At 46.7% G+C, this 71,342-nt stretch overlaps 1 protein-coding gene and 1 long non-coding RNA gene across 3 annotated transcripts; one reads left to right on the plus strand and one right to left on the minus strand.

Moving 5' to 3' along the window:
• Window positions 1–20,968: 20,968 nt before the first annotated feature.
• On the minus strand, window positions 20,969–51,700 carry LOC112629269. Its single transcript, XR_003120562.1, has 2 exons — window positions 51,595–51,700; window positions 20,969–21,542 (listed from the first exon to the last, which is right to left on the minus strand). It is a non-coding gene; the product is annotated as an uncharacterized LOC112629269 (long non-coding RNA).
• Window positions 51,701–60,806: 9,106 nt separating this feature from the next.
• FOS (Fos proto-oncogene, AP-1 transcription factor subunit) lies at window positions 60,807–64,603 on the plus strand. Of its 2 annotated transcripts, XM_025391499.1 has the most exons (4): window positions 60,807–61,491; window positions 62,246–62,497; window positions 62,932–63,039; window positions 63,157–64,603. In XM_025391499.1, the coding sequence occupies exons 1-4, from the start codon at window positions 61,351–61,353 to the stop codon at window positions 63,796–63,798; spliced, it is 1,143 nt and encodes a 380-aa protein (XP_025247284.1). In that variant the 5' UTR covers window positions 60,807–61,350; the 3' UTR covers window positions 63,799–64,603. The 2 variants fall into 2 exon arrangements, with proteins under 2 accessions (XP_025247284.1, XP_025247285.1); XM_025391500.1 differs by lacking the exon at window positions 62,932–63,039.
• The last annotated feature ends 6,739 nt before the right edge of the window (window positions 64,604–71,342 follow it).

A 71,342-nucleotide genomic window follows, 5' to 3' on the forward strand; every position in this document is an offset into this window, starting at 1 on the left:
ATAATTATATGTGCTTTTAATTAATTTTATTTATTTTTGAACATGATTGGAAATTAGTGATTTTATTTTTTAACATAATTAGAAAATTGATGAGTCTCTTCATCTTTTTTTTTTTTTTTTTTTTGAGACGGAATCTCGCCCTGTTGCTCAGGCTGGAGTGCAGTGGCGTGATCTCCCGGGTTCACGCCATTCTCCTGCCGCAGCCTCCCAAGTAGCTGGGACTACAGGTGCCCGCCACCATGCCTGGCTAATTTTTTTGTATTTTTTTAGTAGAGATGGGGTTTCACCGTGTTAGCCAGGATGGTCTCGATCTCCTGACCTCGTGATCTGCCCGCCTCGGCCTCCCAAAGTGCTGAGATTACAGGCATGAGCCACCGTGCCCGGCCCTTCATCATTTTTAAGGGCAAGAAAGCTTTCTGATGGTGTAAATGTGCTGTAAGTATTTTAACTAAAATCTATGCCTAAACATTTTAGTTGTTGACATGTTTTTGTCATTATAAACTATGCCTCCAACAAACATCTTTATGCTTTTTCTAACTGTGTTCTTGAAAACTTTTTATTCATTGTATTTCTTTTTTCCCACCTTCTGTCTTTTCCTGTACCCTCCTCCACCCAAATCAATGTTGACAGCATGGTATATAGTTTTCTGTACCTTTCTCTATGCTCAAGCAATGATGTACAGCCTGTATACACATAGAGGGCATGTTGGTTTGGTCATTGATTTATGGGTAATGGAATGCTGCTCCATATCCTTAGTGCCTTGGTTTTCTTCTTGATGAGAAACCTTCTGTCTGTATCCACGGGTTCTTTCTCAGGTGTGAGCACCCCATGGGGTTAGGAGATCTGAAAACTTTATCTTTCTATATCTTCCGCTTTGACTTGGAGGCCTCGAATAGAAGCCATTGTCTCAGCAGACTTTCAGTTTCCTCATCTATGAAATGGGAGCATGGTACTGCCCCATCTACTTTATAGGATCACTGTGAGCCAAACTCCCACGGGAGTGTATATATATATATATATATACACACACAATATATATACACACACACACACACACACACACACACACATATACATGCATATATGGTAAACCATTACTTGTTAGCCATGACAGTCGAGAGAGTCAATGTCCTTTACTTGCTGTTTTCCAAACTACCCTGGCACCTCTCTGCCTCAGTGTCTTTGCTTATGTCATTGAGCTTGCCTGGAATGCCCTTCCAGCTGCTCCACTTATCCAAGTCTTATCCACCCCTTGAGTCTCAGAAATTCTATTTCTTTTTTTCTTTTACTTTTGATATGGGGTCTTGCTCTGTCACACAGACTGGAGTACAGTGGTTCCCCCGTAGCTCACCGCAGCCTCAACCTCCAGGGCTCAAGTAATCCTCCCACCTCGGCCTCCTGAGTAGCTGGGACTACAGGTGCATGCCATCACATCTGGCTACATTTTTTTTTTTTTTCTGTAGAGATGCGTTCTCATTATGTTGCCCAGGCAGGTATTGAACTCCTAGCCTCAAGTGATCCGCCCACCTCAGCCTCCTGAAATGCTGATATTATAGGTGTGGGCACCTCGCCCAGCCAGAAATCCCATTTCTTGCATGTAATAACCTTTAATGTCTCCAGATGTAGTTATATCATCCTCCTCAATACCCCTAATTTTCCATATTATTCATTCATTTCCTTGCCTTTTTCTGCTTTATTTTTTGCTAATTTTTTATTTTTATTTTTTGTAGAGGTGGGGTCTTGCTATGTTGCCCAGGCTGGTCTTGGACCCTTGGCCTCATGCAGTCCTCCTGCTTTGGCCTCCCAAAGTGCCGGGATTACAAGCATGAGCCATTGCCCAGCCTATTTTTGTTTTTTAAAATCTAAATTAAAAAGAGGACAAGGCTGGGTGCAGTGGCTCACGCCTATAATCCCAGCACTCTGGGAGGCCAAGGGTCAGGGAATCACGAGGTTAGGAGTTTGAGACTAGCCTGGCCAATATGGTGAAACCCTGTCTCTACTAAAAATACAAAATTAGCCAGGCATGGTGGCGCATGCCTGTAATCTCAGCTACTGAGGCAGATGAATCGCTTGAACCTGGGAGGCAGAGGTTGCAGTGAGCTGAGATCACGCCACTGCACTCCAGCCTGGGCAACAGAGTGAGACTCAAGTCTCAAAAAAAAAGGAAAGGAACTGTATCCTAAACATCTTTTATTCCTATAGAGTCCAGAAATAATACACATTAAGCACATGAATATTTATTTGTTAAATAAAATAATGAATGGGCCAGGCATGGTGTCTCATGCCTGTAATCCCAGCAGTTTGGGAGCCCGAGGTAGGCAGATCACTTGAGGTCAGGAGTTTGAGACCAGCCTGGCCAACATGGTGAAACCCTGTCTCTACTAAAAATACAAAGTGTAGGCTGGGCGTGGTGGCTCACTCCTGTAATCCCAGCACTTTGGGAGGCCAAGGCGGGTGGATCACGAGACTTGGTCTCAGGAGATCAAGATCATCCTGGCTAGGACGGTGAAACCTCGTCTCTACTAAAAATACAAAAAATTAGCTGGGCGTCATGGCGGGGCGCCTGTAGTCCCAGCTACTCTGGAGCCTGAGGCAGGCGAATGGCGTGAACCCGGGAGGCGGAGCTTGCAGTGAGCCGAGATCCCGCCACTGCACTCCAGCCTGGGCGACAGAGCAAGACTCCATCTCAAAAAATAAAATAAAATAAAATAAAATAAAATAAAATAAAATAAAATAAAATACAAAGAGTAACTGGGCGTAGTGGTGGGCACCTGTAATCCCAGCTACTTAGGAGGCTGAGGCACGAGAATCGCTTGAACCCGGGAGATGGAGGTTGCAGTGAGCCGATATCCTGCCACTGCATTCCATGCTGGGTGATAGAGGGAGACTCAGTCTCAAAAAAAAAAAAAAAAAAAAAAAAAAAAATCTTTACTATCACTCTTATACAAACACTCCCATGGAGAGGGTTTCAGGGAGAGATCGGAATCGTGGAAGATTTTGAGCACTTTGAAAGAAAGATATTTTAGAAGTTCTTTAGTTGTAATATTTTGCCCTTTTGGGAAAAAACACATTGCAGAAAATACAGAAAAATCATAGATAAAAATAATTCACAATTCCGCCACCTAGAGAAAATCTACCTCTAACATTTTAATGTCTATTTTTTTAGCTTTCTATACATATACATACTTATAAAATATATATATACACATACATATATATGTATATATACATACATATATACGTGTGTATATACATACGTATACACATACATATATAACTTTTGCAAAGGTTAGCACTTGTGCTGTCTGGGGAGCCAGGAGGGAGACAGCAGGGAGAGCCACTTTTAGGTGGCCTGGCCCCTGCTCTCTGATTCTAGTTATAGGAGGTCGGGAAGCATTTCCCCAAGTACAAGCCAAGGCAAGTTCCTGGCGCCTTTTGTATTCATTGAATCACTGGGTCAGGGGAGAAGCCATGAGCAGAGAGCCCTGGGTCTCTGGGGGTCCTGCCTCCCTGGATCCCACATAAACAGAGGAGCAGCACCCACAGCCTCCTACTCTTCCTGCTCCCTTCTCATTTTTACCCCTTTTTGGGGAAGTCCAGGCCCCCCAGAATCCTGGGTCTCATTCATCCCCTAAAAAAACCTTAGCCCTGGGGTGACGATTTCCCTATTGGCCCAGCCCTGCCTGCAGGGAGTACCAAAAGTACAAGAATTACCCAACCAGTGAGTGGGTGAGTCAGGTTCTCCCTGGGGAGTGTGACACTCCTGACCGAGGGAAGTACACCCACTCCCCTGGATGGCTCTGCAGACAGATGGAAGCTCATGGTGGGAGAGTGCATTCTAGGAAGAGGAAATGGGTTAAGGACATTCACTGTGCATTAGCTCACCACTGACCCTTCATGCACCTTCTCATTTAACCTTGAAACGAAATGCTCAGGATGTTATTGTCATGGCCATTTTACAGACGAGGAACCTGAGGCTGGTGCTGAAGCTTCTTTTTTTTTTTTTTTTGTATTTTTTTTTTTTTTTTTTTTTTTAGTAGAGACGGGGTTTCACCGTGTCAGCCAGGATGGTCTCGATCTCCTGACCTCGTGATCCGCCCGTCTCGGCCTCCCAAAGTGCTGGGATTACAGGCTTGAGCCACCGCGCCCGGCCTTGAAGCTTCTGAAGTAGAACTGTGTGAGCTTGGCTGACTCCACCTGGTGTTATGTACGCCCACACTGCCGTTCACTAGCTGGAACCCCCGAGTGCCTGCCCCCCATCACTGGTGCCCCTCACTCTGTAAGAGTGGCCTTCCTTCTCTCAGGAATCATCTTTGACTCTTTCCCTCACCTCCACATTGAATCCATCAGCAAGACCCGTCCACTCTGCCTCCAACACATCTCCTATATCTTCCATTTCTCTCTCTCTTTGCTGCTCCTACCTGGCCTAAAACACCATCACTCTTTCCTAAACTTTTGCAATTGCCTTTTCATTGGTCTTCCTGCCACCACATGCCTTATTTTCCACACCACAGCCAAAATGATCTTTTGTTTTTTAAAAAGTATTTTTATTTATTAAATTTTTTTGACACCGAGTCTTGCTGTCGCTCAGGCCGGAGTGCAGTGGCGCGATCACAGCTCACTACAACCTTGACATTTTGGGCTCCAGTGATCCTCCTGCCTCAGTTTTGCAAGTAGGTGGGATGACAGGCATGTGCCCAGGTAATTTTTTTTTTTTTTTTTTTGAGACAGAGTCTTGTTCTGTTGCCAAGCGGGAGTGCAATGGCGTGATCTCGACTCACTGCACCCTCTGCCTGCCAGGTTTAAGCGATTCTCCTGCCTCAGCCTCCTGAGTAGCTAGGACTACAGGTGCGTGCCACCACACCCAGCTAATTTTTATTTTTGTATTTTTAGTAGAAACAGGGTTTCACCATGTTGGCCAGGATGGTCTAGATCGATTGACCTTGTGATCTACCCACTCGGCTTCCCAAAGTGCTGGGATTACAAGCATGAGCCACCACGCCCGGCCCCAGCTAATTTCTTATTTTGTTTTGTTTTGTTTTGTTTTGTAGAGACAGGGTCTTGATATATTGCACAGACTGCAAAATGATCTTTTCTTTTTTTTCCTTTGGGATGGAGTCTCACTCTGTCATCCAAGCTGGAGTGCAGTGGCACAATCTCTACTCACTACAACTTCTGCCTTCCAGGTTCAAGTGATTCTCCTGCCTCAGTCTCCTGAGTAGCTGGTATTACAGGCGCGTGCCACCATGCCTGGCTAATTTTTGTATTTTTAGTAGAGATGGGGTTTCACCATCTTGGCCAGGCTGATCTCAAACTCCTGACCTCAAGTGATCCACCTACCTCAGCCTCCCAGAGTGCTGGGATTACAGGCATGTGCCACCACACGTGGCCTGCAAAATGATCTTTTAAACAGATTGTATCACTCCCCTGCAAAGCCTCCTATGGATTCCAAACAAACCTTCAACAAAACCCTTAATCCCTACAGGATGTGGCCTCTGCTTGCTTCTCAGACCTCACTCCTGCCACTTCCCCCGCCCCCACACTCTAGCCACACTGCCTTTCTCTCTGTTCCTCAAACAGTCAAGCTGGCTCTGCCTTAGGGACACTGCAGTTGCTGTTCTTTCCATCTGGACTGCTTTTCTCACTCAGTTTCCCACGGCTGGTTCCTTCTTGCCATTCAAGATGCGGTATAAAGGTCACCTTCTCAGAGAGGCTCTCCCTAACCACCTGTTCTAAGTAGCCACTTAATCACTTGCTATCACATTCACTTGTTTTAATTATTTGCATACCACTTATCAGTATGGGGTTTTTCTTTCTTTCTTTCTTTCTTTCTTTTTTTTCTTTTTGTTGCCCCATATAATCTGCAGTAATGTGCTCTTTAAAATTTTGTCATTTTGGCCGGGTGCAGTGGCTCACACCTATAATCCCAGCACTTTGGGAGGCCGAGGTAAGTGGATTGCTAGAGCTCAGGAGTTCGAGACCAGCCTAGGCAAAATGGTGAAATCCCACCTCTACTAAAAATACAAAAATTAGCCAGTGTGGTGGTGCATGCCTGTAATCCCAGCTACTCGGGAGTCTGAGGCAGGAGAATTGCTTGAACTCAGGAGGCGGAGGTTGCAGTGAGCTGAGATTGCACCACTGTACTCCAGCCTGGGTGACAGAGTGAGACTCCGTCTCAAAAATATTAAAAAAATTAAATTTTTGTCATTTATTCATTCATTCATTTGTTCATTCCTGTGTCCTCCTATTAGAATCTATCCCCAATGCCTAGGACAGTGTCTGGTATATAGTGGCTACTCAACAAGTATTTGTTCAATGAATTTTTGAATGAATGAATCATGTTTTTCCTTGATTAATTCAGTTAACAATTGTCATCTATTAGGGGCCAGATACTAAGCTAAAGGCCATGAGAAACATAAATAAGACAAATCAACTCCCAAGAAGTGTTTGATTCATGATGTCTGAGATGTACTTTCAAATAATTCAGAAAAAAAAGGGGGACAGATGAAATACAACTGGCTAAATGTTGATGACTATCGAGGTAGCATGACGGAAAAGGGGGGTTATTAACATTATGTTTTGACTTTTGTGGATCTTTCCAAATGTTCATAATGAAAAGGTATTTTTGGTCAGGTGCGGTGGCTCACACCTGTAATCCCAGCACTTTGGGAGGCTGAGGCGGGAGGATCACTTGAGGTCAGGAGTCTGAGACCAGCCTGGTCAACATGATGAAACCCCATCTCTACTAAAAATACAAAAATTAGCCAGGCGTGGTGGCAGGCGCCTGTAATCCCAGCTACTCGGGAGGCTAAGGCAGAAGGATTGCTTGAATCCGGGAGGTGGAGGTTGCAGTGAGTCGAGATGGGAGCACTGTGCTCCAGGCTGGGCAACAGAGCAAGACTCCTGCTCAAAACAAAACAAAACAATACAAAAGGTATTTTAAAATTTTTATTTAAAAAGCAGCTTACTGCTAGGCATGGTCGCTTATCTCTGTAATCCCAACACTTTGGGAGGCTGAGGCAGGAGGATAGCTTGAGCTCAGGAGTTTGAGACCTGACTAGGCAGCATGACAAAGCCCTCTCTTTACAAAAAATACAAAAAATTAGCCAGGTGTAGTGGCATGTTCCTGCAGTCCCTGCTGCTCAGAAGGCTGAGGCAAGACGATTGCTTGAGCCCAGGAGGTTGAGGCTGCAGTGAGCCAAGGACGTGCCACTGCACTCCAGCCTGGGCAACAGAGTGAGACCCTGTCTCAAAAAAAAAAAAAAAAAAAAAGAAGAAGAAGAAAAATGCAGCTTATGATAAAGATGGGGAAAAGTATGTATATAGAAATAACCATTTTGCTGAAGATTGCTGAGAGTGGTGTAAATGGAGAAACTTGTTAGTGAATAAACATTTTTGAGCATCTGGTGTGCCTAGGCACTGTGCTATGCACTAGGGATGGAATGATAACAAGACACACACAGGGCTGGGCACGGCAGCTCACACCTGTAATCTCAGCACTTCAGGAGGCCAAGGCGGGCAGATCACCTGAGGTTAGGAGTTTGAGACCGTCCTGGCCAACATGGCGAAACCCTATATCTACTAAAAACACAAAAAAATTAGCCAGGAGTGGTGGTGCACACCTGTAGTCCTAGCTACTTAGGAGACTGAGATGTGAGGATTGCTTGAGCCTGGGAGGCAGAAGTTTGCAGTGAGCTGAATTTGTGCCACTGCACTCCAGCCTAAGTGACAGAGCGAGAATCTATCTCAAAAAATAAAAATAAAAATAATAAAAAGTAGCCAGGTGCCGTGGCTCACACCTGTAATCCCAGCACTTTGGGAGGCTGAGGCGGGAGGATCACCTGAGGTCAGGAGTTCGAGACCAGCCTGACCAACACGGAGAAACCCTGTCTCTACTAAAAATACAAAATTAGCAGGGTGTGTTGGCGCATGCCTGTAACCCCAGCTACTCGGGAGGCTGAGGCAGGAGAATCGCTTGAACCTGTTAGACAGAGGTTGTGGTGAGCCAAGATCACGCCATTGCACTCCAGCCTGAGCAACAAGAGTGAAACTCTGTCTCAAAATAATAATAATAAGAAGAAGAATAAGAATAAGTAAAAAGATACACACAGGCTCTGCTTTCATGCAGTATAGAGTCCAGCAGAGCCAGGAGACACAACCGAATAAAAGGTCACACACAGAATGCCAACAGAGAGCACTCACATGGTCTGGGGTCAGGAAAGTGAGGTGGGTGAAGGGTGAGCAGGACAGCCTTCCAGACAGAAGGAACAGCATGCACAATGGCTGAGCAGCATGGAACAGCCTGGCACATGTTAGGAGCCCAGAGAAGGCCAGCATTCTAGGGCAGACAGAGCAAAGAGGTGAGTGGGAAGAGAGAAGGTGAGACTAGTGAGCAGAAGCTAGACTGACCTCATAGGGATATAAACGTCCTGTTCAATATTTGAGACTTGATCCTCCACTACTTCAGGAGGATGCAGGAAGTTTTCCTGAGGTAGATGGTCTAGCCACCAGGCCTTGAACGTTGGTGAGAATTGCAACAGGGAAAGGTAACCCCAAAAGGTATTCCTGGTGAAGGTAACAGAGTGAACTCTGATCCAGAGGGACAGAGTCCAAGGTGCTGAGGAAATAGCGAGTGGCCTGGCATGGGAGGAGCCCGGCAGGGGTGGTGCATGCAGGGGTGTAGGGGGCAATAAGCCTAGATAGCAAGGTCAGAGACAACACCAGACATGGCATGCTAAGGAGTTTGGACTTTATTCCACAGACAATGGGGAGCCACTGAAGATTTTTTGATTATTAGAGAGAGAGGACCAGAGTTGGCCCTTAGGAAGGTTGGATTTGGTGGGGAAATCAGGCAGGAGAATATTATTTATTTATATGAGAGGCAACATGGGTTTGATTTTAATACTCGACAACGTATTGAGTGCATGCCACCTGCCAGTACTGAAAACTGGAGGGGCAAAGAGAAAAAAGGGACTGTCCCTGTCCTGTCCCACGGAGCTCATAGGTGACTAAACTGACAATGATGATACAGTGTGATGTGGTAGTGATATGACCAGCATGTTATGGGTGCCCTTAAGAAAGAGGTCCACTGAGGCTGGGCAGAGTGGCTTACACTTGTAATCCCAGCACTTTCGGAGGCCGAGGCGGATGGATGGCTTAAGTCTAGGAGTTCAAGACCACCCTGGGCAACATGGTGAAACCCCGTCTCTACAAAACATCTGAATATTCGCTGGGCATGGTGACACGTGCCTGTAGTCTCAGCTACTTGGGAGGCTGTCGTAGGAGCATTGCTTGAGCCCGGGAGGTTGAGGCTGCAGTGAGCTGAGATCGTGCCACTGCACCTAGCCTGGGTGACAGAGCAAGACCCTGTCTCAAAAAAATAAAAGAAAGGGGCCACTGAGGCTGGGCACGGTGGCTCACGCCTGTAATCCTAGCACCTTGGGAGGCTGAGGTGAGATCACCTGAGGTCGGGAGTTTGAGACCAGCCTGACCAACATGGTGAAACCCCATCTCTACTAAAATATACAAAAAATTAGCCAGGCGTGGTGGCACATGCCTGTAATCCGAGCTACTCAGGAGGCTGAGGCAGGAGAATCGCTTGAACCCAGGAGGCAGAGGTTGCAGTGAGCCGAGATTGCGCCACTGCACTCCAGCCTGGGCAACAAGAGCGAAACTCCATCTCAAAAAAAAAAGAAAGAAAAGAAAAGAAGAGAAAGGGGGCTACTGAACTCAGCCTGAAGTGGGGCAGCGGTCAGCAAAGTCTTCTGAATGAAGGATGAGTTACCAGGAAAAAGGGTGAGGAACGGTATTCCAGGCGGCAGCAGCACATGTAGAAAGCATGGAGTGGTGAGAGCAGAGTGGCTCAGCCTGGGCTGAGGATAAAGAAGCCAGTGCTGTGACTACAGAGAAAGCCAGAAAGAAAGCAGGGGACAGACCACGAGGACTTTGCATATCATTCTAGTTTGTTTCTTATCATTAAAGCCATGGATCCCTCCTCCCTAAATTAATAACTCCACCTTTTTCGCTTTGTTCCCACAGTCCTGGGAGGAGGAGTAGCTGTTTCCTGCAGTTGCTGCCTCAGTGATACCTCAGTGTTCTCTTTGTCATTTCACTTGCCAAGTTGAAGTTAACAATTCTTTTTTGTTTTTGACCTAGTAAACAATTCTTTATCTTAAATTGACCCCGTTAAAATAGCTGGTGTGGTTTTGGTTCTCTGTCTGGATCCTGACTGAGAAAGGGCCCTTGAGAGATTTTTTTTTTTTTTTTGAGACAGAGTTTCGCTCTTGTTGCCAGGCTGGAGTGCAATGGCACCATCTTGGCTCACCGCAACCTCTGCCTCCCGGATTCAAGTGATTCTCCTGTCTCAGCCTCCCAAGTAGCTGGGATTACAGGCATGTACCACCACACCTGGATAATTTATGTATTTTTAGTAGAGACGGGATTTCTCCATGTTGGTCAGGCTGGTCTCGAACTCCTGACCTCAGGATCTGCCCGCCTCAGCCTCCTAAAGTGCTGGGATTACAGGCGTCAGCTATTGCGCCTGGCCAAGAGATTTTTAAGTAAGCAGAGGAGTGCCGTCAGATTTACATTTTAGAAAGTTCTCTCTGGGGGCAATGGTGGAGAACAGAGACTAGAAGCAAGGAGCCCACTGAGGCCGTGGTTCCCGTGTAACAGGGGAGATACAGCGGCAGCCAGAATGCAGAGGTGGAAGGTAGATGGGAAGGAGGGGATACAGTCAAGAGATACTACGGAAATAGAATTAACAGAAGACGGAGACCAAGAGGAGATCTGCTTATGCTTCTGGGTTTGCAGAACATGCCATTTCCTGGGGCACAGAATATAGAAGGATTAGGTGGGTGTTGAGAAGATCAATCATTCTGTTTTGTACACATTAAATCTAAGAACCACCAGGTGGAAATGGAGGCAGCTGTGTATGCAGATGTGTGGGCAGAAGAGCCAGGCAGATGGATTCGGAACTCAGCAGGGTATGGCTGCGGTTGAGGTCATGCAGAGAGCATGGTGGGTGGGGGAACTGACGGCAGAATCTCCTAGAACCCCAACATTTAGGAGATGAACTGAGAAACAAGAACCCTAGATTATCTGGAAGAGAAGCTTGGGAACTACGGAAGTGTTCAGAGGGAGGACCAGGCAGGGCACTTGTCAGAACAACTGGAGTCTGGGTACTCAAAGGAAGGAAACTTGTCAAAGGTGTATGTTTCAGGCACGCAGATACATATGCATTTTTAAAGTCATTCCTTCTCATAAGTTTGGAATATTGAGGAAAAACTCTTTCACATCAACCCTGGTGCCCCAGGTGACCTGACCCAACCCTTCACTGTTGTCCAAGTACGTCAGGAGAAGCCACCTGGCCGGAAGGAGCCAGGTGGAGCAGAGGGCAGCCAGTCTTATAGTCAACAGTTAGTGATAAGGCCAGATGTGTGGCAATATCAAATAATCAAGAACTGGCGTCATCCCCAGACAGCATGCTTAACTGTCTTCAGTGAGGAGACAAGGAAGGGGTGGAGGGGTGTCTCAGACGCCTGGGAGGGGAAATGCGAGGGAGCTTACATTTATGGAGTGGGCCAGGCCCTGTGCTAGGCTCTTCCCACGTTATCTCCACTAACCCTCCCAACAGCCATGCCTGTTTCAAAGATAAGACAGCTGGGGCTCCAAGAGGTTAAATAATGTGCCTCAGGTAGTAGCTGGGTGACCTAGGATTTGAACCTGGAAGGCCAAAGACCGTGCTGTCTCAAGGGAGCCCTTGGTCACCAGTTCAATCAATCTCCCTGGTGAAGGTCTGCCTGCTGTAAGTTTGGGCATGAAAACACACCTTCCCGTTGAAGCTTGATCTGAGTGATGGCTCAGCCCCCAATCAGTGGCCAGATTAGGTGTTCTCCATGAGTGGTTTGGTGCTAGCGCTTGCTTCCAAACCACACTTCCTGTTCATCTTTCACACCTATTGTCTCACTGCTGGGTTTCTTGCCAAGTGCCTACCTTGCCACTCCCAGTATGGGGGCGGAGTGACTAGGCAACAGCTTACAATGAGGAGTCTGTCAGACCTCCTTACTTTGCAGACGTCCTAAACACCTGATGAGCAACCACCAACTACGGGGGAGAGCCAATTTGCACCCAATTTTTGAGACCCTAAAAGACACTCTTTGAGCCTGATTACAGGTCAAATAATGGTAATAGCTAAAGGGAGGCTTTCTGTGTGCCGAGCCTTGAATTGTCTGCCTAACATGCATTGTTTCATATAATTCTTAACCCCATAAGGTGAGTGCGATTATTACACCCATTTTGCCTACAAGGAAGCAGGCTGAGAGAAAAGTGTCTACACCCAGTAAGCACCAGGAATGTCTGAATCAAAGGCAGGGAGAGGTGCCTGCCATGCCCCACACTTCCTTTCCCTCCCTTCCCCCTCAAGGCCTTTGGCTTAGATATGGCCATCCTTGAGAAATCCCTCTTCCTCTTTCCTTTCCTTTCCTTTTCTTTTCTTTTCTTTTCTTTTCTTTTCTCTTCTTTCTCTCTTTCTCTCTTTCTTTCTTTCCCTCTTTCTCTCTCTCTCTCTCTTTCTTTCTCTTTTTGATGGAGTCTTGCTCTGTCGCCCAGGCTGGAGTGCAGTGGCATGATCTCAGCTCACTGCAACCTCCACCTCCCGGGTTCAAGCGATTCTCCTGCCTCAGCCTCCTGAGTAGCTGGGACTACAGGCACCCGCCACCACGCCCAGCAAAGTTTTGTGTTTTTAGTAGAGATGGGGTTTCACCATCTTGGCTGGGATGGTCTTGATCTCTTGACCTTGTGATCCGCCTGCCTCAGACTCCCAAAGTGCTGGAATTACAGACATGAGTCACTGTGCTCAGTCTATTCAGGAGCTTTTACCCCATAAATCTTCTTACGCAGAGAAAAATGAAAAGCTCTGTCCCTTGTTACAGGTATTTTATATTATCAGTGGCGCCAATAAAGAAGGTGTGTGGGTGTCTGTGCACACATGCATGTATGTGTCTGTGTGTGTGCACACACATATATGGGGGTGGAGTAGGAATCAAGCAAATCAACCTCATAGACCTGTTCCCTGTTTCTGGGGTCATATGTGGCTACAGTGGCTATGTTTCTGAACCACAGGCCAGGCCACATGTCCTGACAATTGCAATGGTTGTTAAGGGGATATTACAACAATGAAACTGATACCTGACCATGAGATACAGAGGCTGTTGCATAACAGTTCAGCAGATACACTGTAGTGTGCTTTGGAGACATTCTAAAGACCTCTGAGAGAGACAACATCTTGCCAAGAGTTGAGGCCTGAAACTTGACAGCTGCCCACAGCCCATTTAAGGGTTAGTGTTACTCGACACAATTTTAAAGACATTGTCATGGAGGATCTGATATTCTCAGAACATTCAAGAGAAATGTTATAGCCTAAAGCCAGAGGGGAAGTCTGAAACCATATCTTGTTTTAGGGGCTACTACAGAATTCATTAAATTAATAATTAAATCTATGTATGTACATACAAAATGCCATGGACAACTGAGCCAGCCCTACACATACACAAGATGTCAAAAAGATTACCTCCGGCCGGGCACAGTGGCTCATGCCTGTAATCCCAGCACTTTGGGAGGCCAAGCTGGGTGGAACACCTGGGGTCAGGAGTTTGAGACCAGCCTGGTCAACATGGTGAAACCCTGTCTGTACTAAAAATACAAAAATTAACCGGGCGTGGTGACTTATGCCTGCAGTCCCAGCTACTCGGGAGGCTGAGGCACAAGAATCACTTGAACCCAGGAGGCAGAGGTTGCAGTGAGCTGAGATCACACCACTGCATACCAGCCTAGGCAACAGAGTGAGACTTGGTCTAACAAAAAAAAAAGAGAAAAAAAAAAGAAAAGAAAAGATTACCTACATTGAAAATACTCACGGAGTGGAGATAGGAACCAATTTTGGGTTTGCATGACATTAATTCAACAAGCATGTATTACTTCCTACCTTTTAGTTCCCAGATACTTGGTACCAAGCCCAAAGAAGACTGGGCCTGGGACTGCAGTGACAGTAAGGTGGCAGATGTGTGTGGGATAATAAGTATGATATGTTGTAGGGAGGGTTATAATACTGATGAGTGCAATGTGCTACAGAGTCCGGAAGATGAATTCTTGGGAGGGGTGGTGGTATTACTTTCTACTACGTAATAAATTACTACAATTTAGTAGCTTAAAGCAACAACAATGCATTATCTCACAGTTTCCATGTGTCATGGGTGCAGGTATGGCTGAACCAGGTCCTCTACTCAGGGTCTCACAACCTGACAGTCAAGGTGTCTGCCAGGTTGCGTTTCTTCCTGGAGGTTGAGGCCCTCTTCCAGGCTCACGTGATTGTTGGCAGAATTTAGTTTCTTACGTCTATATGATTGAGGCCTTTGTTTTCTTGGCAGATGTCACTAGGGGCCACTCTCAACTAGAGGCTTCCCTCAAGTCTTTGTCACATGGCCCCCTTCACAGATCCTCTTATAAGGTGGCAGCTTTCTTCTTCAAGACTAGCAGGAAATTCTCTTTGACTTCAGGGAGGATCCTAGTCCCTTTTTGTTTTCAGGGTTTTATTACTTATTTAATTTGAGATAGAGTTTCGCTCTTGTTGCCCAGGCTGGAGTGCAATGGCGCGATCTTGGCTCACTGAAACCTCCACCTCCTGGGTTCAAGTAATTCTCTCATGTCAGCCTCCTGAATAGCTGGGATTACAGGCATCCACCACCATGCCCAGCTAATCTTGTATTTTTAGTAGATATAGGGTTTTACCATGCTGGCCAGGCTGGTCTCAAACTCCTGACCTGAGGTGATCCACCTGCCTCGGACTCCCAAAGTGCTGGGATTACAGGCATGAGCCAGCATGCCTGGCTATTTATTTTTGAGACAGGGCTTCACACTGTCACCCAGACTGGAATGCAGTGATGCTATCACAGCTCACTGCAGCCTTGAACTCCTGGGCTCAGGCCATCCTCTTGCCTCAGCCTCCCAAGTTGCTGGGACTACAGGCATATGCCACCATGCCTGGCTAATTAAAACAATTTTTTCTTTGTAGAGATGGGAGTCTTGCTATGCTGCCCCAGCTGTTCTAAAACTCCTGGGCTCAAGAGGTCCTGTTGCCTCCCAAAATGCTGGGATTATAGGCATAAGCCATCATGCCTGGCCCCTAGTCTCTTTTTGAAGGACTCCTCTAATTAGGACAGACCTACCCAGAATAAACTCCCTTTTGATTAACCCAAAATCAGCTGATTAGGGACCTTAATTACATCTGCAAAATGATTTTTACCATAATCAAGGGAGTGACATCCCATCATATTCACAAATCCTGCCAACACTCAAGGAGAGGGGATTATGTAAGATGTGTACACCAGGAGACCGAAATCTTGGAGGCCATCTCAGAATTCTGCATACCATGTGTGAGAGGGTGAGAGGAAAGGGAAGGGGAAAGTGCCAGGGTGGGTAGCCTTTGAGCTGTGTACTGAAGAATGAATTTAAGTTCTCTAGGCTGCCAAGAAGGGAGACAAGTGGGTAGGGGAGAGGGAAGAGAGAAAAGAACATTATGGAAAGAGAGAAGGGGCCTGGTGCGGTGGCTCATGCCTGTAATTCCAGCACTGGGAGGCTGAGGTAGGGGGATCATCTGAGGTCAGGGGTTCGAGACCCCCATGGCCAACATGGTGAAACCCTGTCTCTACTAAAAATACAAAAATTAGTCGGGCATGGTGGTGTGCGCCTATAATCCCAGCTACTAGGGAGGCTGAGGCAGGAGAATTGCTTGAACCCGGGAGGCAGAAGTTGCAGTGAGCCAAGATTGTGCCACTGCACTCCAGCCTGGGTGACAGGGAGAGACTCCATCTCAAAAAAAAAAAAGAAAGAAAGAAAGAGAGAAGGTCACGAACAAAGTTTCTTCATGAACAAAGGGCATGAAGAAACCTGTTCAGTAGCAGTGGAGCTATCCAGTGGGGCCAATGTTCAGTGGGGATAGTGAGATCAGAGGTTGAAAGTGGGCAGGGAGCACAGAAAAGGTGGACATAATACTAAGACAAAGTACTGTGTACTTTCAATAAGCTCTTGGTCTCAACTCTTGGTGACTGTACGAGGTAGGCCAAAGACGAAAACTGTCAAACGACAGAAATTTCACTTTGAAGTTCCCTCCACTCCATTTCTCCACCCCATCCTTCCCATCTCCTTTAGCAAAGTCCTTTCCTCAGAGATCTCCCTGACCCCACCCAACACAGCACCACAGCCCTGTTGGTCTAGCAGGGTGAGTAGCCGCCCTGTCTCTGAACCCTTATGCCTAGACTTTGAAGGGGGAACAGATTCTTGCTTACTGAGTCAGCCTCAGCTGCTTCCTTTTTGTGCGTGAAGAAGCCAGAGTGAGCAGATTGGAGAGGACTAGAAGAGGTCAGAGATGCTGGTCAATGGACACAAAAATAAAGAGCTAAAGGAGAGGTTGAGAGAGGGAGAGCAATATCTAAGGGTATCTGGAATTTTTAGAGGGCTCAGAGCAGCTATAAGACTTGGAGGAGGGGGCCAGGCATGGTGGTTCATGCCTGTAATCCCAGCACTTTGGGAGGCCAAGGCGGGCAGATCACAAGGTCAGGAGTTTGAGAGCAGCCTGACCAACATGGTGAAACCCCGGTCTCTACTAAAAATACAAAACTAAAAATACAAACCACACCACTGCACTCCAGTCTGGCGACAGAGCAAGACTCTGTCTCAAAATAAATAAATAAAATAAAATAAAAATACAAAAATTAGCTGGGTGTGGCGGCACGCACCTGTAGTCCCAGCTACTCGGGAGGCTGAGGCAGGAGAATTGCTTGAACCTGGGAAGCGGAGGTTGCAGTGAGCCGAGATCACACCACTGCACTCCAGCCTCGGTGACAGAGCAAGACTCCATCTCAAAAAAAAAAGAAGACTTGGAGGAGGGAAAAGGGAAGTTCAGAGTGTGGTTTTGCTTGCTGTCAGATCCTTTTTGTTGCTTTTCTCAATATTTAAATAAAAACGGGAATTATTTTAAAAAATATTTTATTTTATTTTATTTTATTTTGAGATGGAGTTTCGCTCTTGTTGCCCAGGATGGAGTGCGGTGGCTCGATCTCGGCTAGCTGCAACCTCTGCCTCCTGGGTTCAAGTGATTCTCCTGCCTCAGCCTCCTGAGGAGCTGGCATTACAGGCATGTGTTACCATGCCCAGGTCATTTTTTGTATTTTTAGTGGAGACGGGGTTTCACTATGTTGGCCAGGCTGGTCTGAAACTCCTGACTTTAGGTAATCCACCCATCTCGAACTCACAAAATGCTGGGATTACAGGCGTGAGCTACCACACCTGGCCATTAAAAATTAGATTTGTGTGTGTGTGTGTGCTTTTGCACATGCGTGTATGTTGTTTTGTTTTTTGAAAATGATACTGCACAGATCCTGGGCTATATGGGAATCCAGGATTTATGTGGGTTACCTTAAAAGGAAAAGGATAAATTATGGATACCTCCATGTGAAATAGTTGAATATGTTACCACTCACTAAGGTATTTTTTTCCTTCTTAAATTTTTTTATTTTTCTTATTATTGTTATTTTCTTTTTGAGATGGAATCTTGCTCTGTCACCAGGCTGGAGTGCAGTGGTGCCATCTCAGCTCACTGCAGTCTCCGACTCTCTGGATTAAGTGATTCTCCTGCCTCAGCCTCCTGAGTAGCTGGGATTACAGATGCGTGCCACCACACCCGGCCAATTTTTGTATTTTTAGTAGAGATGGGGCTTCACCATGTTGGCCAAGCTGGTCTCGATCTCCTGACCTCGTGATCTGCCTGCCTCGGCCTCCCAAACTGCTGGGATTACTTTGAGCCACCGCGCCCGGCCCCCGCAATTTGTTTGTTTGTTTTTTTTTTTTTTTGAGACAAGGTCTCACTGTGTCACCCAGTCAGGAGTGCAGTGGCACAGTCACTGCTCACTGCAGCCTCAACTTCCTGGGCTCAAGTGACCCTCCTGCCTCAGCCTCCCAAGTAGCTGGGACTACAGGTGTGCACCACCGTGCCTGGCTATTTTTGTATTTTTAGTAGAGATACGGTTTTGCCATGTTGCCCAGGCTTGTCTCAAGTTCCTGAGCCCAAGCGATTCACCTGCCTCAGCCTCACAAAGTGCTGGGATTACAGGCGTCAGCCACTGTGCCCGGCCCATACAAATTTTTATTTAATTTATTTATTTATGTATTATTATTATTATTTTGGAGAAAGGGTCTCACTCTGTCGCCCAGGCTGGAGTGCAGTGGTGTGATCTGGGCTCACGGCAACCTCCGCCTCCTCGGTTCACGCGATTCTGCTGCCTCAGCCTCCCGACTAGCTAGGATTACAGGTGCCCACCACCATGCCTGGCTAATGTTGTATTTTTATTAGATACGGGGTTTCTCCATGTTGGTCAGGCTGGTCTCGAACTCCTGAACTCAGGTGATCCACCAGCGTCGGCCTCCCAAAGTGTGGGGATTACAGGCGTGAGCCATTGCACCTGGCCAAAAAACTTCTGTAGAGAGGCAGTCTCGCTCTGTCACCCAGAGGGCTGGGGTGCAGTAGTACGATTGCAGCTCACTGTAACCTTGAACTCCTGGGCTCAAGCAATCCTCCCACCTCAGTCTCCCAAATAGCTAGGACTATATGCCTGTGCCACCATGGCCAGCTTCTAAAGTATTTACTTCCGAGGGAAGTCCAAGAACATAAACTTCCCAAAATGAATGTGTAATAGTAGAATTTCAGAGGCCATAGTGTGGGATGATGGCTTTTTCCTGAAAACAAAACAAAACAAAACACAGTCTTGTCTCATTCCATCTAGTTTGTACCTATTTATCTGGTCTCTGGTTCCTGGGGTCAGCCATGCTTCCTTCTTTGAAATTTGTATCATATCTGGTATGTACTGACCAAAATAACTAACCTTTAACTGTGCATCTTTTGGGGGGAATATTATTCTGCCTTGTTTTCCCTCAAGCAGAAAAAGAACAAATCACCTGCTGCCCCGGGAGGACAGGATTTCTGCCAATCCCACATGTGAGCGGCGTTCATGGCTTCCAGGCAAAGTGGGGTCCTGGGGCCTGCAGAACATTCAGCCACATTCACCAGCCCGTCTCTCTTCCGGACCTCTTGGCACAAGCTTTTACTCTTCAGACTGTGTGTGTTTGGTTGAATTGAAATAAACACAGTAGGATTTTGTTTTAGTTTGTTGTTTGTTTTGCAGAACGAGGTCTTAGAGGCAGGACGTCCCAGGCAGAACGAGGTCTTAGAGGGAGGATGTCCCAGCCAAACTTGACCCCACATAGGCCAGAGATAAGTGGTAGGGAGGGCGGCAAAAAGGAACTATGATGTAAAATGGAGACTGGATGTGGGGACTGACTTCTTCCCCAAAAAGCCTGGAACATTCTTCTCAAAGCCCCATGCTGCCAAACTTCCCCGCCATTCCCTTGAAATGTTCTCCTCAGAGCAGGGCTCCACATGGTCCGCATGTACAACCATGCGCGCGCGTACCACACACACACGCACACACGCACACGGTTCTGTCTGGTAACAGATTGGGTCTGAAAAATCTGGCAGTCTGCGTGGCCGATGGCAGAGTGTCGAGCCTGTTCTCACTGTCTCCCTGGAGTCCCTGTGCAGACGCAGGTGCACGTCAGCGCCTGCTCTAATTTTATCCCTGGTTGATGGAGGAGACTAACTGAGCAGCAGGGAGGCTGCTATTTTGGGTCTCTCCGTGGCTCTGGGTTATATAAAGCCTATTGCTGTGACCTGCATTGCTTTGAGGCTGTGCCTCACTGTCTTGCGTCCTCTGTCACAATATGTCATCAGTTCAGACATTCACACACACACCCCTGGGTCTCTGGAGAATGAGAAAGGAGGTGTGTGTTGGAGGAGTGTGTGTGTGTGTGTGTGTTCCTGCAAGTTCCCTGAGGAATGAGGCCTACATATGCTACTGGGAGGGATATTGTACGTGAAGGAGGTTTGTTCTTGAAGGAAATGGAAAGATCTTTCTGATGGAGGCACGTGAGGGTATGTGCTTTGGGCTTTAGCACAGATTGTGTTTGTAAGCTGAGGTTGTGGGTCTGCTGTTGGCATGGCAATAAGAAAAACTTCTATTTCAGTAACTCTTTTCATTTTGATGGAACCCAGGGGTTGCATAAATCACACACAAACGGCTCTGCCTTTGAACGACAGGAAATTTTCATCTGGAATTAGGAGTAGCAGCTACATGAACAAACATGAGTGAGAATTTAGAGACGGGCTGATGGCAGACGATGGCGTTTCCTACATCACTGGGGAAATTTTTCACCTGGATATGTTGTCTTTCTGATTAAAAAACAAAATAAAACAAAACTTATGTTTCCTGCTATTGTGATTATTGTGTATTATGTTAAGATCTGTGTTTTCTGAACAGGCATGGTGGCCCACACCTGTAATCCCAGCATGTTGGGAACCTGAGGTAGGAGAATTGCGTGAGCCTGGGAGTTTGACACCAGCCTGGGCAACATAGTGAGACCCCTGTCTCTTAAAAAAAAAAAAAGGGGGCCAGGCATGGTGGCTCAAGCCTGTAATCCCAGCACTTTGGGAGGCCGAGACGGGCGGTCAGGAGATCGAGACCATCCTGGCTAACACGGTGAAACCCCGTCTCTACTAAAAAAATACAAAAAACTAGCCGGGCGAGGTGGCGGGTGCCTGTAGTCCCAGCTACTCGGGAGGCTGAGGCAGGAGAATGGCGGGAACCCGGGAGGCGGAGCTTGCAGTGAGCTGAGACCCGGCCACAGCACTCCAGCCTGGGCGACAGAGTGAGACTCCGTCTCAAAAAAAAAAAAAAAAAAAAAAAAAGGATATGTGTTTTCTAGAGTTAGTCATATATGGTATCTAAATTATCTTTGTATCTCCCCATATTGAATGTGAATATTTTAGGTATAAATTTTGATAGGTGAACATATAATAGAATCCTAATATAACACAGCTCATTATTGTATGAATTTGAAAGTACTAGGTTTCTCGAAATATAAATTATTCACAGGGAACAAGCCTAGCAGATCTCAGTGAGCTTAGCACACAGATATTCATCCTGTCCCCCCAATACCAGCCGGGAAAAGATATCCCGTACTTGTTGAGCTACGTGTCTCCCAGATATAATCTCCCAGGGTATATTCTGGCTAACATGATGGAGCCCTTAAGGCATCACCAGGGGAATGAGGACTTGGCGTGGACACCTCCTGGCTCGTGGAGGCTGCCAGAATGTGAGGCCTGTGGCTGGGGCTCATCTTGCTGATTTGGGCTTCCCGTCACTGGCAGCTCCCACAGCAGGTGGCGTTCCCATAACTAGCAACTTCACTGAGCCACTGTTTCTTAGCTGCTCTTTGAAAGGCGTTGAAGACCCCTCTCTTCCACCGGCCAAAGCACTTCTAAGGGATTTTGGAGAGAAAAACTTGGGAGCTGTCCATGAAGAAAACAGAAGAATCTGGCAGCCGTTTCCATAGGGCTGAACAGGCGCCTTAGAGAATTCCAGTGAAGGCAGCAGCTAAGGGAAGAAGGAAACAGAAATGAACTAGAATCGAAGTCAGGGTTCGTAGGGGCTGGATGGTGAAATGAAGCTAGGAATGGGGAAAGTAGAGATGAATCACTGCGTCGCTTATTAATAATTGATTTAGGCAGAATCTTGCTACTCATGCCCTCCCCCAACCATGGCTAGGGGCAGGAGCTCACCATTCTGGCTCTTTGGTGGTCTGCTTGTTGCCTTCCAATGCCCCTCCACTGTGCTGTCAGTGTCCTTTCTAAAACACAAATCCTGTGATCCCACTGGGTTAGCCTGTTCCGTGACCCTTCGTTTCTCTCTCTAGAGAAAACCTAAATGCTTTAGCAGATAGACAAGGCCCTCTGCAACCTGGGACCTGCTTATTTCTCTGGATCAGCTCAAACTGCAATCCTCTCAAGCCTTCACACCAGCCCTCTCCTCTTTCCACTCCTTGGCATCTTTTTTTTTTTTTTTTTTAATAGTGTCTCACTCTGTCACCCAGGCTGGGATGCAGTGTGTGATCTCGACTCACTGCAGCCTTGACCTCCTGGGTTCAACGGATCCTCCCATCCTCCCACTTCAGCTTCCCCAGTAGCTGGAACCACAGGCATGTGCCACCATGCCCGGCTAGTTTTTCTACCTTTTTTTTTTTTTTGTAGAGACGGGGTTTTGCCATATTGCCCAGGCCGGTCTTAACTCCTGGGCTCAAGTGATCCACGTGTCTCACCCTCCCAAATTGCTGGGATTATGGGCATGAGCCACTGAATCCTGCCCTTGGCACCTTAAAGCTAAATGTGCTGAACTCTCCCATCCTCTGTGTGTTAGCATGCACCATTCCATCTGCCTGGAATGCCCTTCCCCGTCACTTTTTTTCCCCTGAAAAACTCCAAAGCTTCTTTCAGGCCTCAACTCAAGCAGGACGTGTTAACCCCTCCACACCTGGATCAGGTGCCTTTCCACTCCATCTTTGCTCACCCTTGCTGCAGTGCTTGAATGCTCTGCAATCTTTCCTGGGGTTCTACAAGACAAGACTGCATTTCCTTTTCTTTTTTTTTTGGAGACAGAGTCTCACTCCTTCACCTAGGCTCAGGTGCAGTGGCGCGATCTCAGCTTACTGCAACCTCCACCTCCTGGGTTCAAGCTATTCTCGTGTCTTAGCCTCCTGAGTAGCTGGGATTACAGGTGCATGCCATCACGCCCAACTAATTTTTTTTTTTTTTTTTTTTAAGTAGAGATGGGGTTTTGTCATGTTGGCCAGGCTGGTCTCAAACTCCTGAACTCTAGTGATCCCTTGCCTCAGCCTCCCAAAGTGCTGGGATTACAGGCATGAGCCACCGCGCCCAGCCAAGACTGCATTTCCTTATTGGGCCTACTGCTCAGCCTGCCCGATAAGTATTTGCCGAATGAAGGAATTGGGGAAGAGGCCACATTTTTTAACTAAACCTTTCTCAAATGTTGTAAGGGATAGGGATTGTGGGAAATGACAGTGACATTGAAGAGGAAAGGCCAGGTCCTGGGAAGTCTGACCATGAGTAAAACCAGTGGGCCTGCAATCGTCTGTCTCCAAAGCCTCAAACAGTGGGGCATAGAACAGACCTGGCCTGTCCTGCCCACCATTGTATCATGCAGGTAGCACTATTGAGTGGATGGAACCATTAGCAAGGTACCCGTCCCACCATGGTGATCAACCACCACGGATCAGCAACTTCCCAGCATTTTTCCCATCATCTATGGCAGGGCCTGCCTTTTCTACACTCCCATGCCAGCAAGCATCTGTGGGGTAAGAGTAGAGAATTTGTATACGGACCTCCGTGTCGTTCCTGGAGGACCACATGCCTCCATCTATGTCTTCCCCTTGGTCCCACCAAGAAACTGCCAAGCCAGCTGTGATTCTACAATGACCATCAGAACCTTGCAGCTCCATTCCACGGGGCGGGTTGCCCCCTCTGCCCAGGCCACACCCTGGTGAGACTGGCCTTAGGGACCTGGGCACAGGAGAGGATTCAACAGGCTGAATGCCTAATACTTGACCGAATTAAACTGGGCCACCTTGGGTCAGGGAATTCAGCTCGGCAATTCTGGTGGTAGCTGACATCGGTATTTTTGAGGAAATGGAGATAGGATTAAAAGAGACCTCATGCTATAAATCAGGTTCAAATGCACTGAGAGAGACTATTTAATTACATCCCTAATACTGCCTATATATACAAAGCAATTTTTAATAAGACAGTTAATCACCATTTAATTCATCCGTTTTAATATTTACATTTTCATTTATTAGGCTTCATTAAAGTAGGACCTAGCTTTTCTATACTCTGAAGGCATCACTGCTCAAAATATTTTCATTTAATACTGTGTCAAAAACTGCCTACTTATCTTCCAAAGATAGAGCTGTGTGTGTGTGTGTATACATGGACTGTTGTCCTAAGTCCTTTGTCTCCTCTTCTCAGAGTCTGCCCCATGATAACAAAATAATAATGATGTTATTCCAGAATAAACTTGCAATGTGGGGGCTGGAAGTGGTGGCTCACACCTGTGATCCCAGCACTTTGGGAGGCCGAAGTGGGTGGATCACTTGAGGCTGGGAGGTCCAGACCAGCCTGGCCAACATGGTGAAACCCCGTCTCTACTAACAGTACAAAAACAAAAATTAGCCAGGCATTGTGGTGCATGCCTGTAATCTGAGCTACTTAGGAGGCTGAGGCATGGGAATTGCTTAAACCCGGGAGGCAGAGGTTGCAGTGAGTGGAGATTGCGCCACTGTACTCCAGCCTGGGTGACAGAGCAAGACTCCGTCTCAATGAATGAATGAATGAATCAATCAATAAACAAACTTGCAATGGGGAAGGTGGGTACATAACCGGCATTTTTGTGAAACTTTCAGAATTTTATTTTATTTATTTTATTTTATTTTTTTGAGTCTCGCTCTATCGCCCAGGCCGGAGTGCAGTGGCACGATCTTGGCACACTGCAACCTCTGCCTTCCGGCTTCAAGCCATTCTTCTGCCTCAGCCTCTCGAGTAGCTGGAACTACAGGCGCCTGTCACCACGCTTGGCTAACTTTGGTATTTTTAGTAGAGACGGGGTTTCACCATGTTGGCCAGGCTGGTCTTGAACTCCTGGCCTCAAATGATCCATCCACCTTGGCCTCCCAAAGTGCTGGGATTACAGGAGTGAGCCACTGTGCCCGGCCAGCTTTCAGAATTTTAGACAGTGCCTTCTTAGGCTCATGGATCCTGACAGATAGCCCGCTGTGACAGAGAGGGAGAAGGAGAGAGCCTGCGTGAACAGGAGCCTGAGGGACTAGAGAGGAAAGGAAGATGGCTGTTGGCACACTTGCAATTTTAGAACAGCTGCAGTGGTTAGAGTAGCTCCCCCTGAATGTGATGACGCTGGGCCACTTAGCGGAAAGGGAGAGAAGATTCTACAGCTAATGACAAGGAGGAGGGAGGACTCGCTATACTCAGTGGGTGGGTATTAAAGGGATTATGTGTATTAGGCAGCATTACCAGAAAGGCATGTGCTTTAACTGCCAAGAAACTATTAATGAATTGGAACGCCTTCCAGGGATGAGAACAAGTTAAAACAATATATTCTGTGCTCAACATGTACAATATTTCAAAATCAGTAGCACATTTGGCTTTATGGGACATGATGAGGGAGAAATTACAGAAGATCTCATATCATCATTTAATTTGGTCTCTTTTTAAAAGTCAAGTAACAGGGCTCTCCATAGTAAGGGTACTAGCTAATATTTATTGAATGTTGACTGCATGCTTATTGCTCATTTAAAGGTTCTATATCCAGGCTGGGCGTGGTGGCTCATGCCTGTAATCCCAGCACTTTGGGAAGCTGAGATAGGTGGATCACTTCAGGTCAGGAGTTCGAGACCAACCTGGCTAATACAGCGAAACTCCTCCTCTACTTAAAATACAAAAAGTAGCCAGGCATGGTGGCATGTGCCTATAGTCCCAGCTATTTGGGAGGCTGAGGCATGAGAATCACTTGAACCCAGGAGGCAGAAGTCGCAGTAAGTTGAGATCACATCACTGCACTCCAGCCTGGGCAACAGGGTGAGACTTGGTCTCAAAAAAAAAAAAAAGTTCTATATCCATCAACTCAGGTAACCCCCACAACTTTGTGAGGTAGGTACTCTTATAATGCCCATTTCACAGATGGGAAAATAAAGCCACAGAGAGATTAAGTAACATGCCAAGACCACACAGCTACTATATGTTAGAGCGAGGATGATTTGAACCTAGGCTGGTTGACTCTAGATCCCAAACTTATTATTTATTTATTTATTTGAGACAGAGTTTCATTCTCATTGCCCAGGCTGGAGTGCAATAGTCTCACCACAACCGCTGCCTCCTGGGTTCAAGCGATTCTCCTGCCTCAGCCTCCCAAGTAGCTGGGATTACAGATGTCCGCCACCACACCCAGCTAATTTTTGTATTTTTAGTAGAGATGGGGTTTCACCATCTTGGCCAGGCTGACCTTGAACTCCTGACCTCGTGATCCACCCACCTCAGCCTCCCAAAGTGCTGGGATTACCTAGATCCCAAACTTATAACCACCATTCTATACCACCTTTATGGTGGACCAGATGCTTTTTTTTTTTTTAAGATAGAGTCTTGCTCTGTTGCCCAGGCTGGAGCAGTGGCATGATCTCTGCTCACTGCAACCTCTGCCTCCTGGGTTCAAGTAATTCACCCTCCTCAGTCTCCTGAGTATCTGGGACCACAGGTACGTGCCACCACGCCTGGCTAATTTTTGTATTTTTAGTAGAGATGGGGTTTCACCATGTTGGCCAGGCTGGTCTCAAACTCCTGGCCTCAAGCAACCCACCCACCTAGGCCTCCCAAAGTGCTGGGATTATAAGTGTGAGCCCCCGTGCTTGGCCCAGATGCCCTTTTAAAACTGTCTACTGATGGTATGCAAGTTATTTGTTTTACTTCAGTGTATAAGAATGAAAAACTATGTAGAAATCCTATTTGAACATCAGCATGACATCATTAATAACAAATGCTTATGAATCCATGTCAGTTGTGTTCACCTTTAGGGCATAGGAGCCTCTCCACAGAGGACTCAGCATGAGTCTCATTTCTTGATGCCCTGCACCAAAGTGATTTTCAACAAGTGGTCTCTTTATCTATTCACTCAATAAATGTTTCTTGAGCACTTACTCTGTGCCAGCCATGCCAAGCACACTGTACTAGGCTCTGGAAATATACTTGGGTCTAAGGCATAGTCTCTGCCCTCAAAGGGCATGTAACACATGGACATCTCTCAACCAATGACCAATAGGTTTAAAGCTCAATATCCTAAGGCTGATGCCCACCTGTTTTCCATTTGTCACCTGCTTCAGACATGAGGGTTATTACCATTTGCTGGAGGCCTTAGGGAAAGCTCAACTCCCAAATGAATGGGCTGCCATCCTGAAAGTCATCTGTGTCCAGGAAAGTTTTCCTAGCCAAGAGCTCGATGTTCTTAACAGGAAAGTGACATTGAGTGATGTCAAAGATGACCGTCAGTTAAAACAGATGATTGTGAACAGAATGTGTAACATGAACTCATTGTGGTTTAAATATGTATATGTGTATATTTATGAGTAAACATCTAATTGTAGGCAGTGTAGTCTGGTGGCTACAAATCTGGGTTCTAGAGTCAGATTATTTGGATTTTATTAGCTTTGCAACTTTAACATTTCTATGTCACACATTCAATGTGAAAACAGATGTAAAGTACTTACAGTGATGCCTGGAACACAGTAACCTCTTTATAAACATTAGTGATTATTCTCATCAATATTATTACTCCCCAAAGCTACTTCTAAAAAGTGGCTCCAGGGGAGAAGGCAGAGAAGACTTTACTTTTTTATTAGTGTTACTTACTTCTTGATTATTGGAATTTTAGAAACATGTATTACTTTTATAATTAAAAAACAACAAACCTTGATTAGGAGTATCCAGTGCAGAAAAATAAAAACAAACTAAACTGGCCGGGCATGGTGACTCGAGCTTGTAATCCCAGCTACTTGGCAGGCTAAGGCAGGAGAATCGCTTGAACCTGGGAGGTGGAGGTTGCAGTGAGCCGAGATCATGCCATTGCACTCCAGCCTGGGTGACAAGAACAAAACTCTGTCTCAAAAAAAACAAAAACAAAAACAGAAAAACAAAAACTAAACTAAACTAACCATTTATTTTGGCTCTCTGGAGGCTCCTACTGAAACATAATGAATCACCTGAAAGGTACATAAAAAGAGTACCTCTCGGCCAGATGCAGGGGCTCACGCCTGCAATCCCAGCACTTTGGGAGGCCGAGGCAGGTGGATCACTTGAGTTCAGGAGTTTGAGACCAGCCTGGCCAACATGGTGAAACCCCATCTCTACTAAAAATACAAAAAATTAGCCGAGCATAGTGTCAGGTACCTGTAATCCCAGTTACTTGGGAGGCTGAGGCAGGAGAATCACTTGAACCCAGGAGGTGGAGGTTGCAGTGAGCCGAGATCGCACCACTGCACTCCAGCCTGGGCAACATAGCAGGACTCCATCTCAAAAAAAAAAAAAAGTGTACCCCTTTTCACCCTCTCCCACCTGGTGCCTGTTTTTTAGGGAAAATTGACTTCAGGTAGGAAACTTAAAAACATTCTGGTCTAGTTTCTCTAGGGAGCAGCTTGTAGAATTATAAAGTACAAGGTAGGCTGCACCAGGCAAGGCTTCATCTAGGGCTCCAGGACCCCATCTCTGTTTATCTTTAAGTAGGGCTCTCCTCCACTGTCGGTGCAATTCTCAGGCTCCTCATGTAAGGTGGCTGATAGCAGCTCTAGGTCTGTATGTGGTCAGGTTCAAGTCTAGTGGAAAACAGCACATGCTTCTCTCTGGGCAATCCCAGCAAAGGTCTCATTGTGTTTCACTGGGGTAATGTGCCCACCTCTGAACCAATCACTGTAGCAGAGGAATTGAGCAGTGCTCTGATTGGCCAGGCCATCTATGGAGGGAGAGGTAGAGTCAACTGCACTTAATACACAGAGATTAGGAGTGAGGAAGGGTAATTTCCTAGATGAAAATAGGAATCCAGTTGCCAGAAGAAGCCTGAATGAGTGTTGGGTGGCAAAGCAAGAGTTCCAACACATCAATGAAGGAAAATGTGCAGTTTCAGGGGTGACCTGATGATGTTATATCCCCTCAATTGATTTGCTTTTCCAAAGCTTCCTTGTAGATACCTCTCACATACAGACCTACCCTGGGGTGGAGCAAAGAAATGGCAAACTTTCCTTATGCCTAGGCTAGGCATCTGTCCATCTCTGGGGTTGCCAGGACTAGTGACTTGGAATCAGGAGACTCACGCAGGGAAGAGAAGGTGAAAGCGAAAGATTGAATATACAGAAGGCCAGGCTTGAGGTGTCAGGAAACTATATCTGTCTCCTAGGAGTGGCAGATTTGTGAATGCCTCTCATATACACAAGACATAAGCCTGGAATCTCAATTGCCCTGGGGGCAGGCAGGTGAAGCAAATGAGTTCAGCAGGCTGCTGCACCAAACCCAAGACACGTGCCCACCTAACAGTGGCGTCTATAACCCACTATCACTATTTTTCCACAGGAGAGTCTGTAAATCCAGAATGGATGTGTGTGCATGTGCACATGTGTGCAATCTCCCTGTTTTTAATTCCTATTTTATTTTGGGGGGACAGGGTCTTGCTCTGTTGCGCAGGCTGCAGTGCAATGGTGCAATCACAGCTCACTGCAGCCTTGACCCCCTGGGCTCAAGCAATCCTCCCACTTTAACCTCTCAAAAAGCTGGGACCACAGGCGTGTGCCACCACATCTGGCTAATTTTTTTATTTTTATTTTTTGTAGAGATGGGGGAGGTCTCCCTATTTTGCCCAGGCTGGTCTCAAAGTCCTGGGCTGGTCTTGATCTTCCTGCCTCAGCCTCCCAAAGTGTTGAGATTTCAGTGTGACTTAACATGCCTGGCTTCTCTGTTTTTAAATGTTGACAATTGAAACAAATGTTAAAATACACTATGTGGTCAGGCTCGGTGGCTCATGCCTGTTGCCCCAGCAACTCAGGAGGCTGAGGTGAGAGGATCACTTGAGTCTCAGAGCTCGAGGCTGCAGTAAGCCATGGTCCTACCACTGCACGGACCTCCCCAACCCCCAAGTTTGTGACATGTGATACAGCCATAAGCCACAGAGCAAATGGAAGACCCTTCTCAAGTAGTACAATATTAAATCTGTGTGCTAATCTATGCCCAAATCAACAATTACCCAATGACAGCCCACTGCCCAAAATTCAGCCCTTTAATCTACCCTATCTAACTAAAATCTGAAAAATACCATGTGGGCCATGAAAGGTGAGGGAACATCACTGTGAGAACTGTACTTTCATTTCCTGGCGGGGGTGTGGTTAAATTCACAACTTTGGTGTGATACTAACCGTCGGAGGGTTTTACATTCGATTTCCTGTTTCCTTTTCTTAATAAAGAAAGGAAAAGTGGGCCCCCGCAGCAACGGTAAGCTGAGTTCCATAGGAAGACACCACGGGGGTTCCAACTTGGCCACAAGCAAAAACAAAGCGTAACCCCGAAACCTGGTAAATAGCAATATGCAGAAAACTGTGGGCCATGTGGTTGCTTAGGGGTGTTTTGATCATCTTATGCAGCAATTTTCCACCTTAAAGTCATCAGACTAGTGGCTATGTCCTTTATTTTCAAGTTGCTGGAACCATTTCCCATGAGAGATTTAGAATATAATAACAGTGATAATAACTATGGTAGCTCTCATGTGCCAGGGACAGTGAGAGATGCCTCACATGTCTCTAATTCTGGGGTAAACGCTCCAAGAATGATTCCCATTTTACAGACGAGGAAACTGAGGTTTGGAGGAGTTAAGATAGTTTGTCCAAGTTACTTTAACTGACGGAGATGGGGTTTCATTCTTTCTTTCATCCATTAAATATTTATAGGTCGCCTATTTATTGGGCTAGACACTACAGAAAGATTGAGGGTTGAAGGCAGCTGAGCTCAGAATGAATCCCACTTGCTGAAAATAACTTCTGTGGAGAAGCCACATTTGGAATATTTATTTCGAGTTTTCTTCCTTTCTTTTTAGAGACAGGGTCTTGCTCTGTCGCACGGCAGTGATAAAATCATAGCTCACTGCAGCCTCAGACTCCTGGGCTTGAGTGCTCCTCCTGCCTCCGCCTCTGCCTCCCAAAGTGCTGGGATTACAGGCATGAGCCACGGCATTCGTTTTCTTTTATTTCTTCAGACTTTAAAATTTGTATTGCATTTTATCTTTTCCTGTGGTGCTCCTCAGCAGGATCTAGACTCTTACTGAGCACAGTTCTATGCTGAGTGCTGGAAGGAATACAAAGCTGCATGAAGGCCGGGTGCAGTGGCTCACACCTGTAATCCCAGCACTTTGGGAGGCCGAGGGGGGTGGATCACCTGAGGTCAGGAGTTCGAGACCAGACTGGCCAACATGGTGAAACCCTGTCTCTACTAAAAATACACACAAAACAAACAAACAAAAATTAGCCGGATGTGGTGGTGGGTGCCTGTAATCCCAGCTACTTGGGAAGTTGAGGCAGGAGAATCGCTTGAACCCCGGGGAGGTGGAGGTTGCAGTGAGCTGAGATCGCGCCACTGCACTCCAGCCTGGGCGACAAGAGTGAGACTGTGTCTCAAAAAAAAAAAAAAAAAAAAAAAAAAGGCTGTATGAAAAGCTGATCCTGACTTCTGGGGGCTTGTAATTTAGTTGGGGAGACAGAGCCTATACAATAAAACATTTAAATAATAACACAAAATAATGCATAATTAAATGCCAAAGTAAATGGTCCAGGTGAAAAAGTTCAGAGGGATGAGAGGCTACTTTAGGCTGACACAGGTGGGACACTGGAACAGAGGAGGCAGTCTTCGAGGGACAGGCAGAGTAAAGAAGACATGCTCAGTTGGTGTATAGGAGAAAAGGAATAAAGCACAGTATAAATGAAAGTGTAGAAAGAGGAGGAATATGGTGTTGCAGTATGCTCTGGTGCATAAAGTCTCAGTTTCAGCAGTTACGTGGTCCTGGTTGTGAATCTAGCCTCAGCACTTTTCTACCTGAGTGGCCCTAGATCAATTATTTTACTTGTATTAAGCCTACAAGGATTGATACAATCCTTAATACAAGGTTGAAGTTTGTTTCCTGATCTGTAAAGTGGGCATAATGAATGAAAACATGCAAACAACACATTAGCTGGCATAGGGCCAGGCCTCAGTGGCAGCTACGGCTATTATGATGTCTTTGCAGGGGGGATCCCTTGCAGCTGTTCCACCTGAATAGTGGAGAGATGTGTGTGGCCACACTGAAACCTGAAACCATAACGTAAGAGCCCAAGGGAGACTGGAAACTCGACAGCCATGAACTAAAAGCAGCGTGTGTCAGCCGCAGAGTCGGATAACACAACCAAACCACAAATGTGCCTGCTGCTCAGGCTTTAAAGTTCTACAGCAGAGCGAGACCCACCGTGACTTACTTTGTGTGATGGAGTCAAACCACATTTTTTTCTTCTTTTTCTCATCAGACTTCACAGGAAATACACATCTTTGTTCAGATTTGAGATAAGGTACCCCTTCACCTTGACTCTCCTTTGCAGCATGAACTCACCATTAAGTTGCTCACTTTCTATCCTAGGCCCGTATCATCACCCACTTATATTTGGTAGGCATGTGGGTTTGTATTGCTCTTATGTTAGAGGTGGAATCAAAGCTTTATCTGTTAAGACATGGTTTGTAGTCAGACTGAGATGACAATCTAAAAAAAGGAGGTGAGAGTCTCCCGGAGGATACAGCCAAGGCGGGGTGGGTTCTGTTGAAGGTTGTTTATTTTGCCATCAGTAATCCCCTACAATGTTGTTGCTCAATAATTATTTTAGGTCTCATGACTTTCAACCTAACCTCTGCGCTCACAGAGAGAATCTATACTGAGGTGTTGACATGATTTCTTAGCAGCTGTTACAAATTAATAGCCTTGGCTCCCTTCCCATGTTGAACCATTAAAATTGTGAAAAAAATTGGCATTAAGGAATTTCCTAAAGACCCCTCACCCACTCTAATGGGACCTCTGTTCCGTTCTAGGAGTGCCTATTCCTAGATTTCTTTTTTATTTCTTTTTATTTTTTCCTTTTAAGCCCAAATCTCACCACCAGATCTCTTTTAAAAGGACTAACCTATGGGCCAGCGCGGTGGCTCACACCTGTAATCCCAGCACTTTGGGAGGCTGAGGTGGGTGAATCACCTGAGGCCATTAGCTCGAGGCCAGCCTGACCAACATGGAGAAACCCCATCTCTACTAAAAACACAAAAATCAGCCAGTCATGGTGGTGCACACCTGTTATCCCAGCTACTCGGGAGGCTGACACAGGAGAATGGCTTGAACCCAGGAGGTGGAGGTTGCAGTGAGCTGAGATCATGCCACTGCACTCCAGCCTGGATGATAGAGCAAGACTCTATCTCAAAAAAAAAAAAAAAAAAAGATTAAAAAAAAAAAAAAGGACTAACCTAAGAATTGATGGTAGGAGGGCATGGAAGGAGGAGTACAAGCAATAGCCCAGTAGGTTATAGCTTATAGCCAGTGTTCAATAAACTTATCTCAGAATCCTGAGAAGGAAAGAAGCAAATATATAATAAACTACCACCACGTTAATGCCTACTATTTGCCAAGCATTTGCCATACACACACCTTATCTTGTCCTCCCAACAACAGTATAAGGAAGGTAGTATTGGTGTGCCCATTTTGCAGAGAAGGAAACTGAGGCACAGAAAGATTAAATAATTCGGAAGATAGTTTGCAATGAGTAGCAGAGCAAGGATTTGAACCCAGGGAGTCGAGCTCCAGGGCTGGTGTTGTCAAATGCTACTAAGATATGTGTATTTTATCAGGAGGAGGCAGAGGGAGAGGAGGCACTGTAAAGAAATAGAAGGGTGTCTTGGGAGCTTCAGCTTTGGCCTATAGCACGATGCTATACCAGTCACAAACAGAACCCAAGCCCAGATGGACAAGGCCATATCCTGAAAATACCCAGAGGTAAGACAATCACAGTTTTGTACCTACTCTCTGTCCACATCCTTTGCTGTTCTTGTGGGGCCAGCCAGGTTCCAGCTGAGTTGTAAACTTGTAGTAGGGATCTAGCTAGCCTAAGGGATTAGTGGAGCCATCTCTAGCTCACTGAGCTCCAGAGTGGCCAGTGAGAGCCTGGGAGTCGGATCAGATGACACTTCTGGAGGCATGGGCTATGGTCCCAAGGGTCCCCAGTAATTGGACAAGGGACTTGGACCCCCAGCCTAATATGGAAGCATCTCAAGACCCTTCTCTGGTCCTGTGTCTTCACTGACCCTGGGGAAAGGGCCTCCATTTTGCTTTAGAGAGTTGAGCACAGTCTGAGAAGTCAGCCATTTCTGGATTTGAATCTCATTTATTGCTTGTGCTGAGTTGGGAAATTTAACTTCTCTATACCTCTATTGCTTTTTTTAAAAAATAAAAATATAGAAGGCTGGACGCAGTGGCTCACACTTGTAATCCCAGCACTTTGGGAGGCCGAGGCGGGTGGATCACAAGGTCAAGAGACTGAGACCATGCTGGCCAACATGGTGAAACCCCGTCTCTACTAAAAATACAAAAAAATTAGCTGGATGTGGTGGCGGGCACCTGTAGTCCCAGCTACTTGGGAGGCTGAGGCAGGAGAATTGCTTGAACCGGGAGGTTGGGGTTGCAGTGAGCTGAGATTGCACCACTGCACTCCAGCCTGGTGACAGCGAAACCCAGGCAAAAAAAAAAAAAAAAAAAAAAAAAAATGTGCTTCCATCTCTTCATCTGTCAAAGAGGATAGTATAAGAACCTACCTCATAGGGTTGTTTTAAGGACAAAGTAAACAAATTCGTATCAGTCACATAAAGCACACTTGGCACTCCGTAAATGTGGTAATGAACTACACCTTGCCTCCGTTTAAGAAGTCATTCTAACTGTCTCAAGCCCCACAATGCACATTATCTCATACAGGTAGGGAGTGGCCCCAGGAACAAAGCCTATGGCTTTGCCAGGCCCTGCAGCCATGTGCTCAGGCCTCTCTTGGAGAGGAAATGGTTTCATCATTCAGCTGTCTAGGTCATGGCCACTTTCTTCAGGGCAGGGCTCTCTGTGGCCTTGCCTGCTCGACATGCTTGGTTATGCCCAGCATGCCAGCCTGGCTCTGCCGGCCCCCAGCGTGAGAAGGAGCACAGAGAGGCATACGCCTGCCTGCCGGGAAGAACGCTCATTCATGACAGGTCCATAGTGTCACAATGCTTGTTCTTGCCCCTGGAGCAGGTGAGGAGCCCATGGATGCTAGTGCACTTCTGAAGACCCTTTCATTGAACCGGCTGGATGACCATGACTGTGACCTTCAGCCAGGAAATCCCTGTACTCAAGGGAAGGCTACCCCAGGGTCCAGGGCAAGGACAATGTTTAGGCTGGTAGAAAGGCCCTTTCTAGCTGGGTGCGGTGGCTCACACCTGTAATCCCAACATTTTGGGAGGCTAAGGCAGGCCATCGCTTGAGCCCAAGAGTTTGAGACAAGCCTGGGCAACATGGTGAAACCCCATCTCTACAAAAAATACAAAAATTGGCCTGGTGTGGTGGCTGGCACCTGTACTCCCAGCTATTCAGGAAGATGAGGAGGGAGAATCACTTGAGCCTGGGAGGTCAAGGCTGCAGTGAGCTAGGATCAAGTCACTGCATTTCTGCCTGGGAAAGACAGCGAGACCTGTCTCAGAAAAAAGAAAGGCCCTTTCCAAAGTTGACTTGGGAGCCTCCGAAGGGAAGCGTAGAGATGACAGGGTAGGTCTAGGGGGCTGTGTCTGTGTCTGCTGTCTAAGGCATCTAGCCACCGGCACAGCAGGGCTTTCCAGGAACATCGCTACCATTCTGGTTCTGAGATGTGTTCCAGAGGTTCTGGTTCGCTTCCGTATGGGTTCCAGACTTCCTTTCGTCGAATCCTAGCACTGTCATTTATCAGCTGTGTGACCTTTGGCAATCTCCTTAACCTCTCTGCCTCCATTTCTCATCTGTAAGAGGGGATGATAATAACCTACTCACCTCTTTATGTTGTTTTGAGGCTTAAACGAGTTTTTACAAAACTGCTCAGAACAATGCCTGGCATGTCATAGCATAAATATTAACTGCTATTTTTCACATGCTAGAGATTTTAGTTCTGGACGGAGGCTCATCTAAGTAAGGTGGCAAATCCAGAGTTCTAGACTAAGTCTATTTGGCCTTGAAGTCTATTTTCCTTGAAAGTTACTACCTTGTATAAAAAGAACCCCTACTTTGCATGCTTTAGGAGAAACCATATTATAACTTTGGGGACACCAGTCCTCCAAGGTACAGCACAGTTATCCGACTTCAGAATTTTTTTTTTTTTTTTTTTTTTTTTGAGATGGAGTTTCGCTCTTGTTGCCCAGGCTGGAGTGCAATGGCATGATCTTGGCTCACCGCAAACTTCAACTCCTGGGTTCAAGTGATTCTCCTGCCTCAGCCTCCCGAGTAGCTGGGATTACAGGCATATTCCACCACACCCGGCTAATTTTGTGTTTTTAGTAGAGATGGGGTTTCTCCATGCTGGTCAGGCTGATCTCAAACTCCTGACCTCAGGTGATACACCCACCTTGGCCTCCCAAAGTGCTGGGATTACAGGCATGAGCTACCGTGCTTGGCCCAGAATTTTTTTTTTTTTTAAACAAACAGGGTCTTGCTCTGTCTCCCCGTCTGGAGTGTAGTAGCATGATCATAACTCACTGCAGCCTAGACCTCCTGGGCTCAAATGGTCCTCCTGCCTCAGCCTCCCAAAGTGCTGGAATTATAGGTATAAGCCACTGTGCCTGGACAAATTTTTGTTTCAGAAGCAGGAATTAAGTGTCCATGGGTAGTAGGAACTCAGGATAATCCAGCCCAAATGGACTTGATCAGCCGTCCCCTGATCCCGGATCTCAGGATGATGGCAGTCTAGGAAGCACGCCCTTTGACCTGAATCTGGATGACGTTAGTAATACAGGAATAGGTGAAATGCCAGCCACACCTGGCTGGCCCATAAAAAGGAAATACTTCCCACGCTTTGCTTTTGCACACCAAGGGCCCCCAGGTAAAGGCATCCAGGGTGCAAGCCGCCTGCTTTAATGCCTGGGTGTGGCTGCAGGAACAACCCAGTACAAACTGGAGTGAACCTGTTGCCCTCTTCCTTCCCTGCTGCCAAGCCAAACAGAACCCAGGGAACACAAATAGAATCATCACAGTAAACCGGTTGTTGGAGCCAGACACTGGGAGAACCCACTCCCTGGCACTGCCACCCCATTCGCGGGTCCAGACATGATGAAGTGCTCTGAGGGCTGAGGAAGGTGTGGCCCGTGGGCATTCCTGCCCAGCAAGAACCCCTGTGGCTTGTCTGTATTCACTGCCACCCACATGGGCCTCTCCAAGGTTGCTTGCCAAAGCCAGGAGGGAGAAGGGTCTCCCCTTCCTCCAAGCCCAGGATCACCGGGAAATGCCCTTCCCACCCACTGGACTTGACTAATGCTGCTTGTCAAGGAGGGAACTCTTCAGACACATAAAAATCCTAAAGGCAGCTGAGCTGAGGTTTGAAGGAATTCGTGCTGGACGTGCTTCCCTGCAGGGTCAGGCATGGGGGAGGAGGGAGAAGAGGAAGGAGGAGCTGGTTGTAAGTGACAGCTGCAGATAAATCTGTGCAGAGCTCTCCAGGGAGCTGGTGAACTCAGGTAGTGCCCTCCCTAGCCTGGGGCAGGTCAGAGTCTCCCCGAACCGCCCAAACCTTTCTGCTGCGTGTGCTCTGGGGCATGTCTCTCTTTGCCTCCTTGGATCTTGGGCCAATGAGGAAATATAGGCTAGTCCCAGGAGGCAGGGATGGATTCGTGTTCTTTGTGGTGTCAGCACCTTTTCATGAAGCTCTAGCAGATCTCACAATATTCCCTCCTTAAAAAAAAAAAAAAAAAGTTTGGAAAAGGGGGCTAGAGTCTCCCCATGGAAAAGAAAGCTTGTGGAATGATCCAAGTGGAGGTTTTCCATGCATTCCACGGCATCGTTGGGGATGTCCTGGCTCTGTACTGCATTCTTGGGCAACTTATTTAACTACTTGAAGCTCAGTTTCTTCCATTGTAAAAGTGGGCACATGAAGACCTAGTTCTCATGGATGTTAACAGGATAAAACGAGATAACATATAGAGTACTCTCAAGTATTCTACATAGTCCTAGCATATCAAAAGTATTAGATAAATCTTGCCTTTATTTTCTCCTTCTCATACACTGTATGAGTGGCTTGCTGGGTCCTTGATTAGCCTGAAGAATTGAAAGAGAGACCTCAAGAGAGAGAATGGCAAAGTAAATACAACTATCTTATTCGAACTTAACTCTGAGTTTAAAGTAGGGAAATAAGAAAGACTGCTGTTCCACTTCTTTTCTAGATGACAAGATGGGTTATTTTTATTTTTTATTTTTGAGACAGAGTTTCGCTCTTGTTGCCCAAGCTGGACTGCAACGGCATGATCTCGGCTCACTGCAACCTCTGCCTCCCGGGTTCAAGCGATTCTCCTGCCTCAGCCTCCTGAGTAGCTGGGATTACAGGCATGCGCCACCACACTTGGCTAATTTTGTATTTTTAGTAGACACGGGGTTTCACCATGTTGGTCAGGCTGGTCTCGAACTCCTGTCCTCAGGTTATCCGCCTGCCTTGGCCTCCCAAAGTGCTGGGATTACAGGCATGAGCCACCGTGCCCGTTCCCGGCCTAAAATGGGTTGTTTCTGTGCCTAGGGGTAAACTGCATCAATGCTTTTCCATATGAAACAAAACACAAACCACTTCATTTCCATGTCAAAAACTGATTCAATCAAATCTACCCATAAATCAGGCTTTCCCATTAACCTGAATTTGAAGTTTCTCTCTTTTCCATCTGCTGTTATATTCTAGGTAGAGTTTAGAAAAGAGAAGTCTAGCTTAACCATTCGTTGACAGAAAAAAGTAAAAATTGTCATTTCTTCCCTGAAAATATCAGAATTAGTAAATTGCTACCTTGCCCATAATCCTGTAATAAGCAGAATCTGCATTATGGTTGAATGAATTATAGCATGAATCTCAACTACTATCTGGGTTTTTATTTTTATTTTTATTTATTTATTTATATTTGAGACCGAGTCTCACTCCATTGCCCAGGCTGGAGTACAGTGGCGCAATCTCGGCTCACTGCAACCTCGGTCTCCCAGGTTCAAGTGATTCTCCTGCCTCAGCCTCTTAAGTAGCTGGGATTACAGGTGTGCGCCACCATGCCTGGCTAAATTTTTTGTATTTTTAGTAGAGACGGGTTTTCATCATGTTAGCCAGGCTGGTCTCGAACTCCTGACCTCAGGTGATCCACCCACTTCAGCCTTGCAAAGTGCTGGGATTATAGGCGTGAGCCACTGCGCCCGGCCAAGATTTTTTTCTTTTTTCTTTTCTTCTTTTTATTACTTTTTTCTTTTTTCTTTTGTTTCTTTTTTTGAGTCAGAGTTTTACTCTGTTGCCCAGCCTGGAGGGCAGTGGTAGGATCTTGGTTCACTGCAATCTCTGCCTTCCAGGCTCAAGCAATTCTCCCACCTCAGCCTCCTGAGTAGCTGGGGCTACAGGCCTGCGCCACCACATCTGGCTAACTTTTGTATTTTTAGTAGAGATGGGGTTTCACCATGTTGGCCAGGCTGGTCTCGAACTCCTGGCTTCAAGTGATCCGCCTGCCTCGGCCTCCCAAAGTGATGGGATTACAGGCACCAGCCACTGCGCCTGGCCAGGGTTTTTTTTTTTCCTGAAGTGCTGATGATGGCTTTGTTCCACTCACTGTGCCCTGCTTCCTCTGTTTGGAACTGGACAGCAGTTCCAATAAGCTACTGTCTTTTCTTAAGTAAGGACCAGACATGAAAAACACTATGGTGGGGATGAGTGGATAGGGCAAGGGTTTGGGGAGCAATGATCAACTGGGTAAAATCCTGGGGAGTGGCAATTGAGTGGGAAGGGAGTCAAAGAAAAAGTGTTTAGAGAAGGATGTCAGGGAAGTGAGTAATAGGTAGGTCAGAGGATGGAGCAAGGGAATGTTGAAAGGCAACGGATATGCTCTGTGGGCAGGTGGTAAAATATCTGAATGGGGGCCCAGGGAGGGCTACTATGGAGTAACAGGGAAGGGACCCTGAGGTGCTGATTTGTCAGAGATAGACAATGGGATTGGATATGTGTTGGTGGAGGAATGGAGAACGCCCAGGCCAACTCCGAATGCCATTCATTTTCATGAAATCCCTCTTTATGCCTCCACCATCTGCAACAGACTATGTGCTCACCCCAATGGCTTGCTTTTAATTCCGGCAAATAATATCCCCTCTGCTTTCCCCCAAATACAAAAGACACCATTTAAATTCAGCCAGGATGAAAGATCATGGTATTTGGAGAAAATTCAAAGTCTGGGCCGCTCAGCTGTGCCTTATCATTCAAAAGTTACATTTTGTTCAGGTTGACTGGCTTCACATGGTCAGCTCAACTTTTTTTTTTTTTTTTTTTTGAGACAGAGTCTCGCTCTGTTGCCCAGGCTGGAGTGTGCAGTGGCTCGATCTTGGCTCACTGCAACCTCCACCTCCTGGGTTCAAGTGATCCTCCTGCCTCAGCCTCCCGAGTAGCTGGGATTACAGGCACCTGCCACCACGCCTGGCTAATTTTTTTGTTTTTTGTTTTTATTAGAGGAGAGGTTTCGCCATGTTGCCCAGGGTGGTCTCGAACTCCAGACTTCAGGAGATCCACCTGCCTCAGCTTCCCAAAGTGCTGGGATTACAGGCCTGAGCCACCATGCCCGGCCCTCTCCTCTGTTTCTTGACCTGGTTTTGTTTACAATTTGTTGCTGCAATCTTCCTATAACTGTTTCCAGAGTTGCGTGAGGAAAAAGGAGGCTGGCACGCAGAGAGATTTCTCACACTCTGTTGGCTTGTGCAGTCGAGATGAAATTAAGCAACGTAGAAATTTAAGCTTCAGTTTTTATTGACTTAGGTTTTTCCAGGCCTTCCCATTTTTGAGTATCACAGTACTCAGGGGTTTCTGAGTTTTCTCTCCCTTCGAGAGGAACTATTCTTGAATGGGATTATTAAGCACCCCTTCCTCAATTCTTCAACAAAGCTCCAAGGAATGAATGTCTCAAGTTCTGCTGCTTTTAACGTATAAAAGATAAATGCAAAGTTCCTTATGCTTCTCCTTTCTGGGAGAATTCTGGGGTTTACTCCAACAGTGGGAAAATTTCTAAGCTGGTTTTGCTCCTGTCTCATCAGCAAGGCAGTTTGGTCGGTGGCTGTTCTGTGGGCTGCTGTCTGGAGGAGACGGTCGGTCGGGGAGGTCACCCTGACAATTATGGCCAACTGAGGGTGGAGGGAGTGGTCTCGGTTTGGCCTTCAGTCTGGAGTCACAGGCAGCGCAGAGAGATGTTGGCTCAGGACCTGAGGCTGAGGCGTGCTGGGACAGCCTAGGGGGTGTCCTGGCTTTCCAGGGGCTGGGGAACCCTCTCTGGCCCGGAGGCTGGAGAAGCTGTTCCAGAATCGGTTCTGGCTCTACTGCTACTTCAGCACTTTCTAATTGCAGCTCCAAACAGCCGCAGCTGCAGTCATAGCAACAGGCCCCGCCCACCCGGCTTCGCTCCCGGCGTCCAGCACGTGACGGCAACGCCTGCGTCGCTCCCTCCGCCCCTGGCGCTAAGGGAGGCGGGGAGGTGTAGGGGGATGACGTTTACTCTGTCGTCTCCATGGATATAATGCATAGACGTCAACGTCGCCAGTGTTTAGTGTGTAACGTTCTTCCGTCTCCATGGGAACGTCAGGCGGCCAAACATCGGGCCCCAGCAACAGGCTTCTGATTGGCCCGAGGCTTCCAAAGGCGGAGTTTCGTCTCCCGCGCCCGCTCGACTGTGTTGCTGTTTTGGTTGTTGTCTCCCACTTGTTTATTTCTCTAACAGATCCTGGAGGCTGAGGTCTAGATCGGTCGCCAAGGATGTGATCCAGGAGAAAACGTGCTGCACGTGCAGCTTGCTCCTACCGATTACAGCCCAGCAGATGACATAGTTCCACTGTGCTCTAGTCCATTGTAGGAATCATGGCCCTCATGTCCAGCATCTGTCACAACCCAATATTTGGTGTTATAACCTCGGCTCCCACCCCCCAGCACATCTCAAGAAGTGCCGTTACCTTCTCAGCCACATCCCAGAAACTGTTGCTTTCACGGTTACTCTTGTTTATGCTTGGGAGCACTCGGAGGCCGGCATTCAGTGCTACCCCCTGCAGGATTTGGATACATTTCCCCGTCTGGTCCTAATTCTGTTGAATGACATCATTTATCCGTATTCCCACCCAGAGATGGGCAGATTTCTTGTAGCCTGAATAGATACCAAAGAATCCCAAAGGACCTGGGTGGGTACTTCTATTTATGGGCTCGTTGGATCTTATTATTTCCTCTCCGCCTGTTTTAATTCAAATCGAGGGGACCATTTGATTTCTCCAATAGAAACAAAGAAATTGAGGACAGAGATGAACAGAGTATTACAGATCAAGAGCCCAGGTTTCTTGAAATCGAATACTAATATACTGATGGAGTTAAACATTCCAAGGTATGAATGTGTCCAGAAACAGTTTTAACCTTACCCTGGGTTTCCATCAGTGAAACCAAGTTAACATCTGGCAAAAGATAGCGATCTAGCCTCAGGGGTTTCAGTCAAGTTGTGCTTACAAGAATGCCTTAAAATCTGTAGTTATGGTGTCAAATATAATAAATCTTCACCAGCTCATGCACGTACAAGTCTGAAATGTTTCATAAAAGGTTTAGATGACCTGATAACATGTTTTTAAAAACCAGAGAGAGAGAGAGACTGATACAAACGTCAAGTTAAAAACAAGAAAGTAAAATTAGTTTCATTGATTGGGGTTGATAAGGAGAGTATCTGTCTTCTATGCTCGCATCTTAGCCCACTACCTCCTTTCCTCTATCTCCTCTGGTGGATATCCTTGCTATCTGTCCTCGCCGCCGACTCTTTGGCTAGCCTCATAGTCTATAATTTCCTTCGGAGATGTGAGTGAAATTAAATGAAATTGAGAGCCTGTTTAATGCAAACAGGACCAAAGGGCACAGCTCTTTATCGTAATGAACTTCATTCTGATTAAGTCAGGGACTGCAAGTGCTTACTATTTACCCAGTAAATATATTAAATTGCTAGGCTAGTCTCCCTTCTGTCCTGACACTGCCAGGGAATATTTGAAAGTCTGATATAAGATCCTTTTTAGACCATCAAACATCCCTTTCTAATTCTATCATCTCGCTTTACGTTTCCAGGAATATAGCATGTCTTGGTCTCTGAGAGCCAATATATCTGGGTTACACTGAAAGAGGGATAATGAGATAATATTTACGCTGTACATTGAAGATGACCTGAAAAGCTGGAAGAGGTGAATGAGGGCATTTTCTCAGTGTAGATGAAGAAGAGGGGAGGAAGGTGAAAGATGACAAAATATCTAAGTGCCTAGATTTGATTCTAGTATATGAACTGATTTTATGACTCTGTCCAAGGGCAGCATCAGTTATAACCTCCAAACTTCCATGTCCTTCTCCATTTCCTATTCTTAGTTCTTTTTTTTTTTCTTTTTTTGAGACAGTTTCGCTCTGTCACCCAGGCTGGAGTGCAGTGGCAGGATCTTGGCTCACTGCAACCTCCACCTCTCAGGTTGAAGTGATTCTCCTGCCTCAGCCTCCCAAGTAGCTGGGATTACAGGCACCTGCCACAACGTCTGGCTAATTTTTATATTTTTAGTAGAGACAGGGTTCGACATATTGGCCTAGCTAGTCTTGAACTCCTGATCTCAAGTGATCTGCCCACCTCGGCCTCCCAAAGTGCTGCTGGGATTACAGGCATGAGCCACCGTGCCTGGCCAGTTCTTTCTTTTTTTATTTCCTTCCTTCTTTTCCTTCTTTCCTGCCTTCCTGCCTGCCTTCTTTCTTTCTCCCTCCCTCCCTCCCTCCCTCCCTCCCTCCCTCCCTCCCTCCCTTCCTTCCTTCCTTCCTTCCTTCCTTCCTTCCTTCCTTCCTTCCTTCCTTCCTTCCTTCCTTCCTTCCTTCCTTCTCCCTCCCTCCCTCTCTCTCTCTCTCTCTCTCTCGATGGAATCTCACTCTGTCGCCCAGGCTGGAGTGCAATGGCGCAATCTCACCTCACTGCAACCTCCATCTCCCAGGTTCAAGCAATTCTCCTGCCTCAGCCTCCCAAGTAGCTGGGATTACAGGCACACACTGCCACTCCTGGCTAATTTTTTGTGTTTTTAGTAGAGACAGGGTTTCACTGTATTCCCCAGGCTGGTCTTGAACTCCTGAGCTCAGGCAATCCACCTGCCTCAGCCTCCCAAAGTGCTAGGATTACAGATGTGAGCCACCACACCCGGCCAGGCCAGTTCTTTCTTTATGTTTGACCCAAACATGGTCATGGGCCGTGGTGTGGGACCCAGGGAATTTTTAGTCTAGGAAATACCAGATAGATATCATTTTGATGGTATCGTGAGAAGCAGTTTGTTTCATATATACTTGCATGCACACACACATGCATATTCTTTTGCTGCCCTGTGTTTCGGCTGAGCCTCTCTGTTTAGATGACCAGATTCAACATAAGGACCATGATATCCTTCTATGTTGCTGACTTCCTTAAACCACAAGATGATTAATATCCTCAACCTATTTCCTCATCTATAAAATGGGTTCTGGCAAACTCACTGACCCCACACGTTTGCTTTAACTCAACAGGATTGCAATGATACAGTGATTATTAGTGGGTGGTATGGAAATACTAAATGCTGTATAAATGCCTGATTATTATTTGTGGGTATATTTTCCCTCAACACCTCTCCATCTTAGTGCTGAGTGAAGCCTCCACTTGCCAGGTTTCCCTGGCAAAGAAGAGGCCTTGGCCCAGGCCAAGATGTGTAGGAGCCGTGACCTACCTGGCCTTTCAAGGTCCGGGTGCACACTATCCTCCTTTACATCTCAGTCATGATGGAATTCACTCTTCCACTCATGCTCTTCAAGTCTGGCTTTCCTCAGATATAAAAATGAAGATGTGGCCAGGTGCGGTGGCTCACGCCCAGCCCAGTGTGATCCCAGCACTTTGGGAGGCTGAGGCAGGTGGATCACCTAAGGTCAGGAGTTCATAACCAGCCTGGCTAACATGGTGAAACCCCATTTCTACTAAAAATACAAAAAATTAGCCAGGTGTGGTGGCGCGTGCCTGTAATCCCAGCTACTCGGGAGGCTGAGGCAGGAGAATCGCATGAACCCAGGAGGTGGAGGTTGCAGTGAGCCAAGATTGTGCGATTGTACTCCAGCCTGGGCAAAAAGAGTGAAACTCCTTTAAAAAAAAAAAAAAAAAAAAAAAGGAGATGTTGCTACCTGGCCTCCTTACCTCTCGGGACTGTTAGGAGGGTCATACTAGGTCACGCTGTGGAAGGGCTTCAAAAACCATAAATCTGAGGGTATTTTAAAGTTTAAAAATGTTTTGCAAGATGAGGTGGCCTGTAAATGGAGCAGTGTCAAGGTCAAGTGTCAAGAGATGTAACTCATAGAGAGACTGGATAAATGCCCATCTATGTGATTTGATATGCCCTATGCCAAGGAATGCTCCCTCACTGTCCCTAAAATTCCATCATCAGCAATATATTTCTTTGGATTAAGCATTTGCCATTCCCTTTGGGTCTTACTCTTAAAAGACAAATTCTCTTGTGAGCAGTAGTCTCCTGAAATTTATTGTAAATTACATTACCAGATATGTTCCTCCCCGACAGGTGAGATGGCAGCAGACAGGTGCACTGGGCTCTTGGGTAGGTCTGAGAAATGAGATGCTGGAATCCTAGAGATTATTCATTTTAGTCAAAGTCAACCCTCACGGTGTACCAGTTGCTGACACAGGACTCTCGGAACCCACCCAGCAGACCCATAGTTCCACTCACACATGATGGGGGAAACGCTTCTCCCCATCCTCATCTAAAACCTCTGAAACACCACTGCAGTCATCCAGAGACTCCCATATACTACAGGGGCAAGCAAAGTTTTTTTTACATGTTTGGGAATTGACACAGGTTGCCAACTTTGAATTTAACCTAACAACAAGTACTACTTATTATCACTATCATTTCATAAATGAGAAGACATTTTAACCTTAAAAAAGTCAAAAAGACATTATCTGGCCAGGTGCAGTGGTTCACACCTGTAATCCCAGCACTTTGGGAGGCTTAGGCCAGTAGACCTCATCTGAGGTCAGGAGTTCAAGACCAGCCTGGCCAACATGGAGAAACCCTGTCTCTACTAAAAACACAAAAAGTAGCCAGGTGTGGTGGTGCCTGCCTGTAATCCCAGCTACTTGGGAGGCTGAGGCAGGAGAATTGCTTGAACGTGGGAGGCAGAGGTTGTAGTGAGTCAGTCAAGATCGCACCACTGCACTCCAGCCTGCATAACACAGCAAGGCTCTGTCTCAAAAAAAAAAAAAAAAAAAAAAAAAAAAAAGACATTATTTAAAACTGAAGGACAGCCCTTTTAAATCAAAGACATGCAGCTTTATGCAAATTCCCTGCTTTGTCTTTATTTTTCCTATCTTCCTTGTACACTCCTGTTTCTTTTTCAGTATTTATGGGGTGGTGCTGACAGTGACAAAAGCAGATAGAGAAATCAAGGAGAGGTAAAAATTTAACTCAAGAATTAATGTTCCTGATAAGATGACCACTTCTCATACGATGCTTCTTTGGGTCACCAGTTTCTTTGTTAAAGGAGAATAACATAATCTCACCAGAATGGGTTCCGATATGGGGAATATAATACTTTGAGTAATTCTCTTGGAATAACTCCTACTCTGGGCAGATCAGTTTGTTTTCAGTGAGTCCATTCCTTGCTGGAACCATGCTGTACCAGCTGAACACTTCTGGTTTTACCTGGTGAGGTGGGATTATTGACTTCCCGAAGCCTGATCTAGCCGGATCAGATGGGGCAGAGTGGTAGGGACTGGCATGGTTCCTCCCAGACGAGGGAACAAACCTGCCTTCCAGCTGGTGTCCCAGGTAGGTACAGGAGACACTGGCAAAGCCGGTTTAACCAGCGTCTTGGGCAAGATTTGGCCCATACTTTTTTCCTGCTTCCAGTGTCCCCTAGCAAAACTGGAAGCGTTCTGTATGTTCTGTGGTTGCATATGAACCCAAGGCAACCAGCACAACATAGATACATTTTTCTTCAAAGCCCAATGTCTCTAGAAGCCGAATCTATATTTTAATTCCAAGCAACATTAGCATAATTAAGGCCCATGAAATTGAGTTTCTCTCTTTTTTTTGAGACAGAGTCTCATTCCGTTGCTCATGCTGGAGTACAACGCCGCAATCTTGGCTCACCGCTGACCTCGGCCTCCCAGGTTCAAGTGATTCTCCTGCCTCAGCCTCCCAAGTAGCTGAGACTACAAGCACGTACCATCATGCCCAGCTAATTTTTGTATTTTTAGTAGAGACGGGGTTTCACCATGTTGGTCAGCCTGGTCTCAAACTTCTGACCTCAGGTGATCCACCCGCCTTGGCCTCCCAAAGTGCTGGGATTACAGGCGTGAGCTACTGCACCTGGCCCTGAGTTTCTCTCTTATTAGTCATGCCCTGGTAGGTACTTAGGGAAATAAATTTACTTATGCAGGTCACCAGAGCACTATCAACTACACTGGGGAAATATTTAGCCCAATTATGTTGGTGTGGATTAGAAAATTATAAGATCATTATTTTAAAATTATATTGATTTGGCTGGGTGTGGTGGCTTATGCTTGTAATCCCAGTACTTTCGGAGGCTGAGGTGGGAAAATTTGCTTGAGCCCAGGAGTTTGAGATCAGCCTGGGCAACATCGTGAGATCCCATCTCTACTAAAAAAAATATTATTGAACCTATTCAACCAAACTAGCAGAACAATATACCTACATCATCGAATTGTGGTGAATATTAAATAACATAACAAGGCTGGGTGCGGTGGCTGACACCTGTAATCCCAGCACTTTGGGAGACCGAGGCAGGAGGATTCTGGCCGACATGGTAAAACCCTGTCTCTACTAAAAAAAATACAAAAAGTAGGCTGGGTGTGGTGGCTCACACCAGTAATCCCAGCACTTCGGGAGGGCGAGGTGTGTGGACCACCTGAGGTTGAGAGTTCGAGACCAGCCTGACCAACATGGAAAAACCTTGTCTCTACTAAAAGTACAAAATTAGCCGGGTGTGGTGGTGAGTGCCTGTAGTCCCAGCTACTCTGGAGGCTGAGGCAGGAGAATCGCTCGAACCCAGGAGGCAGAGGTTGCAGTGAGCTGAGATCGTGCCACTGCACTCCAGCCTTGGTGACAGAGTGAGACTCCATCTCAACAAAAGTAGCCAGGCATTGTGGTGGGCACCTGTAATCCCAGCTACTCAGGAGGCTGAGGCAGGAGAATCGCTTGAACCTGGGAAGTGGAGGTTGCAGTGAGCTGAGATCGCACCACTGCACTCCAGCCTGGGTGACAGAGCGAGACTCCGTCTCAAAACAAAATAACAACAAAAACATAATAATATTTGTAAAGCACTTAGCATAATTCCTGAGCAAGCACTCAATAAATATTAGCTATCACTATTTCCCTTTATTCAAGAAGTATATTTTGAGCAGCTATTATATGTCAGATATTGTGTTAGGGGCTAGAGCATCAGTGATGAGTAAAATAGGCAAGGTATCTGCCTTCCTGGAGTGGGGAGATAGACACTAAATGAATTCATTCAACAATTAACAGCTATTAGGATCAGGCTTCTCTAACGCCTTGGGGGTACATCAGTGAACAAAACAAAGATTCCTACTCTTGTGGAACTTAATTTTTAGAAATTAGCCCAAATGCTTTCTAAATAAATGTATTATTAGAAATGGTGGTAAGTGCTAATCATGAAAAGCCTAGGGTGGAATGAGGGCTTCTAAAAGGTTCCTAATTCAGTCTGGCTGCTGGGGAAAGTCCTTTATGTGGATGTGACATTTTAAGTTTGAGTTCTGGATAAAAAGTAGGCTGAACTGAGATGAAGAGTGGGAGGTGGAGGCAGAGAACATATGTATAATGCTAGTAGCTCATATTTAATTCCATGTTCCATGCCTTTTCACAAATGTTCTAGAGGCCAGGACTGCCAAAGATGAGAGGAGATTCCTGCATCCGAAGTTTGCAATCAGGCCGGGTGCAGTGGCTCATGCCTGTAATCCCAGCACTTTGGGAGGCGGAGGTGGAAGGATTGCTTGAGCCCCGGAGTTCAAGACCAGCCTGGGCAATATAGGGAGATCCTATCTCTCTCTCTCTCCCCCCCAACCCCGCCTCTTTTTAAAAGACATTCCCAATCAGATTGAATTTAATCCTCAGCTCCAGGATGCATGGCAGCAGCTGCCTAGTTTTTGCCTTCTCAGGAACCACTGACAGTTGGCAGTTGCCACCTCGGCTTCCCTTGGTCCCCATTACCTGGAACAATCAGTCCCAACTACGCTAGGAATGACCTCTCTGTAGCTAGGTGTGGTGGCCTGCGCCTGTAATCCCAGCTACTCAGGAGGCTGAGGCACAAATAATTGCTTGAACTTAAGAGGCAGAGGTTGCAGTGAGCCGAGATCACGCCACGCACTCCAGCCTGGGTGACAGGGCGAGACTCCGTCTCAAAAAAAAAAAAAAAAAAAAGAAAAGAAAAAAAATGGAATCATCTCTCTGGGAATTGACTTCAGCTTCTTTTACTTGCCTTAGTAAGTGTCACCCTGGTGCCCCCAGAAATAAGCCAGTATACATTTGCTGCTGGATTTAAATAATCTAGGGTGGGCTGAATAATCAATCTTTGAGAGTTGAACTACCTTCTGAGCTACCAAAACATGCACATATCCTTTAGCCCACTTTTCCTTTGCTACTGAATTTTCTCTCATTTAAGTTTTAATGCTCTTCTTATGTCATTTCCACCAGCAAGCTTTCATATTCCAGCTTAGAAATAGTTCACATAGTTCTGTGTAGACATAATATTTACGGGAACCAGAGATGGGTGGATTCTGATAGTGGCTTGTGGAATAGTCTCCAGTGCAGTCAAAATAACAAAGAATTTGAAAAACAAATGCTTTGAGAGTCTAGTTCTCCATAAACTTCTCAAATGTACCAGTTTAAATCCTGTATAGGGCTCACCAGAATCCAGGGAAGTGGGGCCTGGGGTGAGAAAGCCTTGGTTTGTTCACTGTGTGCTGTTTTACAGCACAAATTCTGAACTCTGTTTATTGTCAACAGCTCTCTAACAAAGGACACAATGGAATGTGCCTGTTTTCAAATTCCTGTAAAAAGGGGCCCTGGAAGACCTCCAAGCCTGGTGTCGGTGATTTACTTCACTATTTTTCAGTTATTTCACTTAAGACTCTAAGCTTTTGAGAGAGGTCTTACCAATCATCAACATTAGTGTGGAGCCACGTTTAAGAAGGATCTAGATGGGCTGTAATTGAGGGAGAATAAAATACAACTGTCCATATCCTGTTGGAAGTGTAGGGACAGCTAGGGAGGAAAGTGAGCTGGGAGTAGCTGGGAACTTTTTACATTTAGTAGCACTGATCCAAAGATCTGGAGGGAGGCGGAGATTGTTGTTGGTAAGTCAGACAGTAGGGTTTGAGGTGCACCTTGCAAGGACGGCTGATTTCAAAGGTGTGGGGGGATTGGCACTTATGGTTTTCAGTACATAACCTTTGGGAAGCATTTCCTCTGCCCTGAATATCCTGCTCCTTGTTCTTTCATGGCTAGTTCCTTGCTATCATTTGCTTCTCATGGAAATTGTCACCTTCTTCTACTCAGTCCAAAGTAGCAACACACTTGTTCACAACATATTCTTCCATTTTAATTACTTGCCCAAGGCTGGGCACGGTGGCTCACACCCGTAATCCCAGCACTTTGGGAGGCCAACGTGGGCAGATCACTTGAGGTCAGGAGTTCGAGACCAGCCTGACCAACATGGTGAAACCCTGTCTCTACTAAAAATACCAGAATTAGCTGGGTTTGGTGGCGCACACCTATTGACCCAGCTACTCAGGAGGCGGAGGCACGAGAATTGCTTGAACTGGGGAAGCAGAGGTTGCAATGAACCAATATCGTGCCACTGCACTCCAGCCTGGGCGACAGAGCAAGACTCTGTCTCAAAAAAACAAAAAAACAACACAAAAAATTACCTGCCCAGCACTCACTTTTATCTATTTTTGTTTTCTTATTGATTCAATACTGGACTATTAGCTTCATGTTAGTAGGAAGTTTGTCTGTTTACTGTGGAGTCTAGTGACTGGCACGTAGTAGGTACTCAGTAAAAGTGATGAATGAGTAGCAAGGGATAGGATAATTGACTTTGTACAATTTGAGTTAAGAAGGAATTAACTTTGCAGCGTCCATACAAAGTAACTGTAGGTAATTGGTATTTTTCTGACCCTCGTACAAGGTAATAATATTTTGAGGTATGTGAAAGTCGTTTCTTTCCTGGAAAGAATTCTGAAACCAATGGAGAAATAGAAAGCAGGCTAGAGATACCTGATAAGAATACAGCTGAATTAATCTCAAACTAGATGTGTGATATAAATGCCTCAGGGCTGCTCTTATCTAAATGTACAATCTAAAACATCTTAATCTGAAATTCCTCAGCTTTCTGCATTATTTTCTGGCCATTTTACCATATGGGCCAGAAATGGGTAAAAAATGTAGAAATTATGCCCTGGGGCTTGGAGCTGTCGTTTGGTGAAACCGTTGATTTCGCAGACCAATGAGTAGAGTGCTAGTTGAAGAACTTTTTTTCTTCTTTCATTCCCCAGCCTATTTCACAACCTCTCGCTTCCTTCTTTTCCAAATTCTAAGCTCAGACAGACATCAGCTGGATGAAGCCCCAGGTTCAAAAAAACTTGCCTTGGATGTCAAAGTACTAGTAGCAAATGAACTCCCAGTTCCTCACCTGCTGTGAAGTTGCCCAGTCACTGCAAAGCAAACTCCAGGTGAAAGCAAAGATTCTTCACCCGCACAAACCCTCTGGGCAGCTAACCCATGATTTATTCCCAGCCACCTGATGAACCCGGAGAAACGAATAGAATGGTTCTGCCAAATGATTTAAATGAAGAATCCTGTGGGCCCAGCCCAGCCCAGCCCTCCATGCTAACCAATCTGAGGCTGGCAGGAGTGTGGTGTTCTGTTTATAGCTGCCAGATCAGCTCCTGTTGTAGGTTCTATATGCTGGCCTCAGCTGAGCCTGTGGTATGTGAGAACAGTTCTGTGCAATCCAAACAATTGACAAATACTGACCTGGCCCCAGCCACGTGCCCAGTCACTGCCGGGTTGCCCAAGAAACCAAGTAAGCACATTCTGGGGCGGGGGTGGGGGGCGTTCAAGAAAGAAATCAGAAAGCTGTATTCATTATTCTATTTACTGAGGGCTTAGTATTATGTCAGGCACTGATCTGGCAGTGGGGAGACAGCAGTGTCTCCTTCCCTCATGGAACTTACATCCGGGCATTATTTTAGCATACTTGTGAGTTTTCCTTATTTATTATTTACTTACTTACTTACTTATTGAGACAAGAGTTTCACTCTGTCGCCCAGGCTGGAGTGCAGTGGTGCGATCTCAGCTCACTGCAACCCTGCCTCCTGGGTTCAAACGATTCTCCTGCCTCAGCCTCCCAAGTAGCTGGAATTATAGGTGACTGCCACCACGCTGGGCTAATTTTTTATATTTTTAGTAGAGACGGGGGTCTCACCATGTTGGCCAGGCTGATCTTGAACTCCTGGCCTCCAGTGATCCACCTCTCTCAGCCTCCCAAAGTGCTGGGATTACAGGCGTGAGCCACTGCACCCGGCTGAGTTTTACTTTTTTAAATAAAAATGTATTTTACAATGCAGTGTTGCTTTTGTTTTTAATTACTTGACACCATAATCACTTCAGTATTAGGGCCATAAATGTCTACTGTGGCCCTGTGGCCAGCACTTTTAAACTAAAAATTGGTTAGATTTTTACTTTTATGCATAAATATTTTCTAAAAAGTTTCTTGGCCAGGTGTGGTGGCTCATGCCTGTAATGCCAGCATTTTGGAAGGCTGAGGTGGGTGGATCACCTGAGGTCAGGAGTTCAAGAACAACCTGGCCAACATGGTGAAACCCCGTCTCTATAAAAATACAAAAACTTAGCAGGGCGTGGTGGTGTGCTCCTGTAATCCCAGCTACTTGGGAGGCTGAGGCAGGAGAATTGCTTGAACCCAGGAGACAGAGGTAGAAGTGAGCCAAGATCACGCCATTGCACTCCAGCCTGGGTGACAGAGTGAGACTCTGACTTAAAAAAAAAAATTCTTTTTGAATTAGGCTAAATTTGTGTAAAAGAAGGGATCTGGGGTGTAACCAACCTTAGGTGAAGTTTCTCATTGTGCTAATCATTGTTTTGGGGTGGGGGGGCATCCCATACCATCTTGTTCAGTAGGTAGTGGAAACATTTACTACATTTGATCTTAGCCAAAAGGCCAAGAAGTGATTATGTGGAAACATTTAGACAGCAGGTATGATGGGTGTTTGTAGTTCTAAGGATGGGTATACCCCTTGGGTTTATAGGCATCTAAATTATGCCTGATAAGAAAATTGCTGACTAGGGGCCGTGCATGGTGGCTCACGCCTGTAATCCCAGCACTTTGGGAGGCCAAGGCAGGCGGATCACCTGAGGTCGGGAGTTCGAGACCAGCCTGACCAACATGGAGAAACCCTGTCTCTACTAAAAATACAAAATTAGGCTGGGCGCGGTGGCTCACGCCTGTAATCCCAGCACTTTGGGAGGCTGAGGCGTGTGGATCACCTGAGGTTAGGAGTTTGAGACCAGCTTGACCAACATAGCGAAACTCCGTCTCTACTAAAACTTCAAAAAACTAGCCAGGCATAGTGGCGCATGTCTGTAATCCCAGCTACTTGGGAGGCTGAGACAGGATAATTGCTTGAGCCCAGGAGTCGGAGGTTGCAGTGAGCCACGCTCGTGCCACTGCACTCCAGCCTTGGCAGCAGAGCAAGACTGTCTCAAAAAAAAAAAAAAAAAAAAAATTAGCTGGGCATGGTGGCGCATGCCTATAATCCCAGCTACTTGGGAGGCTGAGGCAAGAGAATCTCTTGAACCGGGGAGGCAGAGGTTGCAGACTGCACTCCAGCCTGTGTGACAGAGTGGGACTCCGTCTCAAAAAAAAAAAAAAAAAAAAAATTGCTGACTGGGATTTTGGTTTCCTAACCTGAGAAGGATACAGGTAATAAACCACCCATCAAAGCCCTCTGTCCAGAAAGGGAATCCATGCTGCCTTGTCCATCACAAGGACAATAACTGATGAACCTCTGTTTAACATTTATTCATAGGCCAGGTGCAGTGGCTCACGCCCAGAATCCCAATACTTTGGGAGGCCAAGGTGGGAGGATTGCTTGAGTCCAGGAGTTCGAGACCAGCCTGGACAATATAGTGAGACCCCATCTCTACAAATAATAAAAAAAATTAGCCAGGTGTGATGGCCCATGCCTGTGGTCCCAACTACTCGGGAGGCTGAGGCAAGAGGATTATCTGGTTTGATTGCCTGGAGGTCGAGGCTGCAGTGAGCCACCGCATTCCAGCCTGGGTGACAGAGTGAGACCCTGTCTCAAAAAAGTAAATAAACAAAAATAAAAATATACATTTATTCTACAAGGATTTATTGAGTGCCTTGGTGTCAGGAAGCGTGGTACTGAGGATAGGTAACTGCTAAATAAGATGGATAAGGTCCCTGCTCTTGTGGAGCTTACGGACTAGTAGAAGATGGCAATGAAACAGTACATAAATAGACAGAGTAATGTAGTGATAAGTGCTAGATAGAAAAGAAAACCAGGTAACATGACAGAAAGTGACTGAAGGGCAAAGGGGGTTGCAACACTGAATGGGGAGGACAGGAGGGGTTTCCTGGAGAAGGTGACATTTGAGCAGATGTTGGTCAGGAGGAAGAGTCAACTTGTCAAGGTCTGTGAGGAAGAGGGAAGAGTGGGTACAGAGGCCCAGAGGCAGAGGCAGCTTGGCATATTTGAGGGAGAGAAAGGTCAATGTAACTGGAGTGGAGTGCGGGAAAATGGTTCAAGGTAAGGTTGGAAGGCGAGGCGGAGGCTGAAGCCTATGGACTGGGAATCTCCATAAGGAGTATAGATTTTTAGCTAAGTGTCATTCTGTAAACTGACCTCTAAACAGGTTTGGGGGGACAACAGTTCTGTTTGGTGTTCTGATTTAATTCAGAGCCCCCCTAGGTGGGACAGTAGACTCTGCTAGTGTATAATCTGTCCCTGTCCTAACTGATTACCTCACAGTCTGGGATGGGCCAGAATTTAAAGGTGGAATTCTTCAGAAGAGTCATTCTGGGAATTTCACCATCGATCTCTAACTCAGTACTCCAGAGTAATAAAACATCCGTGGAGAAATCAGACCTCACCTGGGAGTTACAATGGCAAGTTTTTTTGTAGAACACAATCATGTACTAAACTAAGACAAAAAGTTGTCACATCTGAGGATGAAATTATGAGTTCTAGATTAGAGGGCAGCCTAACTGAATTCCTACATAAGATTTTCCTGATTTGTTAAGATTTTCCTGATTTGGGAAAGGGGAATTTCTTTGGCATTACAATGGCCAAAGTCTCTCTTAAAGATCTGTCCTTTGTGGCCGAGTAGGGTGGCTCACACCTGTAATCCCAGCACTTTGGGAGGCCAAGTCTGGCGGATCACCTGAAGTCAAGAGTTTGAGACCAGTTTGGCCAACATGGTGAAACCCCATCTCTACTAAAAATACAAAACTTAGCCAGACATGGTGGTGGGCGCCTGTAATCCCAGCTACTTGGGAGGCTGAGGCATGAGAATTGCTTGAACCGGGGAGGTGGAGGTTACAGTGAGCCAAGATCATGCTGCTGCAATCCAGCCTGGGTGATAGTGTGAGACTCAGTCTCAAAAAAAAAAAAAAAAAAATCTGTCCCTTGCAACTTTTCAGTATAGGGAGAGAGAAAGAAAAAAAGATTTATCTTGTTGAGTAAGAATAAGGTCGTGGATGACATGGTGTGACCTCTGCTGAATATGTCTTAACACCTCGAATCACGTCATATGGCAGCTTCTTCTAGCCACTCCTGGCCCTGCCCATGGTGATTATGAGATTTTTCTTATTGGATGGGAGCCCAGTTGAGGTTTCTTGGGGTGTATTTTTGTCCTATAGGTTTAGTGACGTTGGTGGGGTTCCTTTGGAATTCCGGCAGCTAAGTCCGCCAGAGCTGCAGAAGGTCAGCTCAGGACATCAGAGGAGCTGACAGCCTGGAGAAGCTGTGCTTATCTGCTGGCGGGGAGCTCTTGTTTCTAAAGCAAGATTCCGCAACACTGACAGAACCAGTGTCCCATACTGCTGGTGGCTGCAAAAGATGTTGCCGGCTTGGGCTACAGTGTGCCTGTCTTTGGCACTGCCACTGTTCCCCAGTTTCCTCAGCTCCAGATGGAGCGTGTCTCAGGGACCATACAGAGCTTTGTTTAAATGCTCACATTAGCAGAAGGACGGGGATCCCATTGAATCATCCTCTCCTGTCAAAAAGCCAAGAGTTGTTCAGAATGAAAAAACAGTTTTTCTCAAAGAGGCTAAATCTCTAGTACCAATTAGTTGCAGTGGTGGCATGTGTGGGGGGTGGTGTGGTACTGTTGTGCCTCCAGTGTTCTAAATAGCGGCAATCTTTTTGCTCACGGTCTGAGCCATAGAGTGAGTAACCTTGACCTCCTAAGACCCTTCACTGGGCTCATGTGTGTGTGAGTCCCACAAGAACTGTGGAATGCCTCTTTCTCTTGTTGGGTCCAGACATTTAGAATGAATAAATTAAAGGGTAATGGTAACATGGTCATTGTCATTGCAGACAATGTGGTATTTATATATGGGCACTAACTGTCTTTCTCATGGGGCTCAGTAACAAGGGTAAGTTTGATCTTTCATCATGAACCACTGGGGTGTTCTTTATACACAGAGGCTGTATCAGCTGAAAATAGCCCAAACATCTTGTAATTTTGTCTTTCCCAATTTTTGCCTATTCATACCCCAGAATAAAAGAGCCTGTTCAGCCTTTCCAAAGATTTAAAGAACATTATCTATTTGCTTTCTAAGTACCCAAAAAGCACAACCATCTACATTCACCTTGCCTGGATGAGGACATGCATTCATTCATCTGTTCAATAGATATTTATTGCCAGACATGGTGGCTCACACCTGTCATCTCAGCACTTTGGGAGGCAGAGGTGGGAGGATCACTTGAGGCTGGGAGCTTGAGACTAACCTGGGCAACATAGCAAGACCCCATCTCTACAAAAAATAAAAAACTAGCTGGGCTTGCTGGTGTGTGCCTGTGGTCCTAGCTACTTGGAAGGCTGAGGTAGGGGCATGGAGCCCAGGAGTTCAAGGCTGCAGTGAGCTATTGAGCCCAGGAGTTCAAGGCTGCAGTGAGCTATAATCACACCAGTGCACTCCAGCCTGGGTAACAAAGTGAGACCCTGTCTCAAAGAAAAAAAAAAAAAAAAAGACAAAAAGAAAAAGACAAAGGGATATTTATTGAACACCTACTATGCACCGGGCCCTGTGCTAGATCCTAAGTGAATATCAGCATATGAAAAAGACAAAAGTGAAAAGTTGCCAAACAAGTCTAAGTTGATTTGGGTATATGCATCTTCCTGACTTCTGGTCCCGTGCTTTGACCACAACCCTTCACCACTAGACCACACTTCCCCAAATAAACAGCTACTTCTGCATGCTGGGGATGGGTTGTGTGCGGCAGCATTTACGTAGGCGGTATAGACAGCAGCCTTGCACTTAATGTTGCAACAACACCAGGCTAAACAATACGCACTGACTTCAAAAGTGTGGGTCAGGTCTCCTCCTTCAAGTGCCACAGAGAGGGTGTAAAATAGGAAAAGTCTATCGGATAAGGAAACACTGTGGAGGAAAAGTGAGTTTTTTTTTTTCAATTTGGGTTAACATTCAGATGTGGAATTCTGCCCTCCTTTTCACTTTTGGATCCCCAGATAGGAGGAACTCAGCACGTAGATAATCACAAACTACATACATTTTGGTTTTATATGCTCAGACTTGTTCAGAACACGAAATCCCTGCCCTGTTGGAAGGCAGCGCTGTGCTCATGGAGGCACATGAGCACCTGTCTCAAAGTCACCCTGACCTCTGCAAACGGCAAAAATAATTTCACGTTTGTTCTGATTTGTCTTTATTTTTAGGCTACCTTGTGTGAGCTCCACTTTTTAGAATGTGATTTTGCAGTTCTGAAATGGATACCAGGAGCAGATTGAGATGTGAGAATATGTTAGAGTGATCACAGGTTCGGATGTTAGTGGGGCAGGAGATGGAGTCTGAGATTGTATTGGCCTATACTGCGGCTTCTGGTTGAGCTCTTCCTTTGCCTGGATGATGCTCTGGCCTTACTCAATCCTTATCATTCCATTATCCAGAGAACAGAGGATCCGAGCCCCATCTTTGTATTGCAGTCACCTCCTCTGGGACCTGTTTCCAAGCCTTCTTCTGTGTTGCCTGGCACCCCTTTCTTACCTCTATCAAACCACTTACTGCTGCCCTGTAAGCTCTATTGACTTGTTGGTCTTCCTATGAGACTAGAATCTCTCTGAGGGTCGGGACAGGTCTACCCTCTTCATGACAGTGAGCACCAGCCTCCAGCCCAGTCAATAGTTTTTTGTTAAATAAATAAAACAATAAATGGACATATGGTTTGTCCTTTCCAGAGGATGGATTTATTAAGTCTCCAACTCTGGTCATAATGGTGCCAGAAAGGAAAGAGTTAAGCTATTTGGAGGAAACAGGCTCACTCAAAGACCTTTCTTTTTTTTTAATTGGCAAAGGCAGGATAAGTGTATTTGAGATAAATCCTGGATATAAAATCTTGATACATCTTTCAGGTATTGACTGAACTACTTTAGACCTGAAAAGGAAGTAAATCAAATCATTCTAGGTTTTCTTTTCTTTTTCAGACAGAGTCTTGCTCTGTTGTCCAGGCTGGAGTGCGGTGGCATAATCTCAGCTCACTGGAACCTCTGCCTCCCGGGTTCAAGCGATTCTCCTGCCTCAGCCTCCTGAGTAGCTGGGACTACAGGCGTGCGTCACCACACCAGGCTAAGTTTTGTATTTTTAGTAGAGACAGGGTTTCACCATGATGGCTAGGCTGGTCTCGAACTCCTGGCCTCAAGTGATCCACCCACCTTGGGCTCCCAAAGTGCAGGAATTACAGGAGTGAGCCACCGCACCCAGTCAGGTTTCCTCTTAAGTGGCCCGAGATCTAGTTGTAAATGGCAGGCACGGCTAGACTCAGGAATTCAAAGCTTGACCTATTTTGTCTGAAGCTAATATTAATAATAAGAGAGATGTATTTGGCTTCATAACCCCTTTCCCTCCCGTCCCCCTCTTTCCTTCTGTAATCAAGGATAGAATTAGAAGTACCGAAGGCCGCAGAATTGCTTTAGGATTCAGAGCAGCTCCAAGGAATCTGTGTTTACGCATTATGTGTGTTTTTCCTTTTCCCTCTCTTTTTATGAGTGAGAAAGAAAAGCGCCTAAATTCCCACCAACATAAACCAATGACATACAATGATGAAATTCTGTTTTCACCTCTGCCTGTGACAGGGAATGCAAAAATAGCAAGTGGCCCAGTTCCACGAATCCCCGCCTCCTGCCCTCCCCGCTCCTGCCGGGTTGGATCTCTAAGAATGGAGGTTAGCGCACAGCCCCGCGCGAGCCGCTCAGCCCCCGGACCCGGCGGATGATGTCAGGCGACGGGAGCGGCCGCAGCCGGGCCGGGGAGGCCGCGGCCCAGGGGAGCTGGGAGGGAGGGCGGCCTCGCCAGGCCGACGGCGCGCCCGGCCGCGGCGTTGCCTGGAGACGGCCCTGGCGGCGCTGTGTTGCTGTAAACAGCCGCTTCCCTGTTACTATCTATAGCAGGATCTCCTGGCTCCCGGGCGCGGCGGCTGGAGGCAGGTCTGCGGTCCGGCTCACCGCGCGCCCCGAACTATCCGCCCGCCGGCCTCATCCTGCCTCGCCCCTCTCCAGGTGCTCACCGCGGGTCCCGACCCCCGGGCCCGAAGAGTGGGGAAGGGGAGACCGGGGCTGTGCGGGGACATGCGTCTTCGCACCCTGGAGGTGGCCGGCGCGCTGGGGCTGAGCCCGGGCAGCGTGACCCCGGCTGTCCTACGCAGCAGGGCAGGAGGCTGGGGGGCGTGGCACACTCTGGAGCACCTTGCCTCCCCAAAGCCCGGTGTTCCAGGACGTGGAGGCGCGCCTGGGGTCCCAGCGGTGGAGGTATTCCGCCTGGGCGCTGCTGGACACTGTCCTTCCAGCCCCTGTCCTCCCCTCTCCAAGTCCGCGCTGGAAAATCACCCGCTGCGGGCTCCCATAAGCACAGCTTCCTGGCGGGACCGAACCAGCCCCCCAGCTCAGATTTGAGTTCCCCGCAGGAAGCACACCCCGCCTTGTCATCCCGAACTGACCACCCTGCCCACATAACCACACCCCGCACTCCCTACCCCCGGGGCCCAGCTCAGAACCGGGCAGACACCCCCTTCAAATGTCTTCGCACGTAGGTGTCGCACAGTGTTTATCTGCTGGTGTCTCAGGGATTTGACAGTTTCCTTAATATTCCCACACATGGCCGAGAAAAATAAATAAATAAATGCGCTGTCTTCCTTAAAGAAAAAATAAGTAAATAAATAAAGTACCCAGTATCGTAAAGTAGGTTATCGTATTCTCTTATTTTGGATCCACTTTCTGCTTCCAAACGCAGGAACGGTGCTAGCATTGCTCGAGCCCGGGAGGAGAGGGGTGAGGGTCTGCTTCCTCGTTTTGCACTGAATTAGGGCTAGAACTGGGGATGGGGGTAGGGACGCATTCCTTCGGGAGCCGAGGCTTAAGTCCTCGGGGCCGTGTACCCGAGGCCGTTTCTCCTATTCCTGAGCCTCAGAACTGTCTTCAGTTTCCGTACAAGGGTAAAGAGGCGCTCTCTGCCCCATCCCCCCCGACCTCGGGAACAAGGGTCCGCATTGAACCAGGTGCGAATGTTCTCTAGCATTCTGCGCCGTTCCCGCCTCCCCTCCCCCGGCCGCGGCCCCCGCCTCCCCCCGCGCTGCACCCTCGTTGTTGGCTGCAGCCCGCGAGCAGTTCCCGTCAATCCCTCCCCCTTACACAGGATGTCCATATTAGGACATCTGCGTCAGCAGGTTTCCACGGCCTTTCCCTGTAGCCCTGGGGGGAGCCATCCCCGAAGCCCCTCATCTTGGGGGTCCCACGAGACCCCTGAGACAGGAACTGCGAAATGCTCACGAGATTAGGACACGCGCCAAGGCACAGGCAGGGAGCTGCGAGCGCTGGGGAGGTGGCCACGCGGCAGCAGAGGCGCTCAGGCCCGCGCGCCACCCCTCTGGCGCCACCGTGGTTGAGCCCGTGACGTTTACACTCATTCATAAAACGCTTGTTATAAAAGCAGTGGCTGCGGCGCCTCGTACTCCAACCGCATCTGCAGCGAGCAGCCGAGAACCCGAGACTGAGCCGGCGGCCGCGGCGCAGCGAACGAGCAGTGACCGCGCTCTTACCCAGCTCTGCTCCACAGCGCCCACCTGTCTCCGCCCCTCGGCCCCACGCCCGGCTTTGCCTAACAGCCACGATGATGTTCTCGGGCTTCAACGCAGACTACGAGGCGTCATCCTCGCGCTGCAGCAGCGCGTCCCCGGCCGGGGATAGCCTCTCCTACTACCACTCACCCGCCGATTCCTTCTCCAGCATGGGCTCGCCTGTCAACGCGCAGGTAAGGCTGGCTTCCCACCGCCGCGGGGCCGGGGGCTTGGGGTCGCTGAGGAGGAGACACCGGGCGGGACGCTCCAGGAGATGAGTAGGGGGCTCCCTTGTGCCTGGAGGGAGGCTGCAGTGGCCGGAGCGGTGCCGGCTCGGGGGCTCGGGACTTGGCTCTGAGCGCACGCAAGCTTGCCATAGTAAGAATTTGTTCCCCCTTCCGGAGGCAGGTTCGTTCTGAGCAACGTCTGGTTTGCACTCCAGGACGGATCTCTGACATTAGCTGGGGCAGACGTGTCCCAAGCACAGACTCGCTAACTAGAGCCTGGCTTCTCCGGGGAGGTGGCAGAAAGCGGCAATCCCCCCTCCCCCGGCAGCCTGGAGCAGGGAGGAGGGGTGAGGGAGGAGGGTGCAGCGGGCGGGTGTGTAAGGCAGTTTCATTGATAAAAAGCGAGTTCATTCTGGAGACTCCGGAGCGGCGCCTGCGTCAGCGCAGACGTCAGGGATATTTATAACAAACCCCCTTTCAAGCGAGTGATGCTGAAGGGATAACGGGAACGCAGCGGCAGGATGGAAGAGACAGACACTGCGCTGCGGAATGCCTGGGAGGAAAAGGGGGAGACCTTTCATCCAGGATGAGGGACATTTAAGATGAAACGTCCGTGGCAGGATCGTTTCTCTTCGCTACTGCATGCGGCACCGGCAACTCGCCCCACCTGTGTCCGGAATCTGCTCGCTCACGTCGGCTTTCCCCTTCTGTTTTGTTCTAGGACTTCTGCACGGACCTGGCCGTCTCCAGTGCCAACTTCATTCCCACGGTCACTGCCATCTCGACCAGTCCGGACCTGCAGTGGCTTGTGCAGCCCGCCCTCGTCTCCTCTGTGGCCCCATCGCAGACCAGAGTCCCTCACCCCTTCGGAGTCCCCACTCCCTCCGCTGGGGCTTACTCCAGGGCTGGCATTGTGAAGACCATGACAGGAAGCCGAGCGCAGAGCACTGGCAGGAGGGGCAAGGTGGAACAGGTGAGGAACTCTAGCCTACCCTTCCTGGGAAGGTGGGGGCTGGGTGGGAAGCGGCCCTGGAGATGGAGGAGCACAGCAGAGAGGATTAAGCCCCTGACGGGGCTGGCTGCACATCCCTAACTGAGAACCCTGGCTCCAAGCCCATTCCATCCCAACTCAGACTCTGAGTCTCACCCTAAGAAGTACTCTCATAGTTTCTTCCCTAAGTTTCCTACCGCATGCTTTTAGACTGGGCTCTTCTTTGTTCTCTTGCTGAGGATCTTATTTTAAATGCAAGTCACACCTAGTCTGCAACTGCAGGTTAGAAATGGTTTCACAGTGGGATGCCAGGAAGTAGGGAAGCTGCAGGAGCCAGTTCTACTGGGGTGGGTGAATGGAGGTGATGGCAGACACTTTTACTGAATGTCGGTCTTTTTTTTTTGTGATTATCCTAGTTATCTCCAGAAGAAGAAGAGAAAAGGAGAATCCGAAGGGAAAGGAATAAGATGGCTGCAGCCAAATGCCGCAACCGGAGGAGGGAGCTGACTGATACACTCCAAGCGGTAGGTAGACTCTGTGGGTTGCTCCTTTTTAAAACTTAAGGGGAAAGTTGGAGATTGAGCATAAGGGCCCTTGAGTAAGACTGTTTCTTATGCTTTCCTTTTTCCCTCTGTATACAGGAGACAGACCAACTAGAAGATGAGAAGTCTGCTTTGCAGACCGAGATTGCCAACCTGCTGAAGGAGAAGGAAAAACTAGAATTCATCCTGGCAGCTCACCGACCTGCCTGCAAGATCCCTGATGACCTGGGCTTTCCAGAAGAGATGTCTGTGGCTTCCCTTGATCTGACTGGGGGCCTGCCAGAGGCTGCCACCCCAGAGTCTGAGGAGGCCTTCACCCTGCCTCTCCTCAATGACCCAGAGCCCAAGCCCTCAGTGGAGCCTGTCAAGAGCATCAGCAGCATGGAGCTGAAGGCTGAGCCCTTTGATGACTTCCTGTTCCCAGCATCATCCAGGCCCAGCGGCTCTGAGACAGCCCGCTCTGTACCAGACATGGACCTATCTGGGTCCTTCTATGCAGCAGACTGGGAGCCCCTGCACAGTGGCTCCCTGGGGATGGGGCCCATGGCCACAGAGCTGGAGCCCCTGTGCACTCCGGTGGTCACCTGTACTCCCAGCTGCACTGCTTACACGTCTTCCTTCGTCTTCACCTACCCCGAGGCTGACTCCTTCCCCAGCTGCGCAGCTGCCCACCGCAAGGGCAGCAGCAGCAATGAGCCCTCCTCTGACTCGCTCAGCTCACCCACGCTGCTGGCCCTGTGAGCGGGCAGGGAAGGGAGGCAGCCGGCACCCACAAGTGCCACTGCCCGAGCTGGTGCATTACAGAGAGGAGAAACACGTCTTCCCTAGAGGGTTCCTGTAGACCTAGGGAGGACCTTATCTGTGCGTGAAACACACCAGGCTGTGGGCCTCAAGGACTTGAAAGCATCCATGTGTGGACTCAAGTCCTTACCTCTTCCGGAGATGTAGCAAAACGCATGGAGTGTGTATTGTTCCCAGTGACACTTCAGAGAGCTGGTAGTTAGTAGCATGTTGAGCCAGGCCTGGGTCTGTGTCTCTTTTCTCTTTCTCCTTAGTCTTCTCATAGCATTAACTAATCTATTGGGTTCATTATTGGAATTAACCTGGTGCTGGATATTTTCAAATTGTATCTAGTGCAGCTGATTTTAACAATAACTACTGTGTTCCTGGCAATAGTGTGTTCTGATTAGAAATGACCAATATTAAACTAAGAAAAGATATGACTTTATTTTCTGGTAGATAGAAATAAATAGCTATATCCATGTACTGTAGTTTTTCTTCAACATCAATGTTCATTGTAATGTTACTGATCATGCATTGTTGAGGTGGTCTGAATGTTCTGACATTAACAGTTTTCCATGAAAACGTTTTATTGTGTTTTTAATTTATTTATTAAGATGGATTCTCAGATATTTATATTTTTATTTTATTTTTTTCTACCTTGAGGTCTTTTGACATGTGGAAAGTGAATTTGAATGAAAAATTTAAGCATTGTTTGCTTACTGTTCCAAGACATTGTCAATAAAAGCATTTAAGTTGAATGCGACCAACCCTGTGCTCTTTTCATTCTGGAAGTGTTGTAAGTTTCTGAAAGGTATTAGTGGAGACCAGTTTGTCAAGAAGGGTAGCTGCTGGAGGGGGACACACCCTCTGTCTGATCCCTTATCAAAGAGGACAGGGAAACTATAGAGCTGATTGTAGAATATTTTACAAATACATTCCTTCCATTGGAATGCTAAGATTTTACTGCTTCTGGGAAGGGGAAACTGCTGTGTAGCAGCTTTTGTGGGAATACATCTTTTCTGTTTCGGTACTCACAGGGGGAAATACTTAGTTTGGTTGTGCTGATATTACATTTAGATGTTTTGATCTTAAAGGAACCCTTTAAGCAAACAGAACCTAGCTTTGTACAAACTATTTTAACTTTTTATTCCACAAAATCATGTGGAGGGTTATTCTACTTCAAAGATGAGCAAATTGAAGAATGGTTAGAATAAACAACTTTCTTGATATTCCGTTATTGGCATTAGAATCTTCCTGCTCGTTATATCCAGCAGGCTGAAATGCCTCTTGATACTTGGTTAAAAAAAAAATTTTAGGCCAGGCGCGGTGGCTCATGCCTGTAATCCCGGCACTTTGGGAGGCCAAGGCAGGAGGATCACCTGAGGTCGGGAGTTCGAGACCAAGCCTGACCAACATGGAGAAACTGAAAATACAAAATTAGCCAGGTGTGGTGGCACATGCCTATAATCCTAGCTACTCAAGAGGCTGAGGCAGGAGAATCACTTGAACCAGGAGGCAGAGGTTGCAGTGAACCGAGATTGCACCATTGCACTCCAGCCTGGGCAACAAGATTGAAACTCTGTCTAAAAAAAAAAAAGTTTTCAGTCCTTAACTCTAACATGTATACATGTTGTTGTACTCTTTTATTCTCGAAAAGAAAGGAGGGCTATTGCTCTAACTCTTATTAATAAATGCATTGTGGTTTCTGGTTTTTCTAATACCATATGCCCTTCATTCAGTTTATACTAGGGGGAAGAGGGAGAGAAAAAGTTGCTCAGAAATTGAAAGAGATCTCAAACGGCACAAATAATGGTTGATTGTTCTGTAAACAAAAAGTTACATAATAGTCCAAGAAGAAGTCAACATGACTCTGAACAAGCTTTAACTTAGAAACTTTATCGTCTTAAGGAAGAACGTGAACTTTGTCCGGGACATCTCTGGTAATGGGGCACTGACATGCATATGCACACGTACAAACCACAAGGAAAGGAGACTGCCCTCCTGGCCCTGCTCGCGAGTATCACGCAGGCACCATGCACTAGATTTTCACACATGCTGGGTGGAAGAAGAGCTTCAGCGCCAGTCTTCTAATGCATTGGTGATAATGAAAATCACTGGGGCCTTATGGGGTGTCACATTCAGGCGAGTTAAAAGTTTTAATTCAAAATGACAGTTTTACAATCAACCATTTTTTGTGCTGTTTGAAATCTCTTTCAATTTCTGAGCAACTTTTTCTCTCCCTCTTCCCCCTAGTATAAACTGAATGAAGGGCATATGGTATTAGAGAAACCAGAAATCACAATGCATTTATTAATAAGGGAGAGAGCAACAGTCCTCCTTTCCTTTCGAGAATAAAAGAGTACAACAACATGTACACATGTCAGAGTTAAGGACTGAGGTTGATGTTCTTGTCTATGATATCTCTGCCCCTCCCATAAAAATGGACATTTAAAAGCAACTTGCTGCTCTTTAGATCACTCCTATATCACACACCACTTGGGGTGCTGTCTGCTAGTCCTGCAATGACAGTGGTCTTACGCTCCCTGTTTGCTGTTCAAAGGGTAAATATTTTATAGCCTTTAAATATACCTAAACTAAATACAGAATTAATATAACTAACAAACACCTGGTCTGAAATAACAAGGTGATCTACCCTGTAAGGAACCCAGCTGGTGGGCCAGGGGCAGTGGCTCATACCTGTAATCCCAGCATTTCGGGAGGCTGAGACTGGAGGATCAATTGAGTCTAGGAGTTTGAGACCAGCCTGGCAAAACCCAGTGTGCTTCTCTTGTCCCAGCCTCGCTACTCAGGAGGCTGAGGTGGGAGGATGACTTGAGCCCGGGAGGGGGAGGTTGCAGTGAGCTGAGATTGCACCACTGTACTCCAGCCTGGGTGACACAGCAAAATCCTATCTCAGAAAAAAAAAAAAAAAAAGGAACCCAGCTAGCTCCCTTAGGTGTGCAATAATAACAACCAAAGAAAGAAGAGGAAGAAGATTTCCCAGGTGAAGAAGGGTAGCTGGACCTTCGGACATTGACCTGCTCCTGGGAACTTCAATCATGGTCTCTGTCACCCCATGCTTACTCTAGAGGGTGAGCATCGCTTTCCCTTTGACAGCCTGGCCAAGGCCCAGGCACAGACCCTTGCTCTAGCTTACCACACAGCCCAGTGGAGACCAGGCTGCTTCATCAAGATGGCGTTAAAGGTCCAGAAAGAGGAAATTGGAAGCCATCAGATCCCCAGGGTTGACACCCCACCAAGCTTCCTGCTGACCACTTTCATGGGCTTCAAAGAAGAAAGAAACTCCTACCTCCTTTCTCCAGCTAAATGGCTCCTTCCAAATCCCCTTTAACTCACTCAGGATTGGACAACTCTCATGGACTATTAACTGCGGGGAATTTTTTTTTTTTTTTTTTTTTTAGGCAGAGTCTTGCTCTGTTGCACAGGCTGGACTGCAGTGCTGCCATCTCGGCTCACTGCAACCTCTGCCTCCCGGCTTCAAGCGATTCTCCTGCCTCAGCCTCCTGAGTAGCTGGAATTACAGGCACCTGCCACCACTCCTGGCTAATTTTTGTATTTTTAGTAGACAGGGTTTCACCATGTTGGCCAGGCTGGCCTGGAACCCCCGACCTGAAGTGATCTCCCCGCCTTGGTACCCAAAGTGCTGGGATCACAGATGTGAGCCACCACACCTGGCCTTCAACTTTCTTTTGAAAAAGCCTTTGTCGGATTCCTATCCACAAGATATGGCCTCATACTAATCTCAATAAAACAATTACCTGCCCGGCGCAGTGGCTCAAGCCTGTAATCCCAGCACTTTGGGAGGCCAAGGTGGGTGGAGCGAAACTTCATCTCAAAAAAAAAAAACTACCGGAGGGCACCACTATTCAACATTGATAAAGACATATACACATAATTGAAGGGGATGGAGGTAGAAGTCATTTCCTCATGGGGATTATGTCCAGTTTAGCTCACCAGGATCCCCAGACCTGGCTCAGTGCCTGGCACACAGTACAAGGTTAATTAATATTTTGCCCAGTGGATGAATAAGTTATGTGCTGTTTCCATACACAGAAATATATTCCACACATATTCTTTAACTTCTCCTCTCCTGGTCCCTGTTAGCATATTAAGCAATGGGAATTTTACATCTTTTATGTCTGGCTGCAAAATATACCCCATTCCCATCCTTGCCTCCTGGGATTCCTTCACTGTCTTCCTGGATGACCTCGGCCAATTCAACTTCAAAGCTGCCATTGTGCTTCTGGCTCCAAATTAATTTTCGATGGGAAGAGGGAAGAGGAAAAATATTTATCTCTGTAGAATTGTGGATTGTAGATTGTGCATCATCTTTGCACATCACTGCATCTTGTGTAATTATCAAAATTAAAGGGTAGGATTTAACAATTTGTTCTAATAACAGTAATTTTGTATTAACAGCAATTCCCATGTGTGAATGAAAGTAAATCAATTATGCTATCTTTAATTAATGGACAAAAAAAATTGAGACACAGTAAAAGTTCTCAGATGATTATCTCAAGGTAACAATCTAAAGTTTCAATGTTTTTACAGTTGAAAAAAAGCTAAAACAAAATTAATCTCTAAATGGGGTATGAGTAGATGTATGAGACTTCCTCCAAACATAGAGTAACCAAACTCCTCACAAAAAAAAAAAAAAAAAAGAGAGATATGTGCCTCACTGGAATGCTGAATAGCAGAGTGCTTTAAATTGTGCTGTTTCCTGTTAATATTAAAGAGTTGACTTTTAGGAAGTCTCAGTCGGGGACCTCTGTCTCTCTACTGAAGAGAAAGTTATTCTCCTTTCTCTTTCTTTTGCTTATTAAACCTCTGCCCCTAAACACCACTCCTCCACCAAAACAAACAAACAAAAAAATCGTTGACTCTTAATTCCTCTCCCACTCCATCTCTTTTCCTTCTTCCCTACAGGCACTCTGCTCACGAGCCTTCCTTCCACTCCTGGCCCATAGAACACGTGCTCCTGCAGCAGGCCTCTGCACTTGCAGTCCATCTGCCGGGGCCTCTTTCCCCAAGCTGGCTGCATCCTGTCATTTGGGACTCTCCTCAAAGGACATGTCCTCCAAGGGGCTTTCCCTGGTCATTCTATCTAGGGTGACTTCTGGACATACTTGCTCCCTAGGACTCTCTATTTAGTTATCCTGCTCTGTTTTTTCACAGCCTGTATCCCTACTTGCAATATCTAGTTTATGTGTTATTTTCCTTTTAAAAAATTGTCTGTCTCATTGAGTGCAGTGGCTCACGCCTGTAATCCCAGCACTTTGGGAGGCTGAGGTGGGCGGATCACCTGAGGTCAGGAGTTCAAGACCAGCCTGGCCAACATGGCAAAACCCTGTCTGTACTAAAAAATGCAAAAATTAGCCAGGGGTGGTGGTGCGCACCTGTAATCCCAGCTACTCGGGAGGCTGAGGCAGGAGAATCACTTGAACCCAGGAGGTGGCGGTTGGTGACAGAGCAAGACTCTGTCTCAAAAAAAAAAAAAAAAGAAAAGAAAAAAAATTGTCTGTCTCTTATTCCTAAACTGTAAGTTCCATGTGAGCAGGAACCTTTTCTGTCTTGATCACATCTTCATCTCTAGTGTCTGTTAGGCCCTCAAGTGCCTGTTGAATAAATGAAGATGAATGAGTGAATGAACGCAGATGAAAATTGCAAAAATATCGACAGGGACATAGCTAGAACTTGAAGTGAAGATGAATTGTATGCTTCACAGATTTTCAGGGTAGAAGAGTATGCTCATTTGTTTAAAAAATTGCTTTCAAGGATTCTACAATATTAAGATGAGGAGCCAGCTAGCTTGGGAAAGAATTTTAAGGGGTACAAAAAATACAAATAAACTGTAAGTCAGTGACACTTCTAGGCTAATTATAGGTTGAGAAATTGTTTCACCATTAAATGCAGAATGAATGCATATACAAATCTAGATATAATCATTTTCAAAGAAACAAATAAAATTATGTTTTTCACTCTTACTGATATAAAACTTTCAGACTATCACAAAAATCCATTTGAGTTCACTGGTTCTTAGCAATCAGTGTGCTAAATGGTAAAACCTATAATTTAGTCTGCATTAAAATAGAAGAACAAGGGTTAGCTACTATCATTATCATTATCAATATCAACATCATTATCATAATTATCATTTGCCAAGAATACATCCAGACCTGAGGAGAAGCAGGTAGAAATAGGGTACACTGAATCCTGAGGAATCAGTGCAGAGCCTCTGAAGGGGAATGGTTGGATAGATTTCCATTTCCTTTGCATGCAGGAGAAAGCAACAGAAACATAAACCAGTTCCGTTGCAACATAATTTATTTTCATGGTTCCACACATTCATTTTTGGACTAAACTAAGCAGTCTTTCCTTTGCCCAAGCATTTTTCAGTTGCTTAAGAGGACACAGAGCAGTAAGGGCTCTGGAGCCTGCCTGGCCTTATGGCCATCAGCTCTCCCTTTTCTTTTTTTTTTTTTGTTTGAGATGGAGTCTCACTCTGTTGTGCAGGCTGGCTCACTGCAACCTCTGCCTCCTGGGTTCAAGCGACTCTCCTGCCTCACTCCTGTCTCAGCCGCCAGAGTATCTGGGATTCCAGGCAACTGCTATCATGCCTGGCTAATTTTTGTATTTTTGTAGAGACAGGGTTTCACCATGTTGGCCAGGCTGGTCTCGAACTGCTGACCTCAGGTGATCCACCTGCCTCAGCCTCCCAAAGTGCTGGGATTACAGGCGTGAGCCACGGAGCACAGCAAGCTCTTCTTAATAAGCCCTTTTCCCTTTCAGCTCATGGTGACTGAGTTTGGTACAATCAGGTGACTGGGAGGTCTGAGAACACACAGGGATTTAATTGTTGGTTATGTTTGAAGCAGGCCCATATGAAGGGGCCGCTATTAAAGGGTCTAGACTGAGCAAAAGGCAACACCTTAGTCCTAAGAGTAAATGACCCAGGTTCTAGTTGCTGCCATGCTTACTTTGGGGAACAATTTTTGGTCAGATTTATGGAAGCAATGATTTGTTTTTAGCTTTTTGTTATTAGGTGACATCACAGCTAAATTTATCAAAACAATAGAATACATTGATCTAAATTTGGGGAATTGGATCCAATGTATGTATGTATGGATGTATGTATGCATGTATTAAGACAGTGTCTCATTTTGTCACCCATGCTGGAGTGCAGTGGCACAATCTCTGCTCACTGCAACCTCTGCCTCCTGGATTCAAGTGGTTCTCCTGTCTCAGCCTCCCGAGTAGCTGGGATTACAGGCGCATGCCATCATGCCTGGCTAATTTTTGTAATTTTAGTAGAGATGGGGTTTTACCATGTTTCCCAGGCTGGTCTCGAACTTGTGACCTCAAATGATCCGCCCACCTCGGGCTCCCAAAGTGCTGGGATTACAGGTGTGAGCCACTGCACCCAGGCAAGAATTGGATCTAATTTAGCACAGTGGTCCAAAGCATAGACTTAACCCTGAATC

The sequence above is a fragment of the Theropithecus gelada genome, chromosome 7b (assembly GCF_003255815.1).
Source record: "Theropithecus gelada isolate Dixy chromosome 7b, Tgel_1.0, whole genome shotgun sequence".
In the NCBI taxonomy this organism is placed as follows: domain Eukaryota; kingdom Metazoa; phylum Chordata; class Mammalia; order Primates; family Cercopithecidae; genus Theropithecus; species Theropithecus gelada.

Coding starts and splice junctions, on each gene's coding strand:
- FOS (XM_025391499.1), top strand. CDS start 61,351: ATGATGTTCTCGGGCTTCAACGCAGACTACGAGGCGTCATCCTCGCGC. Junction 61,492..62,245: donor GCTCGCCTGTCAACGCGCAG/GTAAGGCTGGCT, acceptor GTTTTGTTCTAG/GACTTCTGCACGGACCTGGC. Junction 63,040..63,156: donor TGACTGATACACTCCAAGCG/GTAGGTAGACTC, acceptor CTCTGTATACAG/GAGACAGACCAACTAGAAGA.